This window comes from Humulus lupulus, chromosome 3 (assembly GCF_963169125.1).
Source record: "Humulus lupulus chromosome 3, drHumLupu1.1, whole genome shotgun sequence".
NCBI classification, from domain to species: Eukaryota; Viridiplantae; Streptophyta; class Magnoliopsida; order Rosales; family Cannabaceae; genus Humulus; species Humulus lupulus.
In genome coordinates, this window is record NC_084795.1 from 170,389,124 (window position 1) to 170,461,212 (window position 72,089).

Below are 72,089 nucleotides of genomic sequence, written 5' to 3' on the forward strand. Positions count from 1 at the left end.
GCCAAAAACACCCTTCGAAGAACTAAGTCACCCAGTCTTAGTGTGCGTCCTTTTACCTTCGAGTTAAAGTAACAAGTAATTCTCTGCTAATAATGGGCAAGCTATAATTGTGAATCCTCCCATTTTTCCTCGATCAGATCCAGAGATGCATTAAGCAAGTCCTGGTTTTGATCTTGAACAAAGGTTTTCTATCTATGTGATGTCACTAGTGCTTAAATTGGGAGCATAGCCTCACTTCCAAAGGTTAAATAGAAGGGATTATGCCCCATGGAGGTGTGATGTGCAGTCCTATAGGCTCAAAGTACTTGCGAGAGCTGCTCGGGCCATAGTCCCTTGGCTTCATCTAGTCATTTCTTCGAACTCACCTTTAGAGTTTTAGTTATAGCCTCGACCTAACCATTAGCTTGCGGATACGCCACTGAAGAGAAACTCTTGATTATGTTGTAATTTTCAGAAGAGTTCGTCAAAAGATCACTATCGATTTGAGTTCTGTTGTTAGATACAATCTTTTTTTGGAGCCCGAAATGACATATGATGTTCTTCACGATGAAATCCATGACTCTCTTTGGTATTGAACAAACAGGTCGATCCCTCATACTTTGAATGACCAGAGCGATGAAATCATGGTTAGCTCCATGGGTGCTGGCCGAGAAACTGTGGCAAAGTGTTGGCACTTATCACATTTCTGTATGTATGAGGCTGAATCCTTTTTGAGTGTAGGCCAAAAATAGCCTTGCCTCAATATCTTTAGAGCAAGATTTTTCCCCTCAGCATGGTCTCCACAGAATCCTTCACGTATCTCATGTAGGATAGTTTGATACGAACCACGCCAACAATTGTGACGAAACCCGAACCAAATCTGGACAAACAACCCAAGAACACTCGAAATTGGAATGTAAAACCGCGACCCAATGCTTAGCAAAGCACGAATCTTGGTATGGTGAAATACGCCACAAACGGGGATGGATTATCCGTTTGATAAGTCAGGTTTGAACGCCACTAGGAAACCCTTGATAAGTTTTAAAGTTTCTACAAGAACTCAAGAAGAAAACTCACAATATTTTTTCATTAACAAAAACAATCTGAATTCCAAGTTGTCCACAAAGCTTAATATAGCCGAAAATAACAAAGAGGGCTTTTAGAAAAATAAAAACCCTAAAATACCCATAATGAAAAAGGCCCAAAACGACATGTCTTTGACTCCAACAAAAACTCTAATAAAACATGAAAATATAGTTCAAACTAAAAAAAATAATGAAAGGAACCTAGGCTCTGATACCAACTGTTACGAACCACGCCAACAATTGTGACGAAACCCGAACCAAATCTGGACAAACAACCCAAGAACACTTGAAATTGGAATGGAAAACCGCGACCCAATGCTTAGCAAAGCACGAACCTTGGTATGGTGAAAGACGCCACAAACGGGGATGGATTATCCGTTTGATAAGTCAGGTTTGAACGCCACAAGGAAACCCTTGATAAGTTCGAAAGTTTCTTCAAGAACTCAAGAAGAAAACTCACAATATTTTTTCATTAACAAAAACGATCTGAATTCCAAGTTGTCTACAAGGCTTAATATAGCCAAAAATTACAAAGAGGGCTTTTAGACAAATAAAAACCCTAAAATACCCATAATGAAAAAGGCCCAAAACGATATGTCTTTGACTCCAACAAAAACTCTAATAAAACATGAAAATATAGTTCAAACTAAAACAAATAATTAAAGGAATCATGCTCCTAAACTGAATCAACTTTGATGAGCAGCACAAGCCTTTGTTCACCCTCAGTAGTGAACTCGGCCTCTTCCTATTGTAGAATTCTCCAGACTAAGTTGTTAAGCTCTTCTTTGAATCTCCTAGCTCGCGCCCTCGTCACCGGACCAACTGGAACTTGAATTGGATCGTTAGGCTTGATGTCCTCATCATAGTTTGTGCTTCCTCTCCAAAAACACACTGCAGGAGGGTTAGCGAATGCCCTCTCCGGTATAGAATTCCCTAAACCATAACATACGGTGAAACCTGATATAACAACTTTCTTGTGTCCTTCCAATCTTTTGGTAGTTTACTAGTTTTGTCTCAATCACTCCGACTTCAACTAGTTCTTCCGTTATGTTTGGTTTTTCTATGGAATCCACTGGGACCATGATTAAAGTATTCACGTCTTTGGTGGTGGAAAGTCAGGCTAAAGCATCAACATTCGAATTTCGCTCGCAGAGTACCTGTTCAATGGAGCAAAGCTCAAACTCGGACCACTCATCATTAACCTTAGCTAGATAAGTCGCCATTTTAATACCTCGAGCATGATACTCCCCCAATATCTAATTAACCACGAGTTGAGATTCACTATAACATTGGATTACCTTTGCTTTAAATTCTTTTGCCACCCGTATTCCTGCCAATAGAGCTTTGTACTCTGCTACATTGTTGGATGCTTGAATCCGAACTTCAGGAATGCATGGTTTCAATGTCCCTTAGGTGAGATCATAATTTGCTAGGGTTTTATACCCTAATTAAATCCTAATTTCTTTGTAATCTCATTTATTATCAATAAAAGAATATAAATTATTTTTTGACTTTGTCAATCACTTTGCTCACATATTTTATTTTCATGATTATTTGTTTAATATAAACTTCTATTGAATCCCGAGCATATAGCTAATCGTATTTACACTAACTTGCCAATCTATGATATGATCTACTTACACATTGTAGTGTTATGCTCTTTCAAAAACATTAGCAAAGTAGATAAGATCGAATGTATTTGTTACATTGGACTGGACTGCTATTGACAGTTGATACGATAAGTAAACATACCATTATTATCTATTCTAGTCATATCATATAGTTGACCATAGGTAAATTCAATCTCAATTCTGAGTGGTTAGTATTCTAACTAATTGTTATTTGAATTCTTTAACTTGTTTGTTACTAGCTTACCATACGGACTAGGCCATACTTACTTCTTGGGAACTCCGTAGTATGATAGAGTGGAGTGTTAATCATAGATATGAACATCTGTAGCTTCTGAAGAAGAAGTTAAATGATGTTTTCCTTTTAGTTTGGTTCAAGGTGCTAAATGATAGAGATCTCATTTTAGTACTGAAATATCAATTACAAGGAACTAAGTGTTTTAAGGATAAAATACAATGAGGGGTTAAACGGTATTTTAGTCCCATCTCATTGTAGATCGTCTATAGAGGATTGAGTGACAATTATGGTTGTAGCAATGGATAATTGACAGAGTATCTATATTTGTTATAGAGCCTTCTATGAATTCAAGAGTGCAATTCTGAGTCTTTAGTGGAGTCACGAGGAATTAATAAGTTAGTAAATTTATTTTTTAGATTTATTATAACTTATTGGAGCTTGATTTCATAAGTCCATGGTTCCCACTGTACCTTGAATAAAATCATCTCGATAGTCTCAATTAATTGATTTAATTATCAAAGTTGACGAGGTCAATTTTGGATAGTTTCAAAGAGTTATGTAATTTTGAGAAAAAAGATAAATTAGGGCAGATTTATTAATTAAGAGAAATTAGTATCTAAATTAATAAATAAGTTTAAATCAAGGTTCAAATTATAAATAATTAATTTGCTAAAGGATTTAAATAATTATTTAATTAATTAATTCAATAAAAAATAATATAGGCCTTGATTTTAAGTCCAACGGGCTTATAATTAAATGGAAAATTTCACGGGCCTAAAGCCCATGATAATTATGACCTAGGGCTGTTAATTGGCTATTATTTTATTGATTTTTAAAATAAATAAATCATCTAATTAAGTCTATAAAAGGAATTTTAAGTGAGAGTTGAATTCAGATGACCGACACTAGTTTTCTTATAGGTTTTAGATTCTCTCTAAACATAAGTCCTTTTCTAAGCCTTATTCTTCTTCTCTCTATATCTATCTCATGTGTTGAGAATTTCCCACCCTAGTCTAGGTGATTCCAAGGATACTTATGAAGACTGTGAAGAAAATTGATGATCGGTTCAGTTTCTTGGTTATACTTTGGGACAAAAAGGATACAAGGGATAGAGAAACTAAAGGAAGGACTATTATTCCACTGCGTATAATGTAAATGTTCTTATCATTATTTCTCTTTGAATTCAATTTTAGAAACACGTTCTAGGTTATCTCATATTAATATGTTTAATATTAGATCTACATGAAAATAAATAAGAACTTGTATAAGTTTCCTAACAACTAGTATCAGAGCCTTTGGTAATCTTTATTTTGATTCATGAACATGTTAAAAATTTAATTATTTGATGTGTTTGAATAGTTCGATGGATTTTTTTTCATTTTTTTATGAAGCATGTTAATTTTATGTGATTATTAGCAATTTCTAGGTTATTTTGTTGTGTTTTCTATGCCATTAATTTTTATATATGCTTTATTTTGTGTAAAACATGTTAAAAAATAATTAGAAAATGATTTTGGTTTTAAAAATTACACAAAAGAAAAAAATCGAAAAAATTCACTAGCTTGCTCATATATTAACATAATTAGGCCCATCCAATTATAACATGTCTGTTTGCATTATATGTTGTATTTTTGCAATTGGGCTTAGATGCATATAGTGGCCCATATGCTTGTTAGATATATGAATTTTTCCAATTAAAATATTTATAAAATGATAGGTTTTATTTGGGCCCATTAGAAAATGTAAAGTTTAAATTCCTCTTTTGTGGGTGATTCCACTTGTGAAGGCCCATTTGCTTTGCATGACTATAGTGGACCTAATCAATTAATATAACGAATGTTTAAATTCCTGTCTTTTGGACCTTGTATGGAAGTATGGGGGCCTTTGTAGTGGGAACGATAAACTGGACCCAGCCGTCCTCCATACAAGCCCAATTGTTAAGGCCCATTTACCTGAGTTGGACCTACCTAATTATATAGATCACCCATTCATTGGGATAAGATGGGTGAGAGGAAGTATTTGGGACCAGATATGGTTCAGAAGACTAATGAAGCTATTGAAAATATTTGAGCCAGAATGCTTGCTTCGTAGAGTAGACAGAAAAGCTACGCTAATCCTAAGCGTAGGGACGTGGAGTTCTAGGTTGGGGACAATGTGTTTCTGCGAGTTTCATGACTGAGTGGGGTGAGGAGATTTGGAGTAAAGGGCAAGTTGAGCCCACGGTTTGTTGGACCTTTCGAGATCCTAGAGAGGATTGGACAGGTAGCTTACAAGTTGGCCTTGCCACCGTCGCTGTCAGGAGTTCATGATGTATTCCATGTCTCCATGTTGCGGAAGTATGTTTCAGATACGACAGATGTGCTGAAGTATGAGGACTTAGAGTTACAGACAGATTTGTCCTATGAAGAGCGACCGGTTCAGATTTTGGATCGGAAGGACAAAGTTCTACGGAACAACACGATTCTGTTAGTTAAGGTGTTGTGGAGAAATAGCAAGGTCAAGGAAGCGACCTGGGAGTTAGAGGCAGTGATGCGGGATAAGTATCCCGAGCTATTCAGGTAAATTTTGAGGATGAAATTCTCAGTAGGAGGAGATAGTTGTAACGACCCAAAATCACTAATATGGCTTAAGGGCCTTGATTAGTGTGCTTGGAGGGCATAATTGGTTTATGTGTGAATTTATTGATTTAATGCATGATTATATGATAAGCATGCTTGTATGATTATATGAATGTAAATGTGGTTAAATGTTAGATCTGTGAGAACCACATTATTATGTGGGTAGTTCTGCAGCGTGCGATTTGAGGCGATCCTAGGGAGCCAGTTAGCGGGAAAGTCACAACGGGGCTTAATATTCGACTTGGGGTAAGTCAAGGGGTAATTTCGGCATTAGATGATTATTTGGGTTATCGGGTTATGGAAATAAATATATGGAGATATATTTGAGGTTAGGAAGCTGAGGCGGGAATTTCGGGGAAATTTACCATTTTGCCCTCGGGGACGTTTCTGGTACACCGAGCCTTGGGAAGCTTAATCACTTAAGGATACACTTAAGAGGCTTTAGAAAACAATAGAACAAATTAGACCGACACTTCCCTCTTCCTCTCTTTCTCTCTCTCAAAGGAAAAACACAGAACTTAGAAATTTTAGTTGGAATTCAGAGGATTTGAACTGAAGTTTGAGGAGTTAGCTCAGCTCTAACCAAGGAACACTCAACCAAGGCCAAGGTAAGAATTGAGTTTTATGTTTGAGGATTAGAATTCTGAGTTTTGACTGAAGATTTAGGGTGTTTATGGTTTGAATATTTAAGGACTGAATTGGAGCTGAGAAGTTTGGGTTTTGGCTCATAAATTGTTAAGGAGGTGGTTCATCAAAGAAGGTAAGCTTCAATTCGTAATTTAGAGGTTAAAATCTGAGTTTGGATGACTGGTTTTTGTGTTTTTGAGTTGTTGGGTTTTAGAAATCAAAATGGGATTTTGAGGGGGTCTTAAGCTGGATTTCTGTTGGATTATGCTGTTAGGATCATGCTAAAAGTCTTGTGATTAATGGGTTTTGGAATTAGGGTGCTTTAGGGTGGTTTTGAATAAGGTTAGGATGTTAGAAATGGTGGATTTTATAGGCACAGAGGGTTGGGCCGCGGCTCTGTTCTAGAGCGCTGCGGCCCAACGAAGCAAAGGAGCCAGGGAGGCTCTGCTGAAGGGGAGCGCCGCGGTGCCACAGGGCAGGGCTGCGGCGTGTGTCTGCCTTCAGAGAGGCTTGGTTTCTATTTCAGGGGCGGGCCGCGGCTAGGTTTCAGGGCCCGCAACCCTTAGGTGCATTTTTGTTCTTTTGGGGATTTTAAGCGCGGGAACCTAACCTAGGGTGCTCGGGATCGATTCCACCACCGTTTTTGGTGGAATTCGATGTCCCGGAAGCTATCATTGTACCCGGAAACCTTTATTTGAATATTAATGGAATCCATTACCTTGGTTGTGACTAGATGTTAAGCTAGGGCTCGGGAAGCGGATCGTGCTGGAGATTCGTCGCTCGTAGTCAGTGAACGTGGAAATTAAAGGTAAGAAAACTTCACCCGGTTGTGTATTTGTAATGGGACTAAGGGTTACCTAATATGTGTGCTTTGAAAGGATGGTATTATGCCATGTAAATAGTAAACCAGTGGCCTAAGAGTGCCAAGGTTACACTAGCGCACAGAACGCGACTCAGCCATTGGTAGCTTAGGACAGCTTATTATGTACTGAGCTCGGTTTAAGTGGGCCGGAGTCAGTGGGTAAACAGGGGGTGCGGCCTAAGTTGTCGGTCCTGATTATCATGTAACTTGATTGTTATTAATGCTTAGTTTCATCTTTGACTATGTATACGTGCTATGTAATTAATATGAGTGTTAAGTGTTTGATCATGCTTAAGGGATAATTCATCTATTATTGTTGTTTGCAATGCACATTATGTTTTCTTGCTGGGCCTTGGCTCACAGGTGCTACGTGGTGCAGGTAAAGGCAAGGGAAAACTTGATCAGCCCTCACTTGGAGAGCTCTATGAGCTGAATGTACATGACTTGCTGCTTAGTCGCCACAGTTTAGGGGAAAACAAAAATCGGGGAACCAGAAACATCTGTTTTTCCTTAGAATGGCTAATGGTTGTCTAAACTTTGGGAATTTTGTAAACTGACTTTCAAACGCTATTCCATTTTGGGATCCCATGTGTAAAATGTTTTGTTATATAAAATGTACACTTTTGAGACCAAAATTTTTTAACCCTAGTTCATTAGTGGTTTTAGTATCATGTTTTCAATAAATGACTTGATTAGCAAGTCATGCACCTTTGTAAATACACAGTGTTGCATTCTTGGCTATCCAGGGGGTTACAACTTTCAGGAAGTTGAACTACATGGATCAACAGTAGATGAGGTAAGTCAAGTTAGCTTAATCCTCAACAGTCTCTCTCCAGCTTTCCTGCCGTTCACAACCAACTATGTGTTGAATAAACTCAACTATTGTCTGACACAACTCATGAACGAGCTTCAGCCTTTTGAGTCTATCATGGGTGGACCGAGTAAGGGAGGAGAAAAGAAGACAACTACTACTGCTGCTACTGATCCAGCTAAGGCTGAAGCTAACCAAGCTTCGTCTTCGAAAGTAGGAAACAAGAGGAAAGGTGGGCAAAACAAAAACCCCATGCCTGCAAAGGCTGCGCAGAAAAGTGCCCAACCAAATGCACAGACGCCTAAGGGAAAGAACAAGAAAGGTAAAGGAAAGTGTTTTCACTGCAAAAGGAAGGGGCATTGGAAACATGATTGCCCCAAGTTTCTAGCATCTAAAAAAAAAGGTAATGATTATAGTTCATTTATCTTAGAAACATGTGTTTTAGAGAATGATATATCCATTTGGGTTATTAATTCTGGATCTACCAACCATGTTTGTAACTCTTTACAACTTCTTGAATCGTGGGAAGAAGTGGATGAAGTTGGCTTAAAGCTTAGAGTTGGGAACGGAGCGTTCGTTGTGTCCAAGCTAGAGGAAGAGCTCGTCTAAAGTTCGGAAATAAATACTTAATTTTAAATGATGTATTTTTTATTCCAGATTTTAGTAGAATTTTAATTTCAGTTTCCATGTTGCAATTAGAACGATTTGTTATGACTTTCACAAGTTCTAATATATCTATTTCTTTCAATGGATCACAATTGTGTATTGCATGTTTGGAAAACAGGCTTTATATTCTACGACCTAATGAACCCCTCGCTCTTAACAATGATTTATTAAAAGTAGCTAAACCTCGGACCAATAAATGTTAAAAGACCGATAACGATAATATGACATATTTATGGAACTTGAGACTAGGTCATAGTGCCTACGATAAGATTCAAAGACTTACAAAGGTCGGGCCTTTGAGGGAACTCACCTTAGGTTAATTACCTATCTATGAATCTTGTCTAAAAGGCAAACTGACCAAGCATCCATTCTCTACAAAGGTTGATAGGGCCAAAGAACCACTTGGACTTGTGCATTCAGATGTTTGTGGACCTTTGAACGTACAAGACAGGGGTGGTTTTGAGTATTTCATCACTTTCATTGATGATTACTCTATATACTCATGTCTTTACCTAATGCATAGGAAATCATAAACATTTTCAAGGTTTCAGGAATTCCAAGCAATGGCTCAGAACCAATTAGGTAAAATGTTAAATATCTTGCGATGTGATAAGGGTGAAGAATATTTTGATATGCAGTTCAAAGATCATTTAACTGAACTTGGGATTTTATCACAACTTACTACCCCAGGTACTCCGCAAGAAAATGGTGTAGCGAAACGCCGGAACAGAATGTTATTGGAAATGGTTAGATGCATGCTTAGTTACTCAACTCTACCAACTTCATTCTGGGGACATGCAATTGAAACCACGAACGACATTCTCAATGTCGTGTCGTCTAAATCAATCCCCAAAACACCTTTAGAACACTAGAATGGTCGTGAACCTAGTTTACTCCATTATAGAATCTGGGGGTGTCTCGCTCACGTCCTGAGGAAAAATGAGGGAAAGCTAGAATTGCGAACTAAAGTTTGCATGTTTGTTGGCTATCCTAAAGGTACTTGGGGTGGACTTTTCTATAGTCATTAAGAAAAGAAAGTGTTTACTTCTACAAATGCTTCTTATCTGGAAAATGACTATGTCCAGAACTTTAAACCTCGCAGCAAAGTAGTTTTAGAGGAGATGGTTAAAGAATTGACGCCAACCAATGTTCTGTCATCATCAACCAGAGATGGTGATGAAATTCCCACTCTTCATGTACAACTGACGCAAGTCGATTTAAATGAAGAAAGTACTATTGTTCCAGAGCAAACAGTCACGGAGCCTCGTCGTAGTGGAAGGGTTTCTAGGAGCCCAGTTCGTTATGGTTTGGATGGTGAAACCAATATGGTTGTTGGTGACACTAGTGATGATGATCCGTTGTCTTTCAAACAGGCAATGGAAAGCCTTGAAAAGGAACGATGGCTCGAATCCATGAAACAGGAAATGGAGTCCATGTACTCAAATTCCGTCTGGGATCTTGTGGAAGCACCCAGTGACTTTAGGGTCATTGGGTGCAAGTGGATCCACAATAAGAAATGAGGAGTTGATGGAAATATCGAGACTTATAAAGCTCGATTAGTGGCAAAGGGTTATACCCAAAGAGAAGGCGTGGACTATGAGGAAACTTTAAGTCCGATAGCCATGCTCAAGTCCATACACATCCTCCTATCCATAGCAGCCGCTCTCGACTATGAGATCTGGCAAATGGATGTCAAGACAGCTTTTCTTAATGGGAAGCTTGACGAAGTCATTTATATGGATCAGCCATAAGGTTTTAAATTAGCTGGACAAGAAGGAAAAGTTTGCAAGTTGAATAGGTCCATTTATGGACTTAAGCAAGCTTATCGTTCCTGAAATCTTAGGTTTGATGAGATAATCAAAACTTATGGCTTTGAAAAACTTATTGATGAGCCTTGTGTTTACCAACTGAAGGCAAATCAAATAGTGGTATTCCTAGTTCTTTATGTAGGTGATATCTTACTCATTGGAAACAATGTTAAGAAATAATCAGATGTGAAGAATTGGCTGAGCACTCAATTCTAGATGAAGGATTTGGGTGAAGCAAGTTATGTTCTAGGTATCCAAATCATCAGGGATAGAAAGAACAGACTCTTAGCTCTTTCTCAAGCAGCTTACAAGCATAAAACGAAAGAACCTTTCTCAATGACAAATTCCAAGAGAGGACGTTTACCGTCCTGCCATGGAATTCATCTTTCAAAGAAGCAGTCTACCCAAACTCCTAAAGAGGAAGATGCAATGAGAAAAGTTCCTTACGCATCAACAGTTGGAAGTCTGATGTATGCCACATTGCGTACTAGACCAGATATCTGCTATGCAGTGGGAGTAGTGAGCAGGTATCATTCAAACCCAGGACCAGAGCATTGGATAGAATTTAAGCATATCCTGAAGTATTTAAGGCGGACTAGGGATTATATGTTAGTCTACAAGGGTGGTATTCTGAACCATGTAGGCTACACCGATTCAGATTTTCAGACTGATGTCGATGATAAGAAATCTACTTCTAGAATGGTTTTTACTCTTGGGGGTGGAGCTGTGATATGGAGAAGTGTAAAGCAGTCTGTAATCTCAGATCCCAGCATGGAGGCTGAGTACATAGCCGCGTCAGTCTTGATGTTATTCAAGAAATGGATAAATCGCTTGTGTTGTTTTGTGACAATACATGAGCGATAACCAACTCGAAAGAACCTCGTAGTCACAAGAGGAGTAAGCATATAGAAAGGAAGTATCACATTATTCGAGAATATGTGGAAATGGGAGATGTGAAGGTTATGAAGATTGCATCTGAAGACAATCTTGCGGATTTTTTTACAAAGACACTACTAGAAGCTACATTTGATAAGCATATCAAAGAAATGGGATTAGTAGAATTAACGTTTTAGTTTTAATTAGTGCAAGTGGGAGTTTGTTAGGGATTTATGCCCTAATTAAAACCCAATTTCTTTATAATCTCATTTATTATCAAAAAAAGAATAGAAATTATTTTTTGACTTTGTCAATCACTTTGCTCACATGTTTTATTTTCATAATTATTTGTTTTGTATAAACTTCTATTAAATCTCGAGCATATAGCTAATCGTATTTATAGTGACGTATTCACAGTGGAATATAAATATGATTATATGTTCAAAATAAGTTAGTCCTATGATTAGTCAGTGCATAGGATTTACACTAACATGCCAATCTACGATATGATCTACTTACACATTGTAGTGTTATGTTAATTCCAGAACATTAGCAAAGTAAAAAAGATCGGATGTATTTGTTACATTGGACTGGACCAATATTGATAGTTGATAGGATAAGTAAACATACCGTTATTATCTATTCTAGTCATATCATATAATTGACCATAGGTCAATTCAATCTCAATTCTGAGTGGTTAGTATTCTAAATGATTATATTATTTTAGTTCTTTGACTTGTTCGTTACCCGCTTACCCTACGGACTAGCCCATACTTACATCTTGGGAACTTGGAAGTGTAATTGAGTGGGAGTGTTAATCATATATATGAACATCTATAGCTTCTAGTGAAGAAGTGAAATGATAGTTTCCTTTCAGTTTGGTTCAAGGTGCTAAATGATAGAAATCTCATTTCAGTAATTAATATTAGTTTACTAAAATATCATTTACAAGGAACTAAGTGTTTTAAGGATAAAATACAATGAGGGGTAAAATGGTATATTAGTACCATCTCATTGTAGACCGTCTACAGGGGATTGAGTGAAAATTATGGTTGTAACAATGGATAATTAATAGCGTATCTATATTTGTTATAGAGTGTTCTATGAATTCAAGAGTGCAATTCTGAGTCTTTAGTGGAGTCACGAGGAATTAAGAAGTTAGTAAATTTATTTATTAGATTTATGTTAACTTATTGGAGCTTGATTTCATAGGCTCATGGTCCCCACTGTACCTTGGATAAAATCATCTAGATAGTCTCAATTAATTGATTTAATTATCAAAGTTGACCAGGTAAATTTTGGATAGTTTCACAGAGTTATGTAATTTTGAGAAAAAAGAGAAATTAGGGCAGATTTATTAATTAAGCTAAATTAGTATCTAAATTAATAAATAAGTTTAAATCAAGCTTCAAATTATAAATAATTTATTTGATAAAGGATTTAAATAATTATTTAATTAATTAAATCAATAGAAAATAATACAGGCATTGATTTTATGTCCAATGGGCTTATAATTAAATGGAAAATTTCATGGGCCTAAAGCCCATTATAATTTCAACCTAGGGTTGTTAATTGGCTATTATTTTATTGGTTTTTTAATTAAATAAATCACCCAATTGAGTCTATAAAAGGAATGTTAAGTGAGAGTTGAAATAAGATGACAGACACTAGTTTTCTGATAGGTTTTAGATTCTCTCTAAACATAAGTCATTTTCTAATCCTTATTGTTCTTCTCTCTGTATCTATCCCATGTGTTGAGAATTGCCCACCCTAGTCTAGGTGATTCCAAGGACACTTTGGAAGACTATGAAGAAAATTGAAGATTGGTTCAGTTTCTTGGTAATACTCTAGGACAGAAAGGATACAAGGGTTAGAAAAACTGAAGGAAGTACTCTTACTCTGTTGCGTATAATGTAGGTGTTCTTATCATTATTTCTCTTTGAATTCAATTTTAGAAACATGTTCTAGGTTATCTCATATTTATTTGTTTAATATTATATCTACATAAAAATAAATAAAGATCCTGTATAAGTATCATAAGAGAATTATCTCAACTCTGGATTCATTTTCGTTAGATGATCCATCAATGAAGAGTTTCCACAACTCTTGCAACGGTTCTCTCATTGGCTCCTCCTGAAAACATGTGCATTCTGCCACAAAATCAGCAAGCGCTTGACTCTTGATTGTTGTGCGCGACTTAAGCAAACATGTCGATGTTTGAGGTTTTAGCAAACATGTCGATGTTTGAGGTTTTAGCAAGATCTGCCTTAAATGTTGATCGGTTAAGACGTGGATGGTGTCCGATTGGAAATACAGTCTGAGTTTTCTCAAGGCCAAGATCAAGCAAAACACGATTTTTTTTTATTAAAGGGTATCTTGGCTAAGCTCCTAGAATCCTTTTACTCACATAGTACACCGAATTCTGTGCCCGACTTTCTTCTCGAGCTAATACGACGCTGACTGCATTTTCTGTCACATATAGCTAAAAGAGCAAACGCTCTCCAACTGTTGGTTTTGATAATATGGGGGATTCAGCCAAGTGAGTTTATAGATTCTAAAATTAATGCTCTCATTCTTCGGTCCACTCAAACTTTTTGTTTTCCCTGAGCAAGTTGTAGAACGGGAGACACTTGTCAGTCGATTTTGAAACGAAGTGGTTTAGGGCTGCTACTTTCCCAATTAGGATTTGTACTTCTTTATGCGACCTAGGCAAAGGAATTTCTAATAATGACCTAATCTTCTCTGGGATTGCCTCTATCCTCCTTGTGTTGACTATGAAGCCCAAAAAAATTTCCTGACGAAACCCCAAAGGTGAACTTTTTAGGGTTTAGCTTCATGTCATATTTCCGTACCACGCCAAAACTCTTCCAAGTTAGATACATGGTTACTGGAAGTCTTTGATTTAATGAGCATATCATCGACTTACACTTCCATGTTTTTTCCGATCTGGTTAACAAATATTTTGTTGACTAGCCATTGGTATGTTGCACCAGCATTTTTCAGCCCAAATGACATAATTTTGTAGCAGTATACGTTATGCTCAGCCTTGAAGCTAGTGTGCTCTTGGTCTGCAGGGTTCATCGCGATCTGGTTATATCCAGAATATGTGTCCATGAATGACATGAGCTCGTGACCGGCTGTTGCGTCTACCAACTGATTGATTTGAGGTAGTTAAAAACAATCCTTAGGACAGGCCTTATTAAGGTCGGAGAAGTCAATGCAAGTTTTCCACTTTCCATTGGGCTTTGGGACCAAAACAGGGTTAGTAATCTAGGTTGGATATTTTGCTTCCCTTATGAATCCACACATAAGTAAGCGAGCTACTTCTTCCTCTAATGCTTCTGATCGCTCCTTCCTAATTTGCCTTCGTTTCTATACCTTTGTAGGCACATTCCTGTCTTGATTCAGAGTATGCATTATAACATTTGGATAGATTCCCACCATATCTTCATGTGACCAAGCGAAGACGTCCAGGTTATTTCTCAAAAACTCGACCAGCCCCTTCTTCCTTTCAGTTCCAATATTCTTTCCAATCTTTACTACCCTAGAAGGTACTTCTAGATCGACACTGATTCCCTCGAGCTCCTCCAATGCTTGGAGATCAAACCTGTATTCACCTATTCTTAGGTGACCTCCTTACCTCTTTCTTGAGGTTCTTCTGCCCCATGGGAAATTTCCATTACCCGAGGCTCCTCACCCCCCTTAATGATGACCATTTCTTGCTGCTCAGATTGTGATTATCCCTTTATAGCAATGCTATAGCATTCTCTGGTAGTGAGCTAATCTCCTCTTGCAATACATATACCTGAGGTCGAGGGGAACTTCGTTGCTAAATGTTGGATTGAGGTGATAGCCTCAAAAGTCATCAATGCAGGTCATCCCAAAATTGTGTTGTATGCGGCAGGGACAATCGATTACAACATACTCCAACATCCTAGCGTAACTATGAGCCTAATCGTCCCTATGGCTCTATTACTTCTTCTGAGAATATGTATAGGGTCATCGAGGTCACCATAAATTCATGTTTACAAAGCTCCCATTATCAATCAATATACTCCATACGCTTCGATTGGTGAGCTGAACAGTTATCACCAATGGATTATTGTGTGGGAACTAGAGGTGGCTTGTGTCCTCTTCCGTGAAAATAATTGGTTATTTCTCCAACCGTTGTTGTTTTGATAACCTTTGCTCTGGAATGAACTCAGTGGCTTTAACTCCTGTATGTACCTTTTCTGGGGCCCCATTACTCGTGCCCTCCAAGTGAGGTCCTCCAGCAATAATGGTTATATCCCCTCGTTCTACTAGAGGAGTGATGATTTGGTTCCCCTAATCTGGTTGAGCCCGGGGTTGACTGACCAGATTTGCCGGAGTTGGATGAATATTTTTTCCAGCTGTGTGATTTGAAACTACTTGGTTTCGGGCATATTGGGCTAATGGTCCAGCCTGGATGAGAGTCTCAATCTCATCCTTTAGCTGACGGACAGTATTATGGATGATATTGTTGTGACATTGGAAAAATTCGGTAGGGTCTCTCTTTTCCCTCTGGTTCCTCAAGGGCTCTAGTTTCTTCCATGGAAGGCGATTAGAATTTTCTAGGAAGATACATCCTCGCGTATCTTTAAGGCCGGTATAGGTCGTGTAGATGGAATTGTCCTTTTCACTGAGCTTATTCATTTTGGTTCCATTCTGGTCGCCTCACAGTCCCCTTCTGCTTATTGCTCTAGGTCTGGTTATTCTGGGTAGCAGGTTGAGTCAAAGCTGCAACATACGACACCACTCCAACAGATTGGACAGGGGTCTGGCTGGTTCCTGTAAGGGCAGATTGTGCCTCCTCCAAATTTATCCATTCCTGAGCCCAATCCAGGAATTCATCTACACTCTTTACTCCTTTGTGTTGGAGTTCTTTCCATAAATCACCTCTTACTGTCATCTCTGCCCTCATAGCCATTATCTTGGAGTTGTCATCAACATCCCTAGCTCATGTTACCGCATTGATGAACTGGTTCAGAAATGCCTTCAGGGACTCACCAGGTTATTGTTTAATGTTAGCGAGCGAATCGACTTCAACGCAATTTTCCTTCGCATCTCGGAACTATCTCTTAAACTCGGAACAAAACTTTCTCCACGAGGTGATTGATTGCTTGTTATACTTGTTGAACCATAATCTGGGCAGTCCAGTCAATGTTTCAGGGAACAAGATACATCTTAAGTCGAACCCAATGTTGTGGGTCATCATTAATGTGTTGAACATCCCAAGGTGATTGGACGGGTTAGTGTTGCCATCATATGCGGGCATAGTCGGCATCCTAAAGTGAATAGGATATGGATCTGTCACAATATTAGGAGAAAGAGATTCGAAATCCTCATCAGAATCACACTCATCGACTCCTTTTCCAAATAGTAGTCTCTTCATTTGTTTTTCCATTAAGGCCAGTCTCTCAAGGCTTGGATCCTTGGAATCTAGGTTATTGGGAGCTAATTACCGGCCCCCATCCTGTTGTTTTCTCTCAAAGCTTAAGCTCGGTTAGGTGGGACATTCCCATTGTCGTGTACGATAGATGGATCTCCCCTAGGCTGAGTATAGCTCAAATCATCATGGAAAACTGGAAGTCCTCTTTCTGAATTCAGATCATCACACAGGTCGGGATGTGGGTCGAAACGTAGACTTTGTGCAGAGCTCAAGTGATTCCTCACGTCGGTCTTGTGCCTGACTCTATGCAGGCTCTCTGTCCAGTAATCCATTGGCGAAGCTTACAGCCCATGGCTAGGATCGAGGACCTAGATTATTAGCGCGAGGTTGTGGGATATAGATGTCCTATGAAGGAGGACGATTTCTCCTGCCATCCCCTTGAGCTAGAACATTCCTCTGTGGGTGAGGTGGCGTTGGATGTTGAACTGTTAATGATGGATGTCTTATTGGTGAAGCTATCCTAGTTCCATCGGGGCGCACTAGATTAGTTCGTCCCTGATCTACTCCAACTTCCTGGGTTAGAGGCAAGACTGGTTCATTTCTCCATGTTGAAGGCTCTAACTGTGGCACAGATGGATTTGCTGGGGTGTCTCGCCTCCTCGAATTGGTCCCAGCATGCCCTGTTTGGCCAGGTTGGTTCCTGGAAGTGTGAGTTGAATGATCGTTTATGTGAAGGTTGGTAGGTTGAGCATTCCGTGGAGTCTGTTCAGAAGGCATGGAACTCGGGGTCGCAGTCTAAATAGATCGACTGACATGAGGTCGATGACTTCTATGAGTATTAGTAGGTTGAGTATTTTGCTCGATCCGCTCTGAAGGTATGGACCTTGGTGTTGCAATTCTAACAAAGCGACAAAGATTGGGTCGATTATTCATGTGGGACCTATGGGACCCACTTTTCCTCCTTCCGATGTTAACATCAGTTATAGGAGGGGGTAATCGTGCCAAGATCTCCTCAATATTCTTGTTAGCCTGAGCAAGATGGCTCCTTAAAAGGGCATTTTCTATCTCGATGGTTGTCATGTATCCTGGATGGGGATTTGGTGGGCCTGATGCTGAGCTCCTAGCGTCTTCTTGACCCAAATGTTGCTTCCCAAGGAGATATTGAGCAATTGAGCCTTCTTCAGTGGGGACAGCCGAACATTGTACCTCCTGATCACCATGTTGTTCTGTCTCATTGTCACGCATAGACCTGGTGACCACCATGGTGAATGTTAGGTGAAACTTGTGGGGGATTAAGCCTAATAAACTCTCAACAAAAGCCCCAATCTGTTGATGTGATTTTTTGCCAACAATAGAAATCCGATAATAGAGATATTAGGCTTTGCTAAACCCTAATTGAACAAATGAAAAATATAACGAACACTCACACTTTTATGTGGTTCCGTGTTTAAAATCCACCTAGTCCATGAGACAATCTTATTGATCTACTTAAGACTCTAGAAGAAATTGTTGTTGACAATTTCAGCTGAGTTTCAGTATATAGAGAGTCGGTCCCTTTTTCTATCCATTCCTCTGGTATTTATAGGGGATTCTCCTGGACATCTTTAGGTAACCAAATACGTAAATATGATAAATAATAAATTTGGGTAACTTCCCATTTCATAAGGATATGATTGCCTACAGAATTTACATCTGTTATCTCGGGTAATAAATGTGTAATAAAATATGGGTCTTTATGAGGCGTATAAAGAATCTCTTAGTCTTTTGGGATCCTTCACTGTGCGTCATGACCAAGTTTCCGCGAGCTGAACACTTCCTTCAAGCTGGATGTTGAAGAACTCACCTAACCTAAGACGATCCAAGTTCATAGTTTCTAGAAGGTGATCTGGCCATCACGCATCTAGAACTAAATTGTCGACGCAAGAGGCGATCTGAAGATTATCTGGTTGTCGTAAGTTGTCAAGTTTACTCGAGCTGCTCTCTCCAGAGTTGTCTAGATGTTCTATCTGTATGCTTTCTTGATGAGCTTGTCTACCAATTGTACCCCATGCTGAGTAATTTAGTTCGTATTTATTTTGTGGTACAACACTTTCATGGAAAGGTGAATGGATGGTGGTATGACACTTGTGCCACCATTCATGTTACCTATGATAAATCTCTTTTCAAGGCCTTTGAATCTTCAAAGGAAGGGCAAGAGATACAAATGGGCAATGAGAAAAGAACCAAGGTTGAAGGAAAGGGGACTATTTATTTCTTCTTCACATCTGGCAAAAAGGTTCTACTCACCGATGTTTTGTATGTACCATGAATTAGTAGAAACCTTGTGAGTTTTAGTTTGTTTGGCAAACCAAGAATCAAGGTTGTGATAGATTTTGGCAAGATTACTTTGTCCAAGGGAAATATATTTGTGGGAAAGGATTATGCATGTGATGGCATGTTTAAACATTGTAATTCTATTTACAAGGTGAACAATAAAGCTTCCTCTTCTTCTTGTTATATGCTTGACTCAAATTCTATTAGTTTGTGGCCTGTTAGACTTGCACATAAATGACTTAGCACAATTAAAACAGCAATAAAATGTTGATTGATTTATTGTGATAATGTTGAGCATGATAAATGTGAATTATGTGTTAAATCTAAGATGGTAAATAAACATTTTCCAAGTGTTGAAAGAAACTCTAAGTTGTTAGATCTGATACATAGTGGCTTATGTGAACTAAATAGAATGTTGACTAGAGGAGGAAGTAGTTATTTTATTACTTTCATAGATGATTGCTCTAGGATCACACCTATATATTTGCTTAATTAGAATAATGAAGCATTTAATGTGTTTAAAGCTTATAAAGCGAAAGTTAAAAACTAATTGGAAAGGAAAAGTAAAGTGCTTAGAAGTTATAGCGATGGTGAATATTTTTTAAATGATTTCAACTTGTTTTGTGAAGAGCATGCAATAATACATGAATGTATGGCACCTTATACTCCACAACAAAATGGTATAGTAGAAAGGATGAATAGAACATTTCTTTAGATGATTAATGTTATGCTATTACATTCAAAGTTGAATTTTAGTTTGTGGGGTGAAGCATTTCTATCTGCCTGTCATATTTTGAATCGTATTCCCATGAATAAAAGCAATATATCTCCATATGAGTTATGGAAAGGAAAGAAACCAAAATTTTTTATCTAAAAGAGTATGGGTCTCTTGCATATTGCAAGAACATCTCAAAATGACCAAGTTTCTTCCAAGGGCTATAAGATATGCATTTGTGGGGAAAAAATTTCATGAGGGTTGAACTCTAGATTGGTTTTGAGTTTTTGTGAGGATATGGAATAATTTATGGGGTTGTTGTGATGCTTAGGTTGTATGGATGAGATTTCTAGAATTACTTCTAGGTTTAGATGTTGTTTGGAGTGTGATTTAGTGGTTTAGGCTCAGGGAAAAACGCAGAAAAATGGTGGAGTTTCTGGGTTTTGGGGCTCGAGTCACCGCCCTGTTCCTCAAGCGCCGGGGTCTGCATGAACTCAAAGGCTTGGGAGCCTCAAATTTTTTCCCAGGCGCCGCAGCGCAGGCTATGGCGTGTCGCGGCCCGTGTCCGTTTGATGAGAGCCCAAGGCTCTCTGACTTATGGCACGTCGTGGCCCTTAATGGCTATGTCGCAGTTCTAATTCACAATGCTGGCCAATTGAAGGTTTTAAACCTGGGAACCCAAATGTTAAGGCTCGCGAAGGATTCTACTACCTAGTTTAGTAGAATTCAAGGTCCCAAATGCTAGTATTTTCATTTGAAGTTATTAATTGGTTAGGTATTGATGGATATCTCTTTATTATGGTGTTGTGACTAGGATGTATGTCTAGGCTCGGGCTTAGGAGATTATGCTCGAGATCGCATTAATCTATCAGGTTGGGACATAGGTAACAAAACTATTTGTGCCTATAGAGCAGGGCATGGCCCGATTATTTACGTTTAAGTGTTTTATGTGAATGTTATGTCTTGCTATGCTATGTGTCCATGATTGTGAATGAAACGACAAAGGTCGGGAATGGCGAAGGTCGGTAACGACGAAGGCCGGGAACGACAAAGGCCAAGAACGGCGAAGGCCGAGAACGACGAATGCCGGGAACAGTGAAGGTTAGGGACGGCAAGGCTAGGAAAGGAAAAAATATGATGAGTGCATGCCGCTAGGACGAGACCCTCTAAGGGTGCAGTGGTCACTCGTTCGGTGAAGACCATTAACCCAGTGCCTGGTAAAGCACCTACGTCGGCATAGGTCGCTATATGTTTAATTTACTATCTGTTTAAAATGTACATTATTGGATTGATTGTGATATGTTATGCATTGAGTTTTCTTGCTGTGCTGTGACTCACGGGTGCTCTATGGTACAGGTAAGGGCATGGGAAAGGTTAACCAACCATGAGTTGGAGAGCGTGGAGCGGCATGTACATGTTCGGCCTACCTGGCTGCCATAACCGGGGTTGTTTGTGGAATTTACTTTAGATGGTTGATTTTGTCGCTTAGGTTGACTGTATTCACATTTTTTAGTTGTAACACATTTTCAAACAGTATTTTGGGATCCCAAATTTATAACTTTTACAATTTTAATGAATGTCTGAATCTTTTATAATTAATGTTATCAAATGATTTTTTATTTCAATTTAATCACTTTTCAACCTAAAACCTCGATTAGCGAGCTAATGGCACATTTATAAATCATATGGTAACAGCTCTAAGGTAGTAGGGTGTTACAACTTGGTATCAGAGCATGCCAAGGTATATGGTTCCAGGAGATCGACCAAACATATATGCTAGCTACCAGTGACATGCTTGACTCAAGGTTGGTCGATATTAAATGAACTATGTGTTTAACTTCTTGTTTAAGTTTCCTTGTTTGCCTGAATATTATAGATAGGGCATAATGAATGTGTTTGTATATGCATGATGCTAGGGCACGACCCCTTGATTGCTATATGCTTATGTTATGTGCATGTGGTGTGAATTGATGCATGTGGCTGATTGATGGGACTAGGAGGTGTTTTTTTGGGATGTTATTAGCATGCGTGATGTGGAGTGTCATTGATTGCAAGCATATTGAAGTTATGCCTTGACAATCGATTAGACTCTGCGTCAATGTGGCTGAGGATGACAACCAGGGTCAAGACCCTCCACCCGCCCGACAGAACTGGCAACAATTTTTTGCCTAAATTGAAGCCAGACTTCAACGAATGGAAGATCAGCTCCGAGGATTGAGGCGAAAAGCCCCTCCTCAGGGTATTTGGTTGCATATTCCACAGGCGGTGGCACCAGTGCCAGCCTAGCCTGTGATGGAAAATAGGTGGGAGCCTTTATACAAGAGGTTCAGGAAGCAACACCCTCCCACCTTTGAGGGCAGTCCAGATCTGCTACGAGTAAAGCAGTGGATGAATATGACTTTTTCCATCTGGGATTTCATGAGGGTGGAAAGGAATGAAAGGGTGGCTTGTACAAGCTACATGTTGAGGGAGGACGCACGCACCTGGTGGGAAGTTGTGTCCCAGCGGAGGGATGTGACAGTTATGACTTGCGAAGAGTTCAACGATGTTTTCATCGAAAAATATTACAATGTTGCGGTCCGAGCTGCAAAGGTGGATGAGTTCACCAATCTAACTCAGAACTGAATGAATGTTACAGAATATGCACTGAAGTTTGACCTGTTAGTGACGTTTGCACCAGATTTGGTGCCTACGGATATGGCACTGTGGGATCAGCTTTTGCGGGGATTGAACGTCATGATAGCACATGACGTCAAGATAACATTAGATCCGAGGACTACAGCCTATGCACAAGTAGTGGAGAAGGCCCATACAGCTGAGGGGGTCGAAGATCTGATATGGAGAGAGGCCATCAGAAGGTGCGATGCTAGGCGGACGGTGCCTCTTTTCACTGGTTCTAGCCAAGGTAGTGGCCCAAGAGATCAGAAGAGAAAGGCCCCAGATTCTTTTGTTCCTCCTGGTTCAGATTGGAGGGCACGGGGTGCTTTCAGTGGTCGTCGGGGTGGGGGAGAGGACTGGAGGAATTTCCCAGAGTGTCCTCAGTGCAGGCGATGACATCAAGGAGAGTGCAGAGTCAGAGCATGCTTCACTTGTTAGAGTGTTAGTCACCTGAGGAAGGACTACCCATAAGCCACGAAAGTAGAACTGAAGAAGAGCGACAGCCTCACTCAAGCTAGAGTATTTACCTTGACCCAAACTGAGGCTGAGGCTAGTCCCTCGGTCGTGATAGGTCAGATTTTTAGTGCCAGTTCTTCATTTACTGCGTTGATTGATTTAGGAGCTACTCATTCAATTTTATCTACTAGAGAGATAGAGTGTTTGTGTAGACCTTGTGATATGTATGCTAGGGGATTCAGAACTTTGTTGCCAACTGGGGAATCTGTAGTCTCTAGGAGATGGGCTAGGGCATTACCAGTAGAGATAGACAGTAGAGAGTTGTATGTTGATCTGATTGAGCTAGCGATGGATGACTTTGATATGATTCTGGGGATGGATTGGTTGTCAAATCACGAGGCGACGATAGGCTGCAAGCAAAGGATGGTGACATTTGAACCATAAGGGTAGGTACCCTTTGTATTTGTGGGAACAGTGAGTGGACCACGAGTACCTATGATCTCTGCACTAAAGGCTAGAGACCTAATGCAAGAAGGTTGCATAGGATTCTTAGCAAACATAGTAAATACCTCTAGGATTGTTTCAGTTGGACAGTATAAGACCAGATTAGTATGCGACTTTCCAGATGTATTCCCAGCAGACTTGCCAGGGTTGCCACCACACAGAGAGATTGAGTTCGTCATAGAGTTGGCACCAGAGGCGGAGCCAGTATCTAGGACAGCTTATAGAATGGCTCCAACAGAGTGGAAAGAACTAAAGATTCAATTGCATGAGTTACTGGATCTAGGATTCATCAAACCTAGTTTTTCGCCATAGGGTGCTCCAATATTGTTTGTTAAGAAGAAAGATGGGCCCTTAAGGATGTGCATTAACAATGGAGAGTTGAACAATTTGACCATTAAGAATAAGTACCCATTGCCTAAGATCGAAGACTTGTTTGACCAGCTACAGGGAAAGACAATGTTCTCGAAAATTGATCTTCGATCCGGCTACCACTAGTTAAGGATTAGAGAGGAAGACATACCAAAGACCGCATTTCGCACGAGGTATAGACATTATGAATTCCTTGTCATATCCTTTGGATTAACCAATGCCCCAACAACCTTTATGGACTTGATGAATGGGATCTTTAGGGATTATTTGGATAAAATTGTGATCATATTCATTGATGATATTCTAAGTTCCAGTCAGAGACACAGCATAAGCAGCATCTTCGTTTGGTACTACAGCGGTTGAGAGAGCATATATTATATGCTAAGTTAAGTAAATGTCAATTTTGGTTTCCCCAAGTAACATTTCTGGGCCACATTTTGAGTGAGGGGATTCTGCTAGACCCAAGCATGATTAAGGCAGTGAGGTTCCAGGGCGAGCAGTGTACCAGAGGTTAAAAGTTTCTTGGGATTAGCAAGGTACTATTAGCGATTCATTGAGGGATTCTCCAGAATAGCCACATTGTTAGTTGAGCTGACGTGTAAGAAGACCAAGTATGTTAGGGTGGATAGATATGAGAATAGTTTCAGGGAGTTGAAGTGGCAAATGATCACCGCTTCGGTATTGAGCCTTCCATCAGACAATGAGAATTTTGTAGTCTACTGTGATGCTTTGAGGCAGGGTTCGGTGTTTATATTGATGCATGCCGAAAAGGTGATAACCTAAGCATTGAGATAGTTGGAGTATAAGCAGAGGTAACCCACTCATGATCTGGAATTGGCAGGGTGGTATTTGCACTAAAGGTTTGGAGGCATTATCTGTATGGGAAGAAGTGCGAAATATACACTGACCATAAGAGTTTAAAGTATATCTTTACCCAGAATGATATTAATATGCGCCAAATGAGTTGGTTGTAATTGGTAAAAGACTACGACTGCGACATTTTATACCATCCAGGGAAGGCCAATGTGGTGGCCGACACATTGAGTCGGAAGGGCCCAGGGAAGTTATTCAATGTGAGGCAGATATCAAAAGAGTTAGTTGAGGAGATGACCAGAGCAGGAATTGAATTGGTAGTTGGGTCAGCTAGCCAATATCACTCTTTAGTCCACACTCCTTGAGAGGATCAAGGAAGCGTAGAAGAAGGAACCCCAAATGAAGAAACACATGGAGGATATACTTCACATATATTGAATCTGCTCCTTACTTGGATGAAAGTAGATTAGTTGTTCCTTTTAGTGTTGATTCGGGGCTAGAAAATAGAGGGCTTAATTTCTGTTAGAGAATAGAAATTTAATTCTATAATTAAATTTATAGAATAGTGTTCATTAGAAGATCAATGGAACTAATTTATAAACACATAACTAAAGAGGTTAATGGACATCAAGACCTAGCTTTAATTATGAACAACTAGTAGAGGGTCATAACTCTTGCAATGACTAAATCAATGGACAACTTTATATTTAGAGCTTCTAATAATATAAGAGTGTAGCTTTAAGAGTTCAACTATGAATTTCTAGTGGAATAATTTGTAGTTAATATATTAATTAATGGAACTAATAGTTAGTGAAATTAATTAAATTATTGGAGCTTAGAACTACGGGTTCATATTGTCCTCATATTAGCTCGATAACACAGAGGTATGATTTTGGTATTAAAAGGAAATAATTAAAAATAATGTCTTACTCTTAATCTCACAAATTAATATTGTTTGTGAAATAATATTTAAAATATTATTTTTGAAAAAATATTTAATGGAAAATAAAATTATATTAATAATTTTGTGAAATTAATTTTTATTGCAATTAATTTAATTATATTTAATTTTGTGGTATATTTGTATACTACATAAAATAATATGATAAATGCCCAACAAATAGCATTTTATAGAGATAAAATACCACAGCGCCCAAAGCCTTGTAATTGGCGCCAAACCACAATCCAAATGGATTGTGGCCCACGCAGAGGCCCAATGTGATTAGGGCTAGGTCTTCTTTTGATTGTTATATTAATATAACATAACATCATGCAAACGAGACATCAGATGCATTCCACGTTATTTTGCCAAGAGAGAAAAATAGAGAACTTTATTCTCTTGGTATTATGAGAAGTGAAATTTTGTTTTTGTATGATTACCAACTTAATTATTCAATTTAAATAATTAATTGCTGAACTATTACATAAATGTTTCAACAGACACATAAACTGTTTGAACAGAAACCAGATATGTTTAAACAGTTTATCATCAAAAAATAAAAATGAACATAAGGTAAAGAACACACAAAATTATACGTGGTATCAGCAATCTTTGCAGATTGCTACTAGTCCACGGGACCACGCCCAGAGAATGAAATTTATTAGAAGAATATCTAAATGATTACAAAACCAAATTGACTTGTACAAATAAAGACTCCCTCTTGAATTTGTCGCAACTGTTGTAATCTAAACTCCTAATCAAATTTCTGAAGTGCTAAGATCTTGAACTCCCTTCAAATCATAACACTTGCACTTTTCCTCCTGAAAAATGACTCACAAACAAGACTTCTCCCATAGCTTGATGAACAATGTCCAAGTGTGTACAACCTGCACAATTAGCACAAAGAAAAAACAGTACAGAAGTACACTATAATAAACCACTAAGAACTTGCTGGACTCAAGTTCTTCAAACAATAAAAAGTCTCTCTAAAACTTGAATATATTTGCAAAATAATACCCAAGAGAGATAATAAAAAAATCAACGACCTAAGGATGATTATATACCCTTTAGAATCCCTTTAGGTCATGTAAAACAAATCAGAAACCAATCAACCAATAAATGAAAAATCTTCCCAAACAGGAAAGTCAGAATCTGTTCAAATAGATTGGCGATCTGTTCAAACAGATTCATTGAACCTGAACAGTTTTTAAACCCAGTTTTCTTAAATAAATAAGGAAACAATATATACATTATCCCTGCAAGTTGTACACAATTTCTGAACAACCAAATCAGATCAAGAAATAAATACCAATAATTTCCATATATACAAAAGTTAAGACAAGATAATCTTTTATAGGAAATTATATATTTATTTTATGACATATATAGAATAATCTGATTTTAGAAAACATATCACAACAAAACAGGAAACTACCCATTTCGAAAATTCTTCTTTAATTAATTTTATCAAATATGCCAATAAAAGATTTTACAATCTCCCCCTTTGGCAATTTGATAGACAAAATTAATTCAAAAACCTTCAACACAAATGTTAGTTACAAGTAAAGAGAAAAAAACTCTCCCTGCAAATATGCATTAACTTATAACAATCATATAAAGAAACTAAACTTAACTCCCCCTCAAAATAAGAAGGTCCAGAGTTAAACAAAAACAACAACAAAGCAGGTTTTTGGAAGTATCTACTCTCCCCCTTTGTGTCTTTCAAAGAAGCGAAAGAATCAACAGAGGCTCGGACAGCAGCTAGTTCTGTATCAACAAGTCCGGAATCTGTGGGAATAGAGGAGGATGCATGAGGAATGTCATCCGAGGAAAACTTCAGAGATTGGGGCTTGACTTTCTTGGTTGATGGAGCATTAGTGGCTTCAGTATGAGGAGTAGACGCCTTGTAGGAAGCAGCAGTAGTGGGAGCCACCAAGTCTTCTTGATCAAGTTGGAGATCTTTTTACTGCATACTCAAAACTTTATAAATAACTTGAGGAAAAGGAAGATTCAAGTTTTTCCTATTACCTTTTCGAAATAAAATAATTTGATCATGGATGACCATAGCCCAGTTTATACTGATTCTGTTCCCCACTTTGTACAAAAATGAGGCCATGTCAAATGAGATAGTTGCGGTGTGAGAAGTTGGTTTCCAATTCGTTGTGGAAAACTTATGGAGGACAGCATAAGTGTAGGTGAGATTAGAGACCGAGATGACTGTATTAGATGGCCATACCATTTTTTTCCCTACTAATTCAATGATAATCGCATCCTTGTCAAGAGAAGCAAGATCATCATCATCCTCGACATCAAGAGGAAGATGCAAAGCAAGGGTAATATCTTGTGGAGAAAAAGAGAACCAATGGCCCCTAACAAACACTTTACAATACAAAGGAGATTTAGGTTCAATATTTTCATTAGTAAGATTAGCATAGAATTCCTTGACTATTCTATCCACAAAACCAGTAAATTTAACCAAAGAACCTGTCCATTTTCGATCTTGAAGCATTGTTAGCACACCATAAGGCCGATGATCACTCAAGACATAATTTCTCTCAATGATAAATTTCCTTTGAGCATAGAGAACCATATCACAAGCATTGTCATAATAACAAAAAGTTGAAGAATAAGGTTTGACATTTACACCTGAAAGTTTTGGAGAGGGTGTAGAATCAGAAATAGGTCTCTTGCCTTTAGCCTTGGATGACAAAGGAGTTGCAACTAGCTCTGTGTCAGATTTGGCTTCTTGTTCAGACGGGACAATGTCTTCTTGTTCTGGCTCATCAGACTCAGCCTCTGATTCTGCATTGTCAAGAACAGTTTCATCAGATAAGGTGGTATCACGGGTTGCTTTAGACTCAGATTTTCCTTCCTCAGGGTCAGATTCGAAGGAGGACGGAGAAGGGGGATGAGCCTTCAATATTTTCTTGGCAGCAGTCAAGGGGAAAGAAGACGAGTCCAAGCCCAATTTTTTTTTTGGAGCCACAAAATTTTTCTTGGACTGGCTCGGCTTCGATGGCAACTTGAGTAACCCAGCAGCAGCAGCTTTCGAAGAAGATGAAATAGATTTTGATTTTGCCCTAGCCATCAGAGACGATTCAATCAGAAGAGGAGATAGGTTCTTGGCTCGAGAGGGCACCACCACTTCAGATGGTGGTGCAACATCGACAATATCAGCGGTGATATCTGGAAACTCCATGGGGTGTTCAGAAGAGAAGGAGAACACCTTCTTGCGCGCCTTGGATTTGCAAGTTTTCCCAACAGAAACTTGCTGAAATAGATGGAGGCATCGTTGACACAGATGGAGGAGGCGATGGATAGGGCACCTTTCTGGATTGAGAAGCAGGGGTCTTCTTAGAGGAAGCTCCACAAGTTTTCACCATTGTTCCTTCTCTGAAAAACAGCAAACACTTACAAAAAAAATGAGAGAAAAAAATATTAGAAGAAGAAGATGTGGCTTAGAGGGATCGTGGGTGAGAAGAAAAAGGGTAGTGACAAGCTTTTTAAGGACAAAACTTACCCAATTAGGACACCCACCACAAGAAGAGGTTTCCCTTTTTTTTATAAATTTGTTTTAATTATTAAAAAATAAAAGGAAACAAACCTTAAGACACATGATCTAGATAAAAAACTTACCCCTTTTTTTTATATAAGGAAATAGAATAGATAGAGAATGCCAATACAAAAAAAAGGTAACCAAAAAATAACCCCACACAATCTTCCTATTGACCTTTCCCTTTTTTTTTTAAAAAAAAAATTCTAAACAAGGTACAAGACAATAAAGATACAAATCATGGTATTCCAAATTGAGAAAGAGGACAAAATAAAATCCTTGAAAATAAAGAATATATTAAATCACACAAAATAAATGCATAATTTCACATAATTACCACAGAGATTTGGTCCACCATGAATTTCCTTGTCAATCAAATATTTTTTTTATATATATAACAAGAGACAAATAATAAAACCCAACGAAAAAAGAAAAAACAATGCTTTGATCAAAGAGAGTCATCCTTGAAGAAATAATCAAGCAACTGAAAATAAGTGTTAGTGTATAACAAAGATAATAACACTTGTGAAAATGAAAAATTAGAAAGAGTATTCGAGAGAAATAAAGCACAATTCAGTCACAAGCACATATTCTTAAGTGAATCAATCAACATGTATGAGTCTTACACACATTTTTTTTTATTATTATAAACTGTGTACAATTTTTCTTGCATAGTTTCAAGCATAAGTGTGTGACAGTGTATGCAAGGGAACATTGCCCAATGACAAATAAGTCTTTTTCGAAATTGTAAATAATTGTAACCCATGAAGACGCTGTCAAACTACACCAGTGGTAGCCCTTTTCTATGGTAGCGTATCCTCTTTATAACTCTGAATTACAAAGTTCCAACTTACTCAAAAGACGGCTTTCACACACTAATGTTGGTAGCTCTATTCTTGCACAGGAGCTTGAAACAATGCTACACAAAAGGAAGCTTAAACATTTAACCATTGATTGATTGACCCGAATATCCCTAGGAGGAATTGATTATTTTTCTCTCAAGAATATACAACCAAAACCTCATAAACACAAGTCAGATTCTCCAGCTTGACACACAACAAAATTTTCAAATTAATTGAAAATTTTCTTAAACTTAAATAACACACATTTGATCAAGAGGACAACACAATAACAAGGAAATTTAAAGAGAACAAACCCCCAAAGATTTTCGGAGGAAATCAAAGCGAACCGAATCAAGAGCTTTAGTGAAAATATCAGCAATCTGTTTATGTGTTTCAATATATTCCAAGACAAGAACTTTATTTTCAACTAATTCTCTTATGAAATGATGACGAATATCAATATCTTTAGTACGAGAATGTTGCACATGATTTTTTGAAATATTAATTGCACTTGTATTATCACAAAAAATATTTAAAATGTCAAGATCAAACCCATAATCCATCATCATTTGCTTCATCCACAAAAGTTGTGCACAACAACTTCTTGCTACAATGTATTCGGCCTCAGCTGGTGAGAGAGAAATAGAATTCTGTTTCTTGCTGTGCCAAGAGACTAGATTATTTCCCAAGAAGAAACATCCTCCGCTAGTGCTTTTTTTGTCATCAATGTTACCTGCCCAATCAGCATCACTAAAACACACTAGATTAGGGTTAGTTTCTTTTGAATACCAAATACCATAATCAATAGTCCCATGAACATATCGAATGATTCTTTTGACAGCTACAACATGAGACTCCATGTGATTTCCTTGGTACCTGGCACACACACCAACACTATAACTCAAATCAGGTCGACTAGCAGTGAGATAAAGAAGGCTACCAATCATGCTCCTATACAGTGTAGGATCAACTTTGTCACCATTTTCATCTTTGGATAGCTTCACAGTCATTCCCATTGGTGTTTTGGTAATCTTTGAACTTTCAAGTCCAAACTTTTTTACCTAGTTCATAGCATATTTGCTTTGAGAAACAAATGTGCCTTCATCTAACTGCTTGACTTGCAAACCGAAGAAATAGGTCAATTCTCCCACCATGCTCATTTCAAATTCCTCTTTCATTTGTTTCACAAATACCTGCACCTCATTGTTAGAAGTAGAACCAAACACAATATCATCAACATAAATATGAGCAATAATTATGTTAGATTTAATATTTTTGATAAATAAAGTTTTATCTACTCCACCCCTTTTGTATCCATGAGAAACAAGAAATTGAGTGAGTCTCTCATACCAAGCCCGAGGGGCTTGCTTCAAACCATAAAGAGCTTTCTCCAATTTGTAAACATGATCAGGTGCATGGGGATCTTCAAACCCTTTAGGTTGTTCAACATATACCTCTTCATTCAAGATCCCATTGAGAAATGCGGATTTGACATCCATTTGGAACAACCCACTACAAGAAAAACTGCATTCCATAGCGTTTTTAAAACACTGTCTTTAACAAACGATAGCGTTATTACAAACGCTATATTATCCCATGTTATTAAAAGTCTGGACCTTTTCATAGCGTTTTTAAATTGTGATGTAAAAATGCTATTGAAAGATATATAATAGCGTTTTAAAAATATAATTAGATGTCAGTCATAGCGTTTTATGTATGTAGTCATTGATTATGTTAAATTGAAAATACTTACTTTTAATAGCGTTTTTCAAACGTTATGCAGAAATGATGTTGAAAGGTATACAATAGCGTTTTTAAAATGTAATTAGTTATCAACCATAGTGTTTTATGTTTGTAGTAATATGTACTTTTAATAGCGTTTTTAAAACGTTATGTAAAGATATACAATAGCGTTTTTAAAATGCAATTAATTATAAGTCGTAGCATTTTATGTTTCTAGTCGTACTTACTGTGAATAGCGTTTTTAAATTGTTATGTAAAGATATACAATAGCGTTTTAAGAGTGTAATTAGTTATCAGTCGTAGCGTTTTATGTTTGTAATTATCCTTACTTTTAATAGCATTTTTCAAACGTTATGTAAAGATATGTAATAGCATTTTGAAAATGTAATTAGTAATCAGACATAGCGTTTTTTGTTTGTAATCATCCTTACTTTTAATAGCGTTTCTTTATTGTTATCATTAATCATTTTCCTAACATTTATTAATTGTCATATGAATAATTGCAACAAATGATAAACATATAACACATTAAAAATTATACCTTAACATAAATTCAAATATTCTTAATATGTTCGCTACATAAAGCTAAAATATCAATATCCCAAAAGTACAAGTATATTGCAAGAGAAAATACATAAGCAAAAGTTTTAAAACAAACTGATTCATAATTTTTTGATCATGGGCGTCCCTCCAAAATATTACACTTCATTCATTAGTTGTGCACCTATAAGAGTGAAAAATATATAAAATTAAGAAAACAAATGTAGCCAAAATAGTTGAAAACACATGTTCATTCATTAGTTAATTTTATGCAAAGATACGTACCAAAGATATCTACCAAGAAACAATTGAATTTCATCCATTATGTTCATTTCCTATATATTTTGATGATATAATTTGTTACTACAGCTGATTTGTTGTACTATTTATAAATCATTTTTAAGTTGCATGAAATTTTACCTCATTGTAACTTTATTAGAAGGCCAAGCAACAGTGCAACCAACCACTTCTTCAATTGTACTCATATGTGATGTCTCCATAAATATGCAGTAGGTTTCTTAGCAACATCAACCCAAACTCTCATTGCATTAGGCCCAAGACGAAGATGATGCACCTCACATAAAGGATCACTAGAAGACCATCGACCTTCTGCAACAATTTCTCCACTTCCATTCCAATCAAGTAAATTGCAAGCATTGTTTTCAGGAGTGAACTTCAGATTATTAACACTCTGTTACATGATAAAACATATATTTATTTATAGATAATATTGATACTTAAAAAATTAAAAGTGAAATGATAGGTAGTAATTAAAATTATAGTTACCATAGGAGAAGGCATGTGTGACTCCGCTTCACTTGGTTGAGTAAACCCCTAGAAGTTTGAGAATAATTTAGTCATTTATAATTTTCAATGAATAGAGTAAAATAAACAGAAGTCAATTAATTTTATTTACCTGAATGTTTACACTTTTTGCAATAGTATTAATAAGATTCATCATCTCAGACATTTTATTCTTCATCTCACATTGACTTGATTCCAATTGTGAAATATGGTCATCTCTTGCTCTTAGAATAGCTAACTTTGTATTAGTTACTCCCCTCCCATTAGCTAATGATCTACCATTCTTGTCAGGACCAAATATGATAGTGAGAGCATCTTGTACAGTATTCTGTGTTGTGCATGAATCTGGTTTTTCATTTGCAAGAACTTGTAGCTTCTCCTATAAATCATTTCAAGTTGACTGTTAAATAAGTCTATGTGCATACAAATACATATGTTTCTACAAACAAAGGGTAAATTACTTACAATAACTTCAGCAGCTTGTGCATTCACAGGTTCACCATTCTTCTTTGTGTGTGTCTTTAAGAAAGCTTGAACTCTTGTTACAGGTTTTGAGCTTTCCTTACTCTGTATCCAAGTACATTTTTCAGAAAGAGAACATATATTTTCTTATGTTTAGCTACCAAAAATATTTATTAAATTTTTACCATGTCATCCATTGTTCGAGCATATCCTCTCCTGCTGCATGTATGTGGGAGTTGTTTCTTCCTCATCTCTTTAAACTTATTGCTAATCGCCTAAAATAAATAAGAAATGAACCAGCGATTGAACATACAGAATACCAAACACTCCAGCAGTAAAACAAAAAAACTAAACCAGTATTCTAGCAATAAAACAGTAAACACAGTACACATAATAGTTTTTCAACAATAAAACAGTAACTATGGCAGCAAAGAAAAGAGTATGTAATAAACACTCCAAAAGTAAACACTCCAGCAGTAAAAGAAACATACAAAACCAGTATACTAGCAATGAAATAGTAAACACAGTACAACTCCTCCTGAACAGGGATGGGATGGTTGGTGGATTGTGAATGGTGATAATAGTGTCTCTTGAATAGCTTTGTCAAATAAATTTAGAAACACATTTTCAAGAAGAGAATTGGAAAAAAATAAATCATTTAAAGTACAAAAGTTTCATGAAAACAAGGCAGCAACTGCTCACAAAATTTGAATACAATTAAGCCAATTGTAAATTTGGAATCTGAAATTTGTTTGTGGTTGCAAGAGTTCAAATTTAGAGCATAAAGATATTCTAAAAACTAACCATAATTGTAGTCTCAAAGCAGCTCTTGAGGCCAATAGAGTTTAACTTTCATATGTGCATATCAAGCCAAGACAATCTAATGTTGCTAAGATTATGCAGAAACTACTAAGGATTTCTACTGCCTTAATTTGATCAGACCTGAAATAGTTTTAATTGACTGATATAGCATAATGCATTGTTCTAGAATAAGAATATTATATACTCCATAACACCAAGAAAAAAATATCTTACTTATCCAATGCCTCCCTTAAGTTACTTTTGCTTTCAAATTTCAAAGTAGATTTTCATAAAATATGTTGACATCCATCCTGGTGAACATTATATGCTGAATAAAATTTATACATAAATTACAAATAGCATAATTGCACCAATCTGCGACCAGGAATGCAGAATAGAAGCCAACACCATTATTATGAACAGGAAAAAATAGCCAAATAACAAGGAATACATTCAATGATCTTTCAAACTCAACCTATCACAAGCTTTGTAAAGGTAATTTTGTTGTAGCAATTGAGTCACATTCAACCACAACAAAGTAATACTTGAACAACAGTATATGAAAAACAAAAAGTTAGTGACATAATGCCAAATAGTAAGAAATTCATAAATCCAAATAACCAAGTAAGAAAGGGAGGAAAATATGAGGATAAAAGAAAAGGCATTGGAGTGGTAAGTTGTCACGTTGAATGTTGTACTAGGTTGGTTGGTTTCAATTCTATGGTTGGAGTATTAAACAATGATGAGGCATATAACACTTGGTCAGAAATAAGAATCATTATAAAAAAATGTGACACCAGTATTTTGATCTTACTATTTTTCTGATTTTTTCTTTTTCCTTAAAAATGACTAGTAGAGAACAATGGGCTGACCAAGTTAGAATGGTGGTCAATATTGCAGCCTCCTTAAGACTTCATTTTTGGTTTTATGTGGCATATGTTATTAAATACAGATGGAAATGGAAATAGAATATATATTTCCTTGAGGGTTGACAAACTAGAAAAAAAAAATAGAATATTTAAATGGTAACACTTCTATGGTAAGATTTTTTTTTGCCCCTTAATAAAATTGACTCTGTGTTAATTTATAGGCTAGTGATGCCTATAACCTCTGTGTCATTTCTTCTCTGTAGCCAGACATGTCTTCTTATTGTTTAATCTATTTATGCACTCAAAATTTTCTATATATATATTCAGTTCAAGTTTTAAATGACAGTGTAACTATTGCTCAAATATATACATTTATATATATACTCAATTCAATTTTTAAATACAAGGGAAAGCATAACTTAATGTGTACTATAAACAACCTTACCAGCAAGTGTAACGACCCCAAATTCGGTATTAAGGCTTAAGGGCCTGGAGTAGTGTGCCTGGAGGGCATAATGGGATTCTGTGTGTGACTTTTATGAGTTTAATGCATGAATATGATTTAATGCACATTATATGACTATTTGATTAATTGTGATGCATGACTATGTGAACTAGTATGCATGTAGACCTGATTGAGCATATTTGTAATTTGGCCATGTTGGGCCTGACTATGTTGATACCTGTGATCTATGACTCGAGACGATCCTAGAATGAGCGGGTTAGCGGAAAGTCAAAGCGGGAACCTGTACCAGGCTTGGGTTAAGCCTGGGGAGTTTAATTGAGAATCTGGGAATATATTTGTTGATTAATCCGGTATTGGGTAGCGAGCGGGAATTATTAGGAACACTTGAGGAATTAGTGGGAATTTGGGTAATATGACTAAAATGCCCCTTTATGGACATAAAGGTTTAGAATTAGTAAGGGAGGGCATTTTGGTCATTAGGCTTGTAAGAGATAAAATAAAGAAGGTCTTTATACTTAGTGGATTTTGTAGAGAAAAGCATAGGCTGAAAAGAAAGAAAGAAGGAAGAGAAGGAAGAGAGGGAAAACTGAAGGGTTTGGCTTTGAAGATTCGGTTTGTGGCTCTCCCAACCATTTCACTTGATTTTCTTGAGGTTAAGCTTAGTGGAAAGCTAGGGTTAGCTGAGCATCAAGGATCCTAAGCTAGGCTTGAGGATTGGCAAGGGATTAGCAAGATCACATCAGAGATTTGAGGTAAGTTCTTGAGGTTTTCGGTTTTAGGGTTTTGCTGGTTTCGAGCTGTGTTTTTGAGCTAAATGGATGGGGTTTTTGGGGAAAACAGGTCAAGGTTGTGAAGGTGCAAGCCAAGGAGGTCTAGGGTTCAGTTCAAGGTCAAAATTCCACCCACGGTATGATTTCTAGACCCTATCCTTGTTGTTTGAGTGATTTTCTGGTTTTTGGGTTCATTGAGTTGGATTTTGAGTTGTGGGTTGCTCGAGCTTGGGATTGAGTTCATGGGGTTCTTGGGATGAGTGTGAGGTGTGTATAAGTTTGTTTTTGGACTTGGGAAAGAGTTGGACAAGTTTGGGGTCGAAATGGGGGAAGAAAATCGCAAGATGCGATTTTTGGTTTTGGTCTGCTGCAACTAGCGCTACAGCGCTAGTCAGGGGGCGCTGTAGCGCTAGCCCTGTTCTGGTGAGGGTGGTTCTGCTTGTAGCGCTACAGCGCCCTCTTTTGAGCGCTGTAGCGCTGCACTGTTCACAGAGGGGATTTTTGGGCTTTTGTGAAGGGATTTTGACCTAGGGTTCGGGGCCTGATTCCGCCACTTTGTTTTGGGGATCTAGGACTTCCCGGGGGCTCGGGATTAGTCCCGAGGCTAGGTTTTGGACTTGAGGATTGGTGATGACTTTGACTTGTGGACTTTGCTTAGGTAAGCGCTAGGGCTCGGGTAAGATCGTGCTCAAGGAGTCAGGTTGATCAAGGCTACTGAATCTAAAGGTAAGAAAACCGTAACACCCGAGAATAGGGCATGGCCCCACTGTGTGATTGCAGGGCATGGCCCCAGACTGTATTATGTGCAAATGTTTAACCTTAAATGAATCATAATGTGTGTGAATGATGATTTCGAATGTACTATATGTGTGATTATAATGAAATGAACGGCAAGGGCCGAGTGCGGCGTAGGCCGGGTACGGCCGTGGGGCCGAAAGTAACACACAGCACATGGGATGCTTATATGCAGGGTGGGACCCAAGGGATACATGAGTTATCCTCGCGGTGAGAACCGAAACCCCGGGCTTTGGTAAGGCCTCTGGGGCGGCATGGCCGTGCTTGTTTATTATGATGGTTTTCCTATTTATCAGTGAATTATGCCAGCTATATGAATTGCATATGTTATGTATTATTTGGGATTTCTTGCTGGGCTTTGGCTTACGGGTGCTCCGTGTGGCAGGTAGAAGCAAGGAGTCAGTCAACCGGCCATGAGTATGGAGAGCGTGGGGGCGGCGCGTACATGTTCGGCCTGCCCGACTGCTTTGGTTGGGGGCATTTTGTATATGGTTGTATTAAATCATTCTTTTGAGAACTGATAAAGTGTAAATCTATTTTTGAGTTGTAAATATTTTGTAAACCTCATTTTGGGATCCCAGATGTTTTACATTTAACGTTTTCAATGAAACTAATCATTTTCGAAGAGTACAGCCTTAAACTCTGATTTATTCACACTTTTGGTTTTAGAAACCACTTAGAGTCAATTAAATGCACAATTTCTGTTTTAAACTCACTTAGTAATGACTCTAAGGTAGTAGGGCGTTACAGCAAGTGCAAAAGAATAATGAACTTCTTTTGATAAATACAACTTTAATGAAAATTAAACCTGCTACTGTTTATAGTGAACACCATGATTATACATACCAAAAGCATTAAAACTATAATTCATCAATATCAGAGATGTAACATGTTTACCGAGTTTTTCGGAAACGAATATAAACAGAATAATAAAAAGATAAGAACTGTATAAATGCTGAAATGTAACTAAACAAACAGTGTTTTTACGTGGTTCAGGCGTTAACAAGCCCTAGTCCACGAGTCGATGTTATTATACTTGGAAAAGGTTACAGTAAGATGGCTGGGGCACAAGAACTTCACACACTCACAGTGTTTCTCTCGGGTTCTCTTGAAGAAGATGAAGCTAGAGAGATTTTAGTAGAGTTTTTGCTCTCTGATTTGTTGGTCCTCCCTCTTCTTGTAAAATGAAGGGGTCTTTATAGCTAGGGTTTCGGATTAGGGTTTTTCTCTACCTCCCTGAGTCTTAATTACACCAGCCATAAATAGGGGATACAATTACTATAGTAGCATGGCTACAAGACTCTATGTGGGTATATTTACGTGAAAGTATGGGGAACACACAAAGTCAGCCGTCTTTTCCAAGTTGTCAGCGGAACAGTAGGCGAAAAGGTACCCTTAGGCGTGCTGGGATGTGTGCGGCTTTGACCTGACGGGCGTGTCAGGCGGGATCCTGTGTCAGACGGATATCGTTCCAAATATGCCTTCTCCCGGACTCGACCGTCCGGTTTTGTTCTGTGCGAGGCATGGAACTGTTTCCGTGGAGACCACTCGAAGAGCCTCTCCTGGAAGGGGCCTCCCCGAGGGGTATCCTTCGGGAGTCCGGGAGAGTCGACGAGTTTCCGTGTTGTGCTTGCTTGGAAGAGTAATCCGGATACTACACAGGAGAGGCGAAGCCTTTCTGTCCATCCGCGAGCTCTGGTCACCTACCGTGAAAGATATCGATAATTCTGCTTCCCCGAGGACATCAATCTAAACGCTATCCGGAAATCTGGATAACATTTACCCCCCAAGGTCACGGAGCTTTGAGAGATCTGGGAGCTTGTACAGTCCTCCGGGTATTTCGGTCTCTTAGATTAGGCGAGGGGCCACCTTCTGTGTTCCCGGAAGAGTTCCTTTTTCCCGCCTGAGTGTTAGTATGAAAAAGAAAGGGAATTTCTTCTGTTTGAACTCAAGTACTCAAATGCGGCAAGGACCACGTGTCATTCTGGGAATGGTTCTGCGACCAAGACGTGTGCGTGAGGCGACTGGTTGAGTATGCGTGCGTCAGTCATCTGAGTAATGATTTGACGGTTTTTAATGGTACTCCAGGCCCGAGGTGGTGTAATGATGGGAAATAAATACTTTATTCCCATCCGAGGAGTCATAAATAGGATCGTCGCATCATCTCCAGCCGTTGGATCCGATGCACACGGAATGGGGAGATCGGGACCGTCCATTTGAGGAATTCGAAACGACTTCTTCCCTGCTATAAAAACGAGGGAAAGGACCTTTCTTCCTCTTTACGCTTTCAAATTCTCTATCTTTCGGATTTTCAGATTTCCAAACCTTCGAACTCTCAAGCTTCCCAGCTTCCATTCCTCTGAACTTGCCACTTCTTTTGGTAAGGATCTGGAAACTTTTTCTTTTGATTTGGCAGTGGGTTTATTCGCCGAAGTTCCTGGTTTGAATCGTCGTTCGTTTTTGCAGCTTTTACTTTTCGCGATCGTGCTGGGCAGTGATCCAGTTACTCCTTCAACCTCCCACTACCCGAATATCAGTAAGTATTTCTACTTTGCTCTTTCCTCCCAGATCTTAGGTTGTTGGTAGTTGTTAGAGTAGAGGTTTCTGCCATTATCGCTTATGTGCATGCGTGAATAGGGCTTTGGTAGGCATGTGATTGATGTGAATCGATAAGTAGCCTTTTCTGCATGCTTTGGCGACTTGCGTTTGGAAAGTCGCCCCTTGTTTTGCTGTTTTAGGGCATAAGCATGAACGCCGTTAGGGTGTCTTTCTCTGGAAAAGCACTTCTTTTGGTGGGCTTAGGCTCGGAGTCTGAGTCTGGTTCCTTGCTGCCCTTCGGGTGGCATGGTGCCAATCCCTCGGTAAGCTCGGTGGGAGCCTCTCCAAGCAGTTTTCGGGGAGGGTCTCCCCGACGCCTTTGATACCACTAGGGTATGACAAGGGTGCTGACTGCTTAGAGTGTTTTCTTCTTTCTTTCTTTTGTCCAGTGACGAATATCTCAAAGGAACAACTCCTTGCTGTGGGGGAGGCTGATTCTGCCCAAGAGAAAGGCTCTCCTGTCGCTGGTGGAAAGGGGAAAGGAAAGGCGAAAGTGGTCGCGGCTAGCCCACCGACCTCCAATAGTTCCATCTGGGAGATGGACCAAAAGCCGAACCTTTTCAGGAATTATGGCATGCTAGAGCTGTATTCCTCCGAGGCAGGCCTGAAGAACATCCCAGGTCTGATGTGGCATCGTCTGTCGGTGCTGGGCGAGTCGGCTAGCCAGAGTCACGAGGGCTTTGGTGCCTGGAGCTGGGCACACATAGTGTGTGGGGCGCACTTGCCCCTAAGGAGTTACTTCGCTAATTTCTGTGTGAAGGCGGGGATTGCCCCCTTCCAGTTGATTCCTCCCAGCTACAAGCTCCTAGCGGGGTGGTTCATCTTTTGCAAGTCCCGGAGACTGGAAGCTCCTACCCTGGAAGAGGTGCTGTACTTTTACGGGTTGAAGTCTCAGCCTATGAGGGGTCATTCAGACAAGGTGGGGTTTTACAGGCTGGAAAGGCACCCGGACGTGATGTGCCCCACTTGTCATACCGCGAGGGTTCCGGACCTCTGGGAATACTGGTTCCTGACGACTGGCTTCCCGCTGAAGAGGGTGCCAGCCCTATCTTTGGACTTCAAAATCCCTGGTAAGTGCTCCTTCCTATTCTTTTCAACTTTGTTTCTTTGCGTTTGATTTGCCTTTTGGGAGGATCTCTAACGCTTGTATTTGATTTTTGCAGAAGTCGTTCCGCGAACACCTCGCTGCGCGGAGATGATAAGGAGGTCCAAGTTCTACGAAGGGCTTTCTGAGGAAGAGTTGAAAGTGGAGGGACTTGTGACCTCCGAATCGTTGAGGGAGTATGGGTTACTTGCCTCCTTCCAAAACATCGAGCCAGTGAGTGGCAGGGGGCAAACTCAGGTGTCAGCTGACATCCGGGAGCAGATTGCCCTGGAGCTGTCTAAGGTGATCACCCAAGCAGCTCGAGACGAAAATACTTTATCTCCTAGTTGGGCGGAGAGGTTCCCCGACCCCCAGCCGAAGGAAGAGGAGATCGAGGCTCGCCACGCCGCGGCTTACCCTAACGAAGGGGCTCCGGGGCTAGTACCTCCGGGAGAGGTAAGACTAGTTTTCGATTGATCCACACCCCCAGCCTGTCTGAGGTTTCCCGGACCTCTCAGATGGGGTTTGATCCCTATTTCCTTAGGCTAGATCCGCGTAGGATACCCTTCGACAGGTATTGCGATAGGGTAGATGAGCTCCTCTGGTGTCTGAGTGACGGTAGTCTGCCAGAAGGTGTCATCATGGTTGACCCTTCTTCTCTCAGCATGTCATTCCCGGACTTCAAGGAGTACGGGAGCTTCCTGGAGCAGGAAGCGATGTTTTGTTTTGCTCGGGGAAGGCCATCCACGTTTCTCGTGCATGGTCGTCCCTTTCAAACTTTTTCTTTTTCTTGTTTCTTGTTCCCTGCTGGCGGGCTTGCTTGCGCTTTTATGTTGTTGATTGTCTTGTCTTCCGCTTATCTTCTTTCTCATTGCTTGTTGGTTCGTTAACCTTGCTTTGAACGTTTCTTGCAGAGTATCCAGAAGCCAAGATGCTGGGGAGGGTTACTTTACTCATTAAGAAGGCTGCCACCAGCCAAGACCCGTCCACGGGGAAAGGACGGAAGACCAAGGCTGGTAGGGGAGGTAAAGCTGCCTCCCCCAAGAAGGCAAGTGGCGAGGCGCAAGCGTCTCCGAGGGTAGAGAAGTCTCCTGCTGACGGGCCTTCCGAGACTATGATGGTCTCGAGTAGCAGCAGCGACGGGGAAGGGCTTGTATTTCCCGTGAGGACAACTGGGGTGAGCAAGCGTCCCGGAGAAGATGCTGAGGGCGCTAAGCACAAACGCCTTAGACACTCTTCTCCCGGTCGAAGGCAACAACAACAGCAACGACAGCAACCACAACTACAACAACAGCAGCAACAAGAACAAGAGAGACAATCACCAACGCCGCAGCAGCAGCAGCAACAACATCCAAACCAGCAGCAGCAACAAGGGCAATTACTTCTGCTGCCGCAGCAGCAAAAGCAACAGACCGGGGCCTTAATACCCCGTCTGCCTCCTCCTCCAGCCCAAAGGGGGTCCACCCTTTCGGGGTCTCCTTCTTCTCAGGCAACCAATCTTCCCCTGCCTGGCCTGAAGTTTCACTTTCCGCGGAAGCCAACCAGTTTCCCCGCTGCTCTCCTGGAGGGTGTAAGACGGGCCGATAGTTTTTTGAAGAGGCGGTTAGAGGCGGAGAATGCTGTTACTCAGGGAAGGGCAGATAACTTGTCTGCCGTGAAGAGAGCTGAGCTGACCGAGGGGGTGAGATCCCTTCACCCGGCCGGAGCGGTTTTGGATGGTCCAGCCTTGGAGAAGAGGCTGGTGCCTAGGCTCGGACGTGCATTGGCGCCGTTCGGAGCTGAGATGATGGAGGACATGGCCCTGAGCTTATGCGAGCTCAATTCTGAGAAATGGGCCATCAGTAGCAGTAAGGATCCGCTGTTACTGACACATGCTGTGAAGCAGCAACTATCCGGGGTAAGCCGTCAGTTGTTATTTTTTGGGATCATCTGTCTTTTTGTCCGGCTTTAGCTCATTCTGTTGTCTTTCCTTGTAGGCCTCTATGATCGCGGAACGCTCGTTCCGGGAGGTTGGTGCAGTTCTGGTTCAACTGGAGGAGAGCCAGCTGGCTCGCCAGGCCTTGGAGGCGGAGAAGTAGAAACTGACCCAACAGGCCTTGGAGGCCTCGGAGAAGATTGATCAGGCCCGGCGCACGACTGTGGAAGAGGCGGACAAGAAATATCTTGCCAAGTATCAAGAGTACCGGGCCAAGGCAGAGAATGAGTTTAGACAGCGGTCGGATGGGATGAAGGCCGAAAACTCTAAGCTCCGGGAAGAGCTGTCCCAAGCTAAGGTGGAGAAGGATACCCTGGAAGCTCGCTTACAATCAAAAAATGATCTCCTCCTTAAGCAGCAAGAGGAATATTCCACTCTTCAGAGTAAGCTGCACGGGGAGGAGCAACTCCATCAGAGGAGCAGGGATCTCGTGTCTATGCTGCAGTTGGGGCTCGCCGAGAAGGATAAAGAGATCGGGGCCTTACAATTCACTGCCAGGGGGCATGTGACCGAGAAGCAATCCGTGCTGAGCCAAAATAGGGAACAGCGCAAGGAGATTGATTCTCTTAAGGGGGAGCGTGATGCCTCCAAGGCCGAAATGGAGAAATTGAGGGCTCAACTAACTGTCGCGGAGGCACAGCTGGGAACCTCCGAGGCGGAGCGCTTGAAGGAGAAGGAGGATGCTGAGGTGATACTGAACAGGACGATTAATATATCGCATGTGGTCCTCATGCATCAACTCTGGAAAGTGAACCCGGAGGTATTAGGCTATCTGGGAGATGATGCCGAAGCCATGAGGGAGAAGCTACTCGTGTGGGATCAGGGCCCAGAGGCGTACGTCCAAACTTACAACATTGACGAACGTGCTGGAGCTCCTGAGGTGGGAGATCCCGGAGAAGCGGGGACCTCTGAACCTTCTCATGACAAAGTTCCGCCTTCCAATGAGCCGACTCCGCCAGCCTCAGTTGAAACTGATGCCCCCGAAGCTGCGGTCGTGGAAGCTGTAGTTATCCCCAATGCTTGAAGGGGTTTTATCTTTAATTATTTTTTATTTTGAGTTTTTCATTGCGGACATTTTTGCCATAATCATAGCATTCTCCTTTCCTTTCTGCCGAGTTCTTTATTTATCTTTGCGCTTAGGATAGACATTTATACGGTAGGAACTATTGTAGGGGCGTATGGGGTTTTGGTTCCAACGGCCAAAACCTATGCACTCCCCACTTGAAGCTTTAACGGATGATGTCTTTTCCCACGTAGTTTCTAGGTTACGAAGGTTTCCTGGTTCCAACGGCCAGGCTCCTTTCACCGTATTTTAGCTTTCCTGAGGCAAATAGCCAATCCCGGGACTTGTAGTTATACTGTTCGCTGGGATTGCTAAGGTGAGTCGTTCCATTGTTTGGAACGGGAGTTCTTTTGGTGAGCGTCGCTAGACTCAAGGTTAGATCTTTGCGAAGCAAAACTAACTGTTGTTGCGAACCTCATGGTGGCTGACTTCAGGGACCTAGCATGGAGCCCTGCGAGGCAAGGCTCATTGCTGTCGGGGAAATCGCCACGCCTACCAGGTGCGATCCTGGAGCAGGGGCTTTGCGAAGCAAGGCCGGCTGTGAGTGGGGGATCGAGCATGTCTGCTTCTGGAGCTGAAACTTGCAATGGCCGTGGAGCTTGCCATGCATTATTTTGTGAGATCTGGAGTTGGAGCCTGCGAAGCAAGGCTTACAACGGTCGTGGATCTTGCCATCTTTTGCCTCGCGGGACACGGAGCTGGAGCTTGCGATGCAGAGCTTTACAGCGATCACGGGTCTTGCCATCTTTCGCCTTGCGGGACCCGGAGCTGGAGCTTGCGAAGCAAAGCTCTACAGCGCTCGCGGATCTTGCCATCTTTCGCCTTGCGGGACCCGGAGCTGGAGCTTGCGAAGCAAAGCTCTACAGCGCTCGCGGATCTTGCCATCTTTCGCCTTGCGGGACCCGGAGCTGGAGCTTGCGAAGCAAAGCTCTACAGCGCTCGCGGAGAATTCTGCAAAGGACTTGTTAGGGAGTTGGGGGTGTTTTGGCGTAGCTCTCTGAACGTGCCTCAACCCCCAGTCCCGTCCATCGCTGGGCTACACAGGAGATAATTTTCATGATACATAATGGCAGGCATTTCCATGGCAATTTTCACATAAGCACATAATGCACATATGACACGTAATGCAAGCATGTTCATGGCAACAAATAAACCTAAGCTTAACAATTTAAACATTTCAAACAATTTTAAAAATTTCAAACACAATGCTAGCACATAAGTGGTGTTCTGTGTACGTTTTGTTCAAGGGGCGTACGGCTATGCCTTAGCCATGTATACCCCCCAAGTGAGCGTGGGGTCCGGACGTCTCCGGACCGCGTGGTCACTTGTTAAAACGCAGCTTTGAACACAGGGATAAAAAGTGCAGTAAAAGCGGAGTGAATCTCTCCGTGTTTCATTAAATTAGCCTGCTAGGCGTGAGTTTTACAACAGGGAGGATTATTTCCACATTTTTCACTTTTGCTAAATTCACCAAGGACTTCCGACTGGATGGTCTGGGGCCTACTGGTAGTAGCGGCGGAGGTGCTCCGCGTTCCAGGCGCGCGGGACTTTAGATCCGTCGAGTCTATTTAAGTGATACGTCCCATGGCCCACTTTTTCTTGGACTTCGTAGGGGCCTTCCCAGTTGGGTCCGAGGACTCCTACTCCCGGATCCTGCGTAGCAGGAAATACTCTCCATAGGACAAGATCCCCAACTTCAAATGTACGGCTCTGGACTCTCGTATTAAAGTGTCGGGCTATCTTGCCTTGGTACATTTTTAGTTGGACCTGCGACTGCTCCCGGAGCTCTTCGATCATGTCCAAGGACTCCTGGAGAAGGGCATGGTTCCGGGTAGGATCGTAGGTATCTTGTCTGTGAGAGGGGATCATAGTTTCTACTGGGATGATGGCCTCGCAACCGAAGGTCATGGAATAAGGCGTGTGCCCCGTCGAAGTTCTCTCTGTTGTGCGATAGGCCCAAAGTACTCGCGAAAGTTCTTCCGGCCAGTGAGCCTTGCAGGCTTGGAGTTTTTTCTTCAACGTGGTCTTTAATATTTTGTTTACAGCTTCCACTTGCCCATTAGCCTGGGGTCTGGCGACTGCGGAAAAGATTTTGATAATTCCATGCGAAGCACAGAAGTTCGTGAAGTGTTCACTGTCAAACTGCTTTCCGTTGTCGGACACAATTTTTCGTGGAAGCCCAAAACGACACACTATAGTCCTGATGACAAAGTCCAGTGCTTTTTTAGATGTGACCGTGTTCATAGGTTCAGCTTCAGCCCATTTGGTGAAGTAGTCTACCGCGACCATGGCGTACTTCACTCCACCCTTTCCAGTTGGGAGGGAACCTACTAGGTCAATGCCCCAAACGGCGAACGGCCAGGGGCTGGTCATTAGGGTAATTTCTGTAGGCGGCGCTCGCGGAACCTTGGCGTACCTCTGGCACTGCTCACATTTCCTGACATAATCCACACAATCCTTCTTCATGGTGGGCCAGAAGTATCCTTGTCGAAGGATCTTTTTGGAGAGGCTCAGCCCGGAGGTATGATCGCCACAGAAGCCTCCGTGAATCTCATGGACGATGGTGCTGACTTCGGTTCCGGCAACACATCTAAGGAAGGGTATGGACAACCCCCTGCGGTAAAGCTTCCCATCCATAACCACGTATCGGGGAGCTTGATATTGGAGCTTCCTTGCGTCAGCTTTATCAGTGGGGAGCTCTCCAGTGGTGAGAAATCTGAGGATGGGTCCTATCCAGGAGTGGGAATGGTCGATGATGGCGTTTATCCTTCGTGTCTCAGTACTGGGGGCTTCTAAGTGCCCGATGGGGACTAAGCCATACTGTTCAATCTCCGGGTCCATTGCAAGCTTGGCCAGCGTGTCCGCGAGTGAGTTCTGGTCTCGGGGGACCTGGCGGACTTGGTAGCCTTTAAAATGCTGCAGTAGGTCGCGGGAGAGAGACACGTAGGCAGCCATCCTTTCGCCTTTCGTCTGGTATTCCCCGAATATTTGGTTTACCACAAGTAAGGAGTCGCTGTATACTTCGATTTTTTGGGCTCCGACTTCTTTGGCCAGTCGTAACCCAGCTAACATGGCTTCGTGTTCTGCCTCGTTGTTGGATGCTGGGAACGCGAAGCGGATGGCGCTCTGGAGCTGATGTCCTTGGGGAGAAATTAGGATGACCCCCGCTCCAGCTCCTTTTTCATTTGAGGCTCCGTCTACATAGACTTTCCAGGTGGGAAGTTCCGGGAGGTCATTCATTCCTGAGCATTCCACAATAAAGTCCGCGAGAGCTTGACCTTTTATGGAAACACGTGGTTGGTAGTGGACGTCGAACTGGCTCAGTTCCATGGCCCACTTAAGCAATCTGCCAGAAGACTCGGGCTTCTGCAGGACTTGTCGGAGAGGGTGGTTGGTGAGTACTTTGATGGTGTGCGCCTGGAAATATGGCCTCAGCTTCCATGAAGCGATCAGCAAGCAGAAGGAGAGTTTCTCGATCATTGAATATCTGGACTCGGCGTCCAATAACCTCTTGCTTACGTAATACACAGGGAGCTGGATACGGCCATCTTCCCGGACGAGAGCGGCACTCACTGCGTGCTCAGTCACAGCTAAGTATAAGAACAGCGCCTCTCCTTCGACAGGTTTGGACAGAATGGGAGCTCGGGTTAAATGTTCTTTGAGGTGTTGGAAGGCTGCTTCGCATTCGGGGGTCCACTCGAACTTCTTATTTCCTCGCAACAAATTGAAGAAGGGGATACACTTGTCAGTGGCCTTGGATACGAAGCGGCTGAGAGCAGCTATCCTTCCGGTAACGCTCTGGACATCCTTATGTTTCCGGGGGGAAGGCATATCTATGAACGCCTTTATTTTCTCAGGGTTGGCTTCCACTCCGCGGGAGCTGACAATGAAACCGAGGAACTTCCCAGACGAGACCCCGAAAGTACATTTCTTTGGATTTAATTTCATCCCGTACTTTCGGATCACGGCGAAAGCTTCCTCAAGGTCGTCACTGTGGTCCCCGGAGGTCTTGGACTTTACCAACATGTCGTCCACGTACACCTCCATGTTCCTCCCCAGTTGGTCCTTGAACATTCTGTTTACCAGACGCTGGTACGTCGCCCCAGCATTCTTCAAACCGAAAGGCATGACCACGTAACAGTAGACACCCTTGTCCGTGAGGAAGCTGGTATGTTCCTGGTCCGCGACATGCATCTTGATCTGGTTGTATCTGGAGTACGCATCCATGAAGGATAAGAGTTCGTACCCGGAAGTAGCGTCTACCATCTGATCGATTCGCGGGAGAGGGAAACAATCTTTCGGGCAGGCCTTGTTTAGGTCCGTGAAGTCAATGCACATTCTCCAGGACCCATCGGGTTTCGGGACCAGAACTGGGTTGGCCAACCACACGGGATAGTGCGACTCCTGGAGAAAGCCTATGGACATCAATTTGTCCACTTCAGCTTTGACGGCTTCGGCTCTTACTGGGTCCAGCGGCCTCCTCTTTTGGCGAATTGGAGTTGCAGATGGGTCTATGTTGAGTGCGTGGCACACAACATTGGGATTAATCCCCGTCATATCAGCGTGGCACCATGCCAGGATATCCTGATTATCCTTCACAGTGGCCACGATCTTATCTCGAACGGCCGACGGCAGGTTTTTCCCCACCTGAATGACCTTGGTGGGTTCTCCCGGGTTGAGGATCACCCCTTCGACTTCCTCCATCGGCTCTATTGCTTTCTCGATTCCCACTCTTGGGTCGAGTTCGTCAAAGTATGCCTCCTGAGCACCCCCAGTTTTTGGCAATTCTTCCGCCAAAGGAATGGCAGCAAACGTCTCTTGGACCGTGTAGACGGATCGGACGGAGACGTTATAACAGCTCCGTGCACTTCTTTGGTCTCCTCGGAGGGTGCTAATACGCCCATCGTCGCATGGAAACTTCAAACATAAGTGGCGTATCGAGGTTATGGCCCCACAATCGATCAGGACCGGTCGGCCTAAGATGGCATTATACGCCGTGGGGCAGTCGACCACCACGAATGTGCTATGCTTGAAGGTACAAGCGTCGCTTTCTCCTCTGAGGGTGACTGGCAGTTGAATTTTGCCTAATGGCATGAGTGCGTCCCCATTGAAACCCTGAAGCTGGATGGGGCATGGGGCCAGGTCTGTCTCGGTCAACCCGATCGCGTGGAAGGCCGCTTTGAAGAGGATGTTCACGGAGCTTCCGTTATCGACCAAGATCCGTGAGACCTTCTTATTGGCAATCTGGGCTTCCACCACGAGGGGATCGTTGTGGGGGAAGTGCACATGTCGAGCATCGTCCTCCGTGAAGGTGATGGGAAGATCCATCATTCGGGGACGTTGGGCAGGTGATTGAACCAAGGCGCACATCTCCTCGGCGTGCTCTAACTCCCTCAAGTACCTCTTCTGGGAGTTGCGGGTACTTCCGGCAAGGTGCGGTCCTCCGGAAATGGTGGCGACGTGTCCGTCAACGGGTGGCGGAGCAAGGCCGGGCGGATATGGGTTGCCTGGTCCTGGAGCCAACAAGGCAATGGGCGCCGGAGCGGGTGGAGCAGGAAGTGCTGGGAACTGAGACCCGGGAGCTTGGGGGTGACCGGCTCCAGGAGCGCTAGCGGCCCCCCTCTGTCCCGGGGAATATGCAGCTCCGTGAACTACCCCCTGTCCGGGATAGATAATGGGTATCCTCACCCACTGACCGAGGTGTCCCGCTCTTGCCAGGGACTCGATCTCATCCTTCAGCTGAAGGCACTCATTCGTGGTGTGCCCCACGTCTCCGTGGAACTCACACCTCTTATTGGAGTCTCGCGGACGCCTTCCTCCGTGAGACACTTTCGGGGGCTTCCTGTAGTTGACCATATTACAGGTCGCCCGATAGACATTCTCTCGCGAGTCTATCAAACTGGTATATTCCGTGCACTTGGGCTCATAGTCCTTCCGGGGTTTCTTTGAATGGTCTCCCCGGTTGGAGTTTCTTCCCCTTCGTTTGCTCCGTGATTGGCTCAAATTTCGTTCTGGGGCTTCCGCTTGCGGCTGCGGCATGCCAGGAGCGATACTACATCCGGTTTGTACTGCTCCGTACCCAGAGAAATGGGTTTGACTCGGCGTCTGAGCAGACGCGGAAGGCCCATACACACTTGGAGTGAATCGGGCTCCTGGAAGCGTGAGGGCTGGTGCGGGAGCTTGCGAAGCAAAGCTCGGCGCAGTCACGGAAGGCGTTGGAGCCGGAGGAACTCCAAAGGCCTGCTGGTAGGCATCCTCAAGGTTGATGATTCCCTGAGCTTTTGACATGAATTCGGATAGCGTTTCTGCCCGCCTCCTTTGCATTTCCCCCCATAGCAGGGAGCCGACAGTAAGGCCCGATTGAAGGGCGATCAGCTTCATGTCATCGCTGACCTTGGTTTTTGCAGCAGCTTCCATCATTCTCTGAATGAAAGCTTTGAGGTTCTTAGTGGGTTGCTGCTTGATGTTGGTTAAGGAACCAAACTCCATGTCGTGGTCGCGGGCAGCAATAAACTGCCTCCTAAACGCGGACTGTAGCTCCTTCCAACTGTGGATCGATCCGGGAGCTAATCTTTTCCACCAGTCCTCCGCGGACTTGGTAAGGGTGAGTGAGAAGCACATGCATTTGGCGTCCTCACTGACACACGCCACTTGCATCATTTTATTGTATTTAGCTAGGTGGGTACGCGGGTCTATCCTCCCATCGTATAATTCTATGTGAGGCATTTTGAAGTTATCCGGGAGGGACGTTTCCGCGATCCTCCGAATACATGGTTCCGGGTCTTCATCCTCAGAGTCTGACAGGGCCCCACTTTGCTTCCGGACCAGCTTGGTCAAGGCCGCAATCTGCTCCTCGAGCCTCTTCGTATCACTCTCCGGGAGGTCACGTCCCCGGAGCATGTCATTAATATGATTTCGGAGGTCATCTCCGCGAGGCCGGGCCTTTTCTCCTTTGGCCTTTTCATACTTGGCCTCCAACCTTCTTCTTAGGTCCACCGTGGACCAGCTATCCTCGGAGTGCGAGTTCGCAGCCCGACCGTCCTGGTTGACGGAATCACTGGGGCGGTTGTTCCTTCCCCTAGGCCAAGGTGCCTTAGCACCGGGCCCTTTAGGCACAGAGTGCCCCCTTGGGGCTGAAGGACGTCTGGGCTTAGGAGCGCCAGAGACCTTCTGCACGCGGGGGGGGCAGTCGGCCTGGTAATTCACGCCTTTAGGAAGTGCAGGGGCGTCAGCGCGCACAGGCTCTCCAACTTTTTCTTTGCCCTTGTTAGGGGCGGCTTTGGATGGTCCAGCAGCGGCTGGATCCGGCATGGGGGCATCAGCACCACCTAAAACAGAGGCATCCTCGTCCGAGTCGCCTAGGTCTCCGAACTTACTTTGGAGGCGCTCCATCATGCGTTGCATTCTTTCGGAGACGCGCTCCTGCTCAGCAAGCTTGGCCTTGGTGGCCACCAGTTCTTCGGCTACTTGGGCCAGTTCTGGGTCCTTCTCATAGTAGCAGCCGTCCTTGTAATAACCGTCATGGACATACTCTTCTTCATCTTCTAAGTATGTTGTATCTTCGGTACTGACCCGATCCTGGCGGGATGTCGGGTCTTCACCTTGGTAGTCCAAGGGTTCGCTTTGCACCACATCTTCCATCACGGTATCGGGGTTGACCGTAGCATTTTTGTCAACAGCGGATTTTCTCGTAGTCACCATCTCTTTAGCACGAAGTGAATACAACAAACGTACACAGAAAAAGAGCTGACTAACAACTTCCTACAGCTCTCAATGAAAGCACCAAAATGTCTACCGAGTTTTTCGGAAACGAATATAAACAGAATAATAAAAAGATAAGAACTGTATAAATGCTGAAATGTAACTAAACAAACAGTGTTTTTACGTGGTTCAGGCGTTAACAAGCCCTAGTCCACGAGTCGATGTTATTATACTTGGAAAAGGTTACAGTAAGATGGCTGGGGCACAAGAACTTCACACACTCACAGTGTTTCTCTCGGGTTCTCTTGAAGAAGATGAAGCTAGAGAGATTTTAGTAGAGTTTTTGCTCTCTGATTTGTTGGTCCTCCCTCTTCTTGTAAAATGAAGGGGTCTTTATAGCTAGGGTTTCGGATTAGGGTTTTTCTCTACCTCCCTGAGTCTTAATTACACCAGCCATAAATAGGGGATACAATTACTATAGTAGCATGGCTACAAGACTCTATGTGGGTATATTTACGTGAAAGTATGGGGAACACACAAAGTCAGCCGTCTTTTCCAAGTTGTCAGCGGAACAGTAGGCGAAAAGGTACCCTTAGGCGTGTTGGGATGTGTGCGGCTTTGACCTGACGGGCGTGTCAGGCGGGATCCTGTGTCAGACGGATATCGTTCCAAATATGCCTTCTCCCGGACTCGACCGTCCGGTTTTGTTCTGTGCGAGGCACGGAACTGTTTCCGCGGAGACCACTCGAAGAGCCTCTCCTGGAAGGGGCCTCCCCGAGGGGTATCCTTCGGGAGTCCGGGAGAGTCGACGAGTTTCCGTGTTGTGCTTGCTTGGAAGAGTAATCCGGATACTACACAGGAGAGGCGAAGCCTTTCTGTCCATCCACGAGCTCTGGTCACCTACCGTGAAAGACATCGATAATTCTGCTTCCCCGAGGACATCAATCTAAACGCTATCCGGAAATCTGGATAACATAACAGCTAAGTAAGCAATGAGTGTTTTTTTTTTCTCAATCTTTCTCCTGATAATAAACCAAACTGAAATAAGTATGGTACCTAATTTATTTGTAATAAGCAGAATCTATATAATACATATATCGAAATTTCGGTTACCTGAAATTGTTTACTAGTTTTTTCACGCACAAATACTCTCCATTCAGTTTCTGATTTGATATTATCAGGCTTTAATTTTAGTCGTTCTTGTTCATTTGGTAGCTCGTTCAGCTTAGTAACTAGCCTGGACTTGGAAGATCTCCACAGGTCTCCCATTACTTTCATACACCAGTCTCGTTCCCAATCTTTGTCCACCTTATACCTTGTCTGCATTCACATTAAATATTAATTTATGAGTATTCACCTAAAAATAAAAGATTTTAACACATGAATAAATATAAGTTTAGAACCTGGATTGTTGACCACAAAATATCTTTCATTGATTTTGGAACCTTTCGCCAATCAGCTATTGTGTATGGTACAAGTTCCTTTACAAGAGGACCTATAAATGATGAAAGACTAACCGAGCCTTCCCCTACAGCTTGCCCTCTTGCATTAAACCTTACAGTAATACGACCTTCAGGTTGGAGAGCAATACCTTTCAGCTTTGTTGGGCCTCTTTTTATTTTGTTTTTAGTGACATGCTCTGTAGAGTTAACTAGAAATTCTTCCTGATTATTATTGAGAGGCACATCTTCTTCATGAGCAATAGATTGGCGATGGGAGGACCTTGTATTAGCAGCAGGAGAACCTTTGGTTGACGTCCTAATCAACCTAGACTTGGGTGACTCGTTCATCATAGTTTCTGAATTCTTTTGTGGTGTGTTAAAATCATCTTCAAAATCATTGTCAACAAAATGGCGCAGAGATCTTCTTGTTTTGTTCAGGTTGTGGAGTGGAGATGTTGCTTGGGTTCTACCTAACGCAGTTGCTCGTTGTGGGGACATGTTTTCATCTTCGTTGTCATCCTCATTTGTTGGATTTATACCAAACGCTGCTTCATAAGATCTTTTAGATGCAGGTGGTGAATCCATTACAACTTTAGTAGAGGATGCAAAACGAAGCTTCGATTTCTTCTTCTCTGCCAACTTTCCAAACTTAGCTGCTAATTGCCTCCTCTTTTCTGCCAAAATTGCTTTCAAAGCACCAGGTTGCAAGTGAACTTGAGTTGAAGGTGATCCAACCTCCTTTTCATTGACTAAACCTCCATCCTTTTCATTGACTAAACTTCCATCCTGCTTCTTTTTTCTAGTCTCCATATTGTACCTGTATAAGATTAAGAGATTAAGAGATTTAGTTAAAAGTAATTTGAAATATGCACTAAATTTGCATCATACAAAAACATGTATTTTAAATATGACAATCACAATGCTCAAGTTAAGGAAACAATTTTTAAAGCAGTTCAAGAAACTTAATAAGTACAATAATAAAAAAAAATCATACTAAACGCACAAAAAAAATATCATAAAAAAGTAATGACTATACATTTTATGATTAATAAGAAAATGTTGTACTTTTTAACTTTGAGCAATCGGATTCTCATCATGTTGGTCATCATCTATTTCTGATTCGTAGTGTCCTCTTGGTGGAGCCTTTAACACAATATACCAATTTGAATTTTCATTCTCCCTTGCGTAAAATATATGTTTAGCTTGTGAAGCAAGTATAAATGATTCTCTAATAAACTCTTTTTGTCCTTGGTGTAGGTTTATAAGAGTATACCAATCAACCTTCTTTACACCCTTGCCAACATGTGCCCAATTGCACCTAAATAAAGGGATATGAATACTGTAATAGTCCAAGAGTATAATCTGATTAATTAACCCATAATATCCTACAACATCAGCCAATTGTGCATCATCTTTAGCACTAGATCTACACATTGTTGTTGCTTCCATATAAACACCACTATTTTGTGTCGTTCTCTCTGCATCCTTAGTATGAAATCGCTGCCCATTAATAACATATCCCTTATAGGATATGACTGCTTTACGAGGACCATGTGCTAATCTTGATAACATAGCATCAAATTCTGCAGTAGAAAACTACAGAAGGAAACATTTTTATCACATAATTTCATCATAATTTCAGATTAATACAAATTAAATAGTGTATTGGCCCATACCTTTTCTTCTAACCACAAGGGAAAAAGCTCAGTATGTTGTTTCCAAAGTAGAGTGTGATTGGTTCTTAAAGTATTGTTATTCTTTTTTAGTTGTTGTAGATGCATCCTATATTTTAAAAAAAAATTAATCACCATCAATAATTAAGCGACAGTGAAATTAGAAGATAATAAGTTTATCCACTCACTCTAAATATTGCTCTATGACAGCTAAATTGAATAATACATAGCGATGTCCACTAGCTAGATCCTTATCATTTAGTGTAACAGTTACACCACGATGAAGTGGACGACCTTCAAGTATCACATCACTATCATTATATTCGTTATGTCCAATGAAGGAACCTTCGTCATTAGATTGTTTCAAAAATGATGCACAAAAGCGCATTGACTCATCTGCAATGTAACGTTCAGCAATAGATGTTTCGGGATGTGTAGGTTGCATCACATACCCTTTAAGTAACTTCATATATCTACAAATAAAGAAGGAACCTTCCTCATTAGTTAAGGGAAATTCATGTTATACTATTGAAAGGTTACTAAGAATATTTACCTTTCAAAGTGATACATCCATCGAAATTGAACAGGACCACATAATAACACTTCTCGTCCAAGGTGAACAACTAAATGTACCATAGGGTCGAAGAATGAAGGAGGAAAATATCTTTCAAACATACAAATTATTTCAACTAATTCTGCTTCCAATTCTATGATTTCTTTTACGTCAACCACATGTTGGCATATTTCATTAAAAAATTTGCTAAGTCTTATAATTGCCTCTCTTGGACCATCCTCCATCAATCCTCGAATGGCCACTACCAGCAATTGTTGCATTAAGACATGGAAATCATGAGACTTAAGCCCCATCAACTTACGTTCCTCAACTACTACACAGTTACTAATGTTTGACCTATAACCATCAGGTAACTTTAAATCAAATAACCTTTGGCAAAACATTTTCTTCTCTGATCTAGAAAGTGTGTAAGATACTGCTGGAAGTCGTATAATCCCATCTTTCTCCACCGGATGCAAGGACTTCTTGATACCCAAATCCTTTAAATCCAATCGAGCATTAAGATGATCTTTGGATTTTCCATTCAAGTCCAACAATGTGCAAATAATATTATCACACACATTTTTTTCTATATGCATAACATCCAAATTATGACGAACTAACAAAACCTACAAAGATTAAAGACACATCATCAACAAATTGAAGTTACATTTTATAAGCTTAAACTTTCAATTTTAAATAACTTCAAAATATATTAAACTAACCTCCCAATATGGTAGATTGAAAAATATAGATTTCTTCTTCCACATTCCTTCCACCTTATTATTCCGACTCCTTTTTTAAGGATTCATATTTTTTCCAAAATCGTTGGTAATTTGATTTAGTTCTTCAACAATTTCACTGCCACTCAAAACTTTAGGGGGGCCTCTTTCTTCTGTAGCTCCATTGAACCATGCTTTCTTAGACCGATATGGATGATCAAACGGGAGAAATCTCCTAGTATTTTGGTATGAAAATTTTTTACTATGTTTCAGCCTAGTTGCACATGTATCATTACCACAAATCGGGCAAGCTATCTTGCCTTTGGTTGTACACCCAGCAAGATTTCCATATGCAGGGAAATCGTTTATTGTCCACAACAACATTGCCTTCAAATTGAAGAAGCTTTTGTCGAATGCATCATAAGTATGCACTCCATTATTCCACAATTTGTTTAAGTCTTCAATAAGAGGCTCCAAATAAATATTAATATCGTTTCCAGGTTGTTTACGACCTGGAATCAATAATGACAAAAATGTATTTTCGTCCCTCATGCACAACCAAGGTGGTAAATTATAGATAACAAGCATCACTGGCCAACAACTATAAGTGGAGCTTAGACTTTTATAGGGGTTAATTCCATCAGCAGCTAGTCCGAGCCTAAGGTTGCGTGGTTCAAGATTAAACTCTAGCCATCTTTCATTAATGGAATCCCAAGCAGGTGTATCCACTGGATGTCGCATCTTCCCATCAATACTTTTATGAGTGAAATGCCACCTTAAGTTTTTAGCCATTTTTTTTATCTAAACAATCTTTTCAATCGGGGTATTATCGGAAAATACCTCAAAACTTTGGCAGCCTCACCAACTTTAACATTCTTTGTGTTTATCAACTTTCCATCTAGAAACACTACACTTAGGACAAACATCCATTTTAGCCTTCTCCTTTCTAAATAAGCAACAATCATTAATACAAGCATCAATCTTTTCATATTTCAAATCGAAATTTCTCAAAAATTTCCTAACTGAGTACATGGAATCAGGAAGTACATTGTTTGTGGGAAACATATCACAAAGGAGTTCTAATAGTCCAGTAAAACTTTTGTCTGTCCAACCATTCAGATTCTTCAACCTATATAAAGCTACAATTGATGAAAGTTTTGTGTATTTCTCACTCCCTTCATATAAAGGAGTTTCCGCATCCTCCAACTTCTTTTGAAGATCTTCATTAACAAATTCATCGTCTTCACCACCTCCACAACCTATATTATTGTCCACATAATCCATGGCAGCAGTCGTGTATAAATCAAATGCATCCATATCATTTGAAACTTCGTCAACTTGAGTATCAATGGGTTGCTCTCCATGGTGAACCCAAATACGATAAGTTGGATCCATTCCGGTTATAACTAAGTGCTCAAAAACATCATCAACACAATGATGATTTAAGTTTCGACACTTCTTACAAGGACAGATAATTTTATTTGGAAAACCATAATTTCTTTCTACCATTTTCACAAAGTCCCATGCCGCATCCGTGTACTCTTTTGTAGCTCTACATATTTTTTAAAAAAAAGAGATTAACCTTAATATATTTTCTTAGGCCTTCAATATTACTTGAAATTTAAAGTTATTTTTGAAATAATACCTGTTTAGTTTCACCCAATTTTTGTTCAACATTTTCTTCACTTAGCTGCTATCTAAGCTAGCTATATAAGTCCTAGTCTTCTTCATAATCAAAAAAAACAAAAAAATCAGATCAAGAGAAAAAAGGACAAAGATATTTAGTTGTTTATAAATTTATTTATATGTGAGGAGTGTGACATATATAGGCAAAGAAACTTTGCCTTATAGGATTCATACTTTATCAATTGTTCAATAAAGAATATGAGATCAAGTTCGAAACTGGAGTAGAGACAAAGATCACAGTGATCTTTGTTCTTCAACCAATATAATTCTTGTGTTGGTTTCATTATTTCTTTTCTTCTTCTCTATTTAGTTTTATGGGCTATATTCATTTTGGTTCACTTCTGTTTTTACTAACATTACATTTTGCACTCTACACATTTATTTAAATGTGCCATTGAATATGTTGTTCTAGTTTTGAGAAAGAGTTTCCTTTTAACTACTGACTTTGTTATTTGATCATGAGTATAACATTTAGAACAAGAGATAATACCAATACAAACAATAAATTTAGTTCAAGTTTGATTTAAACAGAATAACAAACAAATAAGATCATTCAATCTCTATAAGCATATAAGCCCATTGAGGATTAAACCAGATGCTCTACAGAAATGTCTTCTCTCTCTCTCTTTAACCTAAGGTAGAAATGTCTTCTCTCTTTAATCGAAGGAAAAGTACCTGCAACAATGCACAATATGAAGTTTTTAGGGTGTAATCAATAAAATGATAACAAATAATAATAATAAAAAAATAACAGAGAAGATATATAAGTTACTGCTTGTATGTTATGCCACCTTAAAAAAAATATGAGGAACAAGTTTGAGAGAATACAATAATGAGCAAAGGAGAGAGTTATTGTGCAAACATTAAAACAATTAATAGACAAACGAAACCAAATATCTTGAATGGAAATGAAAATTAGTTTCACTTTCATATATTTAATATAACTTGTAAATACTATAGATAAGAAAATGAAATTCAACACAAATCAACCAAAGACAACAAGTAGCTAACATTCTTTCAATACATATAAATACACAGATATAATAAATGTTAGAATTGTAGAACACTCAACAAAAATGCATAAAAATTAATATCCTAATATTTAAGCTACAATTAGAACAAGTTTTATCTTTCTTTCTTTCTCTACAAAAAGAAGAAATTAATTAAAATATCTAAAGAATATTCTATTGATTGTTTTTGCATATACAACAGTGACAAAAAAAAATTGTAATAGTATTGGGAGGGAGGGAATGAGCTTGTGAATATTCTTGTTCTTGATGTTGATGTAGTTTGAGTGACATGAAAACATGCATGCACAGACACATTTTGTACTTTGATATCAAGTGAAACTATCCAGAAACATAACACTTACTTTTTGGCAAGTCCACCCGTTGTTTATGTTCGTGGAGTGAATCCTGAATAACTGAAATCGACGAAACAAATAAGCATCGAGCCTGTGCAACAATATTCAGGATTAGTCCAGCAGAATAAATGATCATTTAAGCTTGTTAAGGCATAAAGGACAGTTATGAACTAGTATGAACAAAAAATGCCAAGTACAGAAACACTATACCAACTTCAACACCAGCAAAAACACTCCAGAAATTCAGAACCCGTGTAAATTGCTTTTATTGTACTCTTGTGGTCCTGAAATGATTGAAACAGAACTCATATAAACTGCTTTTATCATTAGGCAAAACTGATAAGATTTTCCTGCTTCAAACAATTGCTAACCCAGTAATTCAGAGAAAAAAACAGCAATAAAATCCAGACCAATCAACCCAGAATTCAATTCCAGCCAGAAAACAGTAAAGAGAGAGAGAAACAATTTAGTGCCCATGTAACGCCCTGGATAGCCAAGACCGTTACACTATGTGTTTATAAAGTGCCAGACTTGCTAGTCAAGTTATTAAAGTAAAAGCGTGTTACTGAAATGGTAGAGGAACTAGGGTTAAAAGTGTTTTGGTCTCAAAAGTACATTTTCATTACCAAACATTGTTTACGTACATGGGATCCCAAAATTGACAGTTTAAAAGCCATTTACAAAAGTTACAACGTTTAGATACATCAACTGGCCATACTAAGGCAAAAGCGAGCTGTTAGGTAATCTCTGTCCTGACACACTCCTCGACCGTGGTGATCGAACGGCTGGCTATGTACATTTCACCTCGGAGCTCTCCACCTCAGGCCTGGTCCAGCTTTCCCTTGCCCTTACCTGCACCACGAAGCACCCGTGAGCCAAGGCCCAGCAAGAAAACATAGAAACAACAGAGCATGAACAACTAGCAACAAATGAATTACACTTATAGCATCTCATCAAATACATAATGCACAGACGATAACCAGGGCTAGCGCTCACAGGCAGCTCCATCTATTATCCTTTTATTTCCGGCACTCAATGGCCAATTCGCGCTCCGTGCGCTAAACTCATGAGCGGTACTCTTAGACCGCTTATACGTGTCCCTTGGCATAATACCAACGATGACACAATACAACTTTCGGGAGCACTTAGTCCCATTCACAACCATACATTCAGGTGCAGTTTTCTTACCTTTCAATTCAATAGCTTTAATCCTTCGACACCTTGAGCACGATCCCACTCGAGCCCTAGTGCTCACCTAAACACAATCATGGCCAAAGTCAACATCAACCCTTAAGTTCAAAACCTAGCCCCAGGGCCAATCCCGAGCCCCCGGGATGACCTAGTTCCACCAAACAAGGTGGTGGAACCAAACCCCAAACCTTAGGTCAAAAACCCTTGCAAATTACCCTAAAATCCCCTTCAAAAGGCAGGGTAGCGCTACAGCGCTCTTGGGAGGGCGCTATAGCGCTACAGACAGAAGCCAAAACCCTTCCAGCAAAATGGCCTAGCGCTACAGCGCCCAAAGGCTAGCGCTAGTCACAGACAGCCCAACACCCAAAATTTCCCTTATGCGATTTTCTCGAGCCAACCTCAACCAAACCTCTTCCAACTCTTACCCAAACTTAAAAAAAACCTCATGACCACACTCCACTCATCCCAAACACCCTAACCATCTGAAATCCAAGCACATGCAATCACAAACTCAAAATTCACCATAGCCACCTCCAAACTCTAAAACCCAACATAAACCAGCTGAACATCAGAACTAAAGCTTAGAATTCATACCTTTGATAGAATTTCGCCCACAAGCTATCCCTAGGCTCCCTTGGCTTGCTACTCCTCAGCCCTAAGCCTGAATTCCCCAAAGTTCCATTCAATTCAATTCAAGCACGACAACTTAAAAACCAGAAACAGAAATGGATGAACTCTAGAACCTTACCTCAAGTGTTGGTGAAACCCTGCTAAACCTCTGTCAATTCCTTAGTCTTAGGCCAAGATCCTTGATGTTTAGTTATCCCAGCTCTCCTCTAAGCTTTACTCCAGAAATTCTCAAGAAACAGATGAAGGAAAGTGTAAACCGACTTTAGAGAAACTCTCTTTGTTTTCCCTCTTCCTTTTCCCTTCTTTTTCAGACTTCCTTGATATTCTATAAATTCCACTAACTTAAAACCTCAGTAATACCCATCCTTAAGAGTCCAATGACCTTTATGCCCTCCCAATTAACTCTAATCCTTTAGTCCACTTAAGGGCATTTTAGTCATTTTACCTAATTCCCGCTACTTCCTCGAATGTCTCTATTATTTCCCGCTTAATTCCCGATACCTAATTAATCACCAATAGCATTCCTCAATGTTATAATAATCTCCAGCTCATCCACTAAATTCCCATTTACACCCGTGAGCTCACCCCGAGCCGGGTATAAATCCCCGCTATGACTTTTCCGCTACTTAGCTCACTAGGATCGTCTCGAGTCACAGATCGCAGATATATCCACATAATAATGTGGTCTCAAAAATTATCACATATATCAAAGCAGTTATGCCCTTAATGGCCAAAATTACGATTATGCCCTTCTACCCTAATCTGGGCCTACATGCATACAAACACGCATAGTCAGGCATCTCAAGTACTCAAGTAATCATATAACATGCTTTAAATCATAATTATACATCTTAATCACTAAAATCACACGTAATCTCCATTATGCCCTCCAGGCATGCTAATCAAGGCCCTTAAGCCTTATTAGCGAATTTGGGTTGTTACAGCCCATCAAGTGTTCTTGTATCAAAGTTGGTAGATAACTTTAAGATGGAAGTACAACTGTAAGTTTTCTGAATCCAATCATAGTTTTGATTTGTTTTCTTTAATTAGTACCATATAATTCACTCCAAGTAGAATGAAATAGCTCACTTTACCTTTATATTTGGATATTAAATAGAACTCATCATAGAGTATATGACAAAAATAGAGCAAACTCATATAAGAAAGTAGATAATATGCCAATATTGTTTTAGTTAGTTTACATACAAAGTATTGGCTTATAAATGTATAAATCAAAATCAAAAGAACAAAAAACAAGTAAAATATTTTTCAACAGCCCAGAAATTGTCTATTTGATAAAAAATAATTGAGAACAAATAAATAATCCCATCATTTCATCACGAGAGAAACCTCTAAGAAACCAACTCCACCAAAAATTGACTTAATTTCATTTCACCTACGAGAATCTCAGCTCAGTACATTATTAAAATTTCTTGAAAACCCAAATGCTGATATACATAAATTAGATTAATCAAAACATAGATATGGAAATTAAAGAGTAACATTAGATACCTGATAGAGATGAAATGCGGAGAACCAACGAAGAGAATTTAGGGGGTGAAGTTTTCTTTCTTTCTTTCCTTTCCGTTTTTCCTTTCCTTTTTTCCTGAGAATTCGAGGGAAAAAAAAATGAGTATGAAGAGCAAGCACTGTATTTGGGTTGAAGATCGACAAGCAAAAGAGGCCAATTTTTCTTCTTTTTTTGAGCAAAGCCAACTCAAAAGATGCTTGGGAGACAAATCATTAGGGCACAATTGGAAAAAACTTGAAAAGGAAGTTGAAATTTTCAGGGAGAGAATTGAAGACATGGAAATGAAGAGAGAGCAAAGCAATGAGATTTTGTCTAAATGCTTGGAGTCTCTTTCATCAGCAAATGTGAGCTTGGAAAGGATCATAAAAAATGTGGCTGTAGAAAAAACTGATGATGATGATGATGGCAAGTTCATTAAAGGCATAGAAAAGAGTGATTCAATGCGTTTGGAATTGGAATTGACTGAAGAGCTATTGGTAGTTACAAGACTTGCTTCTGAGGCTGAAGAGAAGGTGAATGAGTACAAAGAATTGAGGAAGAAGGAGAAGAGGGAGTTGGAGAATAGTGTGGTGAGTTTGACAGAGGAGAATAGAGATACCAACAGTTTGCTGAGAGCAGCCTTGTTGGAGAAGGAAGCTGTGGAGAAGAGGTTGAAGGTGAATAGCGAGTAGAAGAGAGTTGCCCTTTTGCAGATTGCGGAGCGAGGTTTGCAGAGAGTTGGTTTTGGGTTTATGATGGGAAGTGGGAACACTGAGCAATCACTAGAGAGTTTTTCAGGAACCAAGTTAGATAGCAGTGAGTGTGAAGAGGAGGTAGTAAGCCTGGTATGTATGTACTAAGATTACCTTACTTTAGTTGATTAAGAATGGCCAACACCAATTTCATTATTAGCCTAAAACTGGAACTAGATGATTGGCCTTTGAGAATCGGACAAATGTTAAAACTATCTAATTACTGTCATTTTGAAATTTTCTTATTAGGCATCAACTGTGGAGAGGATAATGAAGAATTTACGGCTTGAGATAACTAAGTTGAGGCGATCTTTGGAAGAATCCAGGTATACCCTTTACCATTCAATTACTAAAGAGAAAACTACAACATTTTTAAAAACAATTCTATCTGTTCACATCTTTCTATGCCCCTTGGAGTTTCTTTTTGGTGTTTTCTATTACTTAACATCAGCACTATGCCCAGGTCAGACACCGAGCGATTGCAGAGTCTTACAGAGAAACAAGCTCAAATTATTGAAGAAAACAGGTTATACATCAAGGAGTTAGAGGAAAGAGAGAGAATTGTTTTTAAAAATGAGTTTAATGTATACAATTAGAAGAAACAAAAATGCATGCACTTACTTGCTTGGTAGAGGTGTACTTCGGAGCTGCTTGACTAACTGAGAGAGAGTGATCGGATGGGAGAGGCACTGACTGAGAGAACCGAGAGAGACCCTTGGTCGGTGCTGACTAAGAGAACCGAGATGCGGGTGGGAGAGGCGTTGGGTTCGTCTGGGTTCCTTTGAGAGAGAGATTCACAGTGAGCGGGTGGGAGAGGCACTGGGTTCGTCTGGGTTCCTCTGAGAGAGAGATTCACAGTGAGTGGGTGGGAGAGGCGGGTTCGTCTGGGTTCCTCTGAGAGAGAGATGGATTATGCTATGGAGTGAAAATGGAGAAAATGGGAGAGACGGGTAACGTGGGAAGAGAGAGAGAGAGACGGGAATGAGGGAGGGGAAATGGGTTTTTCTTTGTCTTTTCCTTTTTCAATTAAGCAGCTTTGACAAAAAAAAAAGGAAAAAATTAAGCGCCAATGAAATAATATACTCCCGCCAATGAACAGTGCATGCTGTATAGATTATGTAACTTTTTAATAGCGTTTTTTTAATAATGTCCAAATGCAATGCTATTAATGAAGCTTTTTCTTGTAGTGACCTGAAACCAATCAAGCAAGCAATAGACAATAATAATCTAATTGATTCAAGTCTTGCAACTGGTGTAAATGTTTCTTCAAAGTTTATTCCTTCCACTTGTGTGTACCCTTGTGCCACTAATCTTGCTTTATTTGGCACAATTGTACCAAATTCCTCATATTTATTCTTGAAAATCCATTTTGTGCCAATAATATTGGTATGCAACGGTCTTGGCACAAGGATCCACACTTTGTTTCTAAAAAATTGTTCCAATTCCTCCTGCATAGCTTTAATCCAATTTTCATCAGTTAAAGCTTCTTTCACATTTTTAGGCTCAATTAAAGATAAGAAACAAACAAATTGAACAACATTACTAAACTTTTTCCTTGTTACCATACTATCTTTTGGATTTCCAAGTATTAAATTTGCAGGATGGTTTAATTTAACTCTGGTTGATGGCTCCTTTTCGACTTCGTCCGAAATAATATATGGAAATTTCTTTTCTGTCTGTCCAGAATAAGTTTCATCGGATTTGTGATCTGTTGGAACAGATGCACCAGACATTGCAATAGTAGTATCACTGACACAAGCTTCTTCGTGTTTTTCAGTAGGTTCATCAATAAACCTATCAATTTCTTCCTCAGTATAAAACTCAGAAAAATCCCTGGCATCATCAATAACAACGTTAGCCGACTCCATTACAGTTTGGGTTCTCATGTTATACACACGATAAACCCTACTGTTAGTGGAGTATCCAATAAAAACACCTTCATCACTCTTAGCATCAAATTTACCAAGATTTTCTCTATCTCTCAAAATGTAGCAAACACATCCAAAAACATGAAAGTAAGCCACACTTGGTTTCTTACCTTTCCAAATTTCATAAGATATTTTAGATGTACCTGGATGGAGAAAAACACGATTTATGATATAGCAAGCAGTGTTAATTGCTTCTGCCCATAACCGTTTGGTCAATTTTTTGCTATTTAGCATCACTCTAGCCATTTCTTGAAGAGTGCGGTTTTTCCTTTCTACAACTCCATTCTGTTGAGGAGTTTTGGGAGCTGAAAACTCATGAGATATACCTGCAAACTTACAAAAATCATCATAGACAGAATTCTCAAACTCTTTACCATGATCACTTCTTATACGAACAATTTTTCCAATGTTGCAATCTTTTTCAACTTTTAATTTCAAGCAAAGAGTTTTAAAGGCATCAAAAGTATCATATTTTTCTTTCAAGAAATCCACCCAAGTATATCTAGAAAAATCATCTTCACAAACAAAAATATATATTTTCCCATTTATACTCTCAATTTGAATTGGACCCATAAGATCCATGTGGGGCAATTCTAAAACTTTCGAAGTGTTTAAGTCGGAAACACTTTTATGTGTAATTTTTAATTACTTACCAAGTTGACAACTCTTGCACTTACCATCAAATACTTTACCTAACTTAGGTAAACCACGAACAATCCCTGCATGTGACAATTTTTTCAAAGTTTTGAAATTTATGTGACCAAGTTTAGCATGCCACACATCAGTGTTATTACTCACAACAAATTGACACATAATAGACGGCAGAAGAGTGTAGCAATTGTCATTAGATCTAAAACCTTCAAGAACATTCTCACCATTCTTGTTTAAAACAAAACAATTCTCTTTGTCAAAGTTAACAGTATAACCTTGATCACAAATTTGACTTATGCATAGTAGATTAGCTTTAAGTCCTTCCACAAGTAACACTCTTTTGATTCTAGGCAACCCTTCAAAGTTAAGAGTACCCATTCCAAGAACATTACCCTCAATTCCATTGCCAAAAGTAACAGATCCACAATGCATAGGTTTTATGTCTGTAAGAATAGACTTGTCACCTGTCATATGTCTTGAACAACCACTGTCAAAATACCAAAAATATGAAGAAGCAGATCTATCAAATTCATTAGTAAAACCAACAAAACAATTATTCTTTTTTATCCATATTTTCTTTGATTGAACATTTTCCTTTTTTGCTCTTTTGGAATTATCAAAATAATTGAATTTATCAAAATATTCATTTTTGGCAAAATTCATAAGAGTAAAACACTTAGGGCGAATATATGATCCTTCCTACCACAAAAATGACAGATTGGAATGAATTTTTCAAATTTTCCATTGGATTTTCCTGCAGACTGTGTCCATTCTATTGGAACAATATGAGAATTGGATGTAACTGATTTCGGTGAAGATGACACAGGAACATCAGACGATAGCATCCCAGCTGAGATAAAAACAGTTTTCTTTGATTTTTGAGAACTTGAAGCACCAAGTCCCACATGACTTCTTTGACCTGCATTCTGTATTTTCTCAAAAACAGTAGAACCAGGGTTAAGCATTCTAACATTTTTCTCAAGAGTATCCAAATCTTTAGACAACTTATTAATTTCAAAAAATTTTGAAATTATTTCTTTTTCAAAATTTTCATTTAAGTCAGTAAGTTGTTTAATTTCAAAGGATAAATCTTTATTTTTGCTTACCAATGACCGATTCTCATAACACACTTTCACCTATGAACCATACATATTTTTGTAAGATTCACTCAAAGACTCATCATTTAATTCAGATTCATCACTATCAGTAATTTCTTCATCTTTTGAAAGATTATTCAAGCAAACAATTTTCTCATTTTCAGGTTTAGAAATAGGCAAAATAGAAGTGAGAGCGACATTACCTTCCTTATCTTCATTTCTTTCAGAGTCATTATCACTCCAAGTAGCAATCATAACTTTTTTGTTCTTTTTCAAGGTGTTTGCACATTCAAACTAGATGTGACCAAATCCCTCACATTCCCTGCACTGAGTACCTTTTTTATTAGTTTGAAAAGGTTTAAGAGAAGAAGGATTACCTTTTGACATCTTGCCATTGAACTTCTTATTTCCTATCTTATTCATATATTTTCGAAAATTCTTTCCAAGCATTTCCATTTCATTATTACCATCTTCATCATCTGACACTTCTTTTTCAGTGCTTTTGAAAGCTATGGTTTTCTCTTTCTCTTTGGAAGTACTTGGCTTGTCTTTTTGACGAATCTTTTGATTTAATTCAAAGGTACGAAGTGATCCCATCAATTCTTCTACCTTCATAGTACTGAAATTTTTTACCTCTTCCATAGCGGTGAGCTTAACATTGAACCTGTCAGGAAGAACTCGAACACTTGTTCTAAATAGAACAGGATCATCAAGTTTCTCACCAAGTGCAAAATACTCATTAGAAATATCAGATAATCTCTCATAAAATTCAGATAGTGTTTCAGAATCAGACATCCTAAGGTCATCAAACCTAGTTTGTAACATAATAAATCTAGACCTTTTGACATCTACAGTTTCTTCAAACTGAGTTTAAGAATTGTCCAAGCATCTTTAGCTGAGACACAAGTGGAAACAAGTTTTATAAAACTTTCTCCAACACCATTAAATATGGCGTGAAGAGCTTTATTATTATAACTAGATAATTTTTCTTCTTTTGTATCCCAAATAAGTTCAGATTTTACAATTGTGCTTCCATCTTCACCTTTTTCAGTAGGAGGTGACCATCCAGACAAAATTGCTCTCCATGCTTTCTCATCTTGAGTTTTTATGAAAGCTCTCATCCTAACTTTCCAATATGGATAGTTTGAGTCATTAAGCAATGGAGGTCGAGACACCGAACTACCTTCTGCAAAGAAAGACATTTCACACAAAACAAATCAAACGGGAAAATAACCACAAGATCTCACTAAGAGTTTAGTGAACCGCTCTAATACCAATTGAAATTACATTTTTTTATGATTACCAACTTAATTATTCAATTTAATTAATTAATTGCTGAACTGTTACAGAAATGTTTAAACAGACACAGAGACTGTTTGAACAGAAACCAGATATGTTTAAATAGTTTATCACCAAAAAATAAAAACGAACATAAGGTAAAGAACACACGAAATTATACGTGGTATCAACAATCTTTGCAGATTGCTACTAGTCCACGGGGCCACGCCCAGAGAATGAAATTTATTAGAAGAATATCTAAACGATTACAAAACCAAATTGACTTATACAAATAAAGACTCCCTCTTGAATTTGTCGCAATTGTTGTAATCTAAACTCCTAATCAAATTTATGAAGTGCTAAGATCTTGAACTCCCTTCAAATCATAACACTTGCACTTTTCCTCTCGAAAAGTGACTCACGAACAAGACTTCTCCCGAAGCTTGATGAACAATGTCCCAAGTGTGTTCAACCTGCACAATTAGCACAAAGAAAAACAATACAGAAGTACACTGTAATAAACCACTAAGAACTTGTTGGACTCAAGTTCTTCACACAATAAAAAGTCTCTCTAAAACTTGAAAATATTTGGAAAATAATACCCAAGAGAAATAATAAAAAAACCAACGACCTAAGGATGATTATATACCCTTTAGAATCCCTTTAGATCGTGGAAAACAAATCAGAAACCAATCAGCCAAAAAATGAAAAATCTTCCCAAACAGGAAAGTCAGAACCTGTTCAAACAAACTGGCAATCCGTTCAAACAGATTCATTAAATAAAAAAGGAAACAATATATACATTATCTCTGCAAGCTGTACACGGTTTCTGAACAACCAAATCAGATCAAGAAATAAATACCAATAATTTTCATATATACAAAAGTTAAGACAAGATAATCTTTTATAGGAAATTATATATTTATTCTATGACATATATAGAATAATCTGATTTTAGAAAACATATCACAACAAAACAGGAAACTATCTATTTCGAAAATTCTTCTTTAATTAATTTTGTCAAATATGCCAATAAAGGATTTTACAAGAAGAATACTCTTTGATGTGTTGAGATTCAAAAGTGTGTTTTTGTGTATCCTACCAAATAGCATAGACATCCACTTATCTCATTCTCTTTGTGTGAGTCATAGTATGGAAGATGGTGGGTTCAGAGACTAAGATGTTATTTGATCTACACGTGTTCTACATCTAGAAAAGGTATTTATAAGTTTCTATTTTATTCAGATTCATGAGCATGAGAAAGATATGGTTCCTAGAGTGATTCGTTCTTATGCTTTAATAATTGTTATTATTGCATTAAATATTATCTCATGCTTCTGTTGCACTATCAATCACATGATCCAAAACCAACAATTGGTACTAGAGCCAAGGTTGAGATCATGTGTCATTAATCTGATCTGTGTTTATTTTGAATGTATGAACACATAGAGCACATGTTATATGAGTGAGCTTTAGGGTTGTTCTTTTTTCTTTTAAATTTTGAAGATGTAGAATGAAAGTGTTGAATGGGATTGATTATTAACTATACGGTTCTTTTTGTTTTCGGTTTTGTTCTTATTTCTGAATTAGATTCAATGTACACCCATATTGTTTTGTTGGGTATAAGTTATTTGTAATTCTTTAATTTTATAGTTTTTAGAATTTGGATTATGTTTCCGAATGAGATGTTATTCAATTGGATTGAAAAAAACCAAAATTATTTTGGACATTTTTTTTTGTAATCAGAATCAATAAAAAAAAGGAATTAACTTAATTGTTTTTATCAATGCCATGCGTGTACTGTACAGGCATGTATTGGTTTTTTTTTTTAATCAAAAGGTTGCTGCCGTGATGATCAATGATATTGATCCATTGATCAAAATATTGATTATTGTTTCTTGCCGCGAGTCACTGTTTGGTCGTAAAGCCATGCACACTTCATTGATCAATTTTGAATTGATCATTGATTTGATCAAAGACCCATGCGTGCACATATATGCCTTATGGCATATATTGATCAAGTGATCAATTTGGTTCCATGGGCAGTACGGCACAAGTGCAACAAAAGGAGTTGTGTTTAAATTATTTAATTAAAATTTAATATTTGATATTAAGATATTTATGATAATAGTTGGATTGTTTAAGATGATTGAATGACCCAATCTTTGTGTTTAAGAAACAAGAAGAGAATATTCATCTTCTTAAAATGTGGGAAGTTAGTAATGGTAGCCAAATACAAATTTAAATTGATTAATTATTTTATTAGTTAATTAACTTTAAATTTAAAAAAATTAACTATATTAATTAAATTGTTTAATTAATTATTTTATTTCCAATTAAATTATTAATTGATAATTTTGGGAAACAAGACATTTATGTCTTAATTCAAAATTAAGAAAGTGAATTGTTCAATTTTCTTAATTTTATTATTGGGAACATTTGACTATTAAATTAGTCAAATACGTTGTTTATCAAAAATATCAGATTTATTGAAATCAAATATTACTAATAAGATTAATAATTTATTTTCATTTAGAGAAATGGAAATTTTTGAACACTTAATTGGAGTCAAAATTTAATTTATAGAAACTTTATAATTATTAATTAAATATAATTGGAGTAATTATAATCCCAATAATTCTAATTATAATAGTAGTTTAAGAAACTATTTATTATAAATAAAAATAATTATGAATTATTTTTCCCAAAAGTTTGATAATAGTTTTGGAAACTATTAGTTATTAAGTTATAGTTTATGAAATTAGTATTTAATAACAAAAGTATACAAACTTTTAATAAAATTCTAATTTTGGAAATTAGGTCATCTCATTTAGAACCTAGGGTTAGGGTTTCAGTGTAAAATTCTCAAGGCCCACAACAAAGGACGAAGCCCATGGAGATTACAAGAAGCTATGAAGCCCATGGAATGCCTTGGTGTATTTTTTGTAATTTCGTTTAACAAAGAGAACCCAGTTAATACCCTAATGTTTAATTATATTGTATGATTGGTAACATGTTAATATGATCACTTCATATACTATATAGAATAGGAATGTCCAGTCATTGCATCATTAAAATGGCATGCTATGTATGAATGTTAATTTTATTATTAACATGTCTCATAGGATAGAAAAGTGGTATAGTTCTTTTTCTACCATAAATGGACACAAATAATGTGAATTAGATTTAAGTAATTAAATTGGGTAATGTCACATTAATAGCATGTCTAGATTACCTTATATGTTTTAGGGTTAATTTAATACCTAGGAAAAACATAGTTTAGAATTAAATTAGTAATTGTTAGTAATTACTCTAAATTTGGTAATATTAGAATTTGAAGAGTTAAAATTTGGATTTGCATAAGTGATTTATATTTAATAGCTAAACTTTGGTAATAATCACTTAGTAATTAAAATATGAGATATTTTAATAGAAAACCTGTTATTTCTAAAATAGTGAGCGGAGAAGGTTATAAGGCACTATAACCTACAGTCTCTACCATTTGTTGAAAAATGTTGGTTCTAGTCAGGGCCTTGAGACAGCTTTGCTTTCGTCCTCCTTATCGGAAGGTGTTTTGTCTAGGATTTTAACAGGTAGACCTCTTTACGATAGGGTCTTAAGATGTATTCCATGTTTGACCTATCCTATCGACGACACTTATGGGTTAAGTCAAGAAATATGAAATAGTAGGTTACACTCACAAAAAATATATCTACCCTAGTTGGATATATTTTTGACCAAATTAACGATAATTTTTTATTATAAAGATATCAAATATTTTGATATAATAAAAATTGAGTGTCTCATTTTAACTAGCAAGTATCTGACCTATCCTATCGACGACACTTACTTGTGTTGGTTATCTCATCATTGTACTTCTATGAATAGGTTTCTTAAGCATGCATCATGTTTTTTTTTTATTTCATTGTACGAATACTATGATTTATGGTGAATAAGTGTGTGGTTGTATTTATAATTTTTTTTCTTTTGTTTAATTAAAGTAATACAATGACTGGAGGAAACTCTAATATGTCAATTGCTGCTAATGACAAAGTAACTAGTAATATTAAAAAGTTGAAAAGTAACAAGAATCTACTGCTAATGACTGAGCACACAACTTAGAAGCCTAACATTAACAAAGGAAAGGGAAAAGAAGTTGCCCACTCCAGCC

The 72,089-nt window shown here is 39.5% G+C and overlaps 3 protein-coding genes and 1 long non-coding RNA gene across 4 annotated transcripts; 1 reads left to right on the top strand and 3 right to left on the bottom strand.

The window, feature by feature from the left end:
• Positions 1–26,174: 26,174 nt before the first annotated feature.
• On the bottom strand, positions 26,175–28,575 carry LOC133825207 (uncharacterized). The gene is made up of 4 exons (XM_062258184.1): positions 27,405–28,575; positions 27,081–27,317; positions 26,915–26,959; positions 26,175–26,263 (listed from the first exon to the last, which is right to left on the bottom strand). The coding sequence occupies exons 1-4, from the start codon at positions 28,573–28,575 to the stop codon at positions 26,175–26,177; spliced, it is 1,542 nt and encodes a 513-aa protein (XP_062114168.1).
• A 3,960-nt stretch (positions 28,576–32,535) lies between these two features.
• On the bottom strand, positions 32,536–34,532 carry LOC133825208 (uncharacterized). Its single transcript, XM_062258185.1, has 5 exons — positions 34,476–34,532; positions 33,324–33,425; positions 32,971–33,237; positions 32,841–32,888; positions 32,536–32,745 (listed from the first exon to the last, which is right to left on the bottom strand). Exons 1-5 carry the CDS (start codon positions 34,530–34,532, stop codon positions 32,536–32,538), a joined length of 684 nt encoding a protein of 227 aa, XP_062114169.1.
• A 24,372-nt stretch (positions 34,533–58,904) lies between these two features.
• LOC133821443 (uncharacterized) lies at positions 58,905–59,168 on the bottom strand. Its single transcript, XR_009887581.1, has 2 exons — positions 59,092–59,168; positions 58,905–58,972 (listed from the first exon to the last, which is right to left on the bottom strand). It is a non-coding gene; the product is annotated as an uncharacterized LOC133821443 (long non-coding RNA).
• A 3,299-nt stretch (positions 59,169–62,467) lies between these two features.
• LOC133825209 (uncharacterized protein At3g49055-like) lies at positions 62,468–63,560 on the top strand. The gene is made up of 3 exons (XM_062258186.1): positions 62,468–63,057; positions 63,214–63,290; positions 63,428–63,560. The coding sequence occupies exons 1-3, from the start codon at positions 62,965–62,967 to the stop codon at positions 63,558–63,560; spliced, it is 303 nt and encodes a 100-aa protein (XP_062114170.1). The 5' UTR covers positions 62,468–62,964.
• Positions 63,561–72,089: the final 8,529 nt, after the last annotated feature.

Coding starts and splice junctions, on each gene's coding strand:
- LOC133825207 (XM_062258184.1), bottom strand. CDS start 28,575: ATGGAGTTTCCAGATATCACCGCTGATATTGTCGATGTTGCACCACCA. Junction 26,960..27,080: donor GAAAGACACAAAGGGGGAGA/GTAGATACTTCC, acceptor GCATATTTGCAG/GGAGAGTTTTTTTCTCTTTA. Junction 26,264..26,914: donor AACTAACATTTGTGTTGAAG/GTTTTTGAATTA, acceptor CTAATTGTGCAG/GTTGTACACACTTGGACATT.
- LOC133825208 (XM_062258185.1), bottom strand. CDS start 34,532: ATGGTGTTGGCTTCTATTCTGCATTCCTGGTCGCAGATTGGTGCAATT. Junction 32,889..32,970: donor CAAAAAGTGTAAACATTCAG/GTAAATAAAATT, acceptor TCAAACTTCTAG/GGGTTTACTCAACCAAGTGA. Junction 32,746..32,840: donor CACACATGCCTTCTCCTATG/GTAACTATAATT, acceptor ATCATGTAACAG/AGTGTTAATAATCTGAAGTT.
- LOC133825209 (XM_062258186.1), top strand. CDS start 62,965: ATGATGGGAAGTGGGAACACTGAGCAATCACTAGAGAGTTTTTCAGGA. Junction 63,058..63,213: donor AAGAGGAGGTAGTAAGCCTG/GTATGTATGTAC, acceptor TTTTCTTATTAG/GCATCAACTGTGGAGAGGAT. Junction 63,291..63,427: donor CGATCTTTGGAAGAATCCAG/GTATACCCTTTA, acceptor CACTATGCCCAG/GTCAGACACCGAGCGATTGC.